The sequence below is a fragment of the Haliotis cracherodii genome, unplaced genomic scaffold, assembly GCF_022045235.1.
Source record: "Haliotis cracherodii isolate W230 unplaced genomic scaffold, xgHalCrac1.p SCAF_2, whole genome shotgun sequence".
Lineage (NCBI taxonomy): Eukaryota > Metazoa > Mollusca > Gastropoda > Lepetellida > Haliotidae > Haliotis > Haliotis cracherodii.
The window spans coordinates 21,496,637-21,568,725 of record NW_027266275.1 but is presented as its reverse complement, the minus strand read 5'-3'; the positions used below and the strand labels follow the sequence as shown (position 1 = coordinate 21,568,725).

The following is a 72,089-nucleotide window of genomic DNA, read 5'->3' as shown; positions in this document are numbered from 1 at the left end:
ATATTTTTCGATAAAACATAAATATTCACTGGAACATTAGAAATTCACAGTATTATAACATTGATATTAACAGAAAAGCATTAATATTTACAGTAACATTGATATTCACAATAACAAAATATTCTTAGAAAAAACATTGACATTCTTAACACAACATTGATCTTCTTAGAAAAAACATTGATCTTCTTAGAAAAAACATTGGTATTCTCAGAAAAAACATTTTTATTCACAGAAACATTAAAATTCAAAGTGACATTAATATTCATAATAACAAAATAATCTCAGGAAACATGTTTATCATGTCATTGTTGATCAATTGACTGGGAGTGCTTTTGGTAGCCTTTCTTATTTCGGAATTTGTTGTTTTATTTTGTTTTTGAGATACAGAAATCAGACATGCTGGTTTGAATGCTTGGCTCGCTTGTACGAGGAGTTAGAAACCCTGACGCTGAGTGATTAGAAAGTTCACCTAACGCATCTCCTATTGTGGTGTGCTCAGATCTCCAGGCACAGTGGTGTCGTATCGGAGTACACGACCAGGGGCTGTATTCTGAATGCTCTAGGGCCCCAGATCTCCAGGCACAGTGGCATCGTATCGGAGTACACGACCAGGGGCTGTATTCTGAATGCCCTACGGCCCCAGATCTCCAGGCACAGTGGCATCGTATCGGAGTACTCGACCAGGGGCTATATTCTGAATGCCCTACGGCCCCAGATCTCCAGGCACAGTGGCAAAGTATCGGAGTAAACGACCAGGGGCTGTATTCTGAATGCCCTAGGGCCCCAGATCTCCAGGCACAGTGGTATCGTATCGGAGTACACGACCAGAGGCTGTATTCTGAATTCCCTAGGGCCCCTTGCCACAAAGCGGCCTTGGCCCTACGATTGTCGCAAGTCTATGGTAAAATGTAAAAGTTACGATCACCTAAGCGCTAAGAACACTTAGTTAAGCTGCGCTTGGACGGTATTCATAACACAACCCCTGCTCTTTCACTCTGGCCGGTACTTTATGAGATTGCGTTCTGCCAACAACAATTGTAAAATGTGGAGAGAAGTGGTGCTCTCTATCTGGTGCTAATGTCAAGTTCAGGTCCCCATTCTATAAAGCGAACGTAGCTTTAAGACGATCGTAACTCTCATACTTTAACATAGACTGACGACAGTCGTAGCGCAACGATCGCTTTATGGAACGGCGCCCAGATCTTCATTGTCAAAAGTGCTCTATATGTCTCGTTTCTGTAAAATTATAGTCCTTGGTCAATCAAGATAACAAAACTTGAATGAGAAGGTTATTAAAGACTTGGTTTAATGACCTCATTCACATTTGCCAGCACTGCAAATTAGTCCAAATGTACGCCACCTCTGATGGCCATACCATTATCCCTGAAAGATGTCCAAACACCTCATTGCCTCAAAACGTTCATCAGCGTTGCTCACCAAAGTATGTCTTTTAAATTAGAAATACATGTACATCCATAACTGGCCTCGGGTTGTTACTTGTGTGAAGCGTTGACCTTCCATCACCATCAACACCACATAACTTGATAATACGGAACGTATAGCTCAAGATCGATAATTCGAATCATTTCGCAGATATATTTTTTTATCATTTGAAAGCCGTTTTACCTCTTCTTTTCACTACCCACACATATCCTATCTGATTTATCGAATTATCGGAGCCGTTTTCTTGAAACGCCATTCTGAGAAACTCCAATTACTTGATGTACAACAATCAGGCCAAGGTAATACCAAAAGATCAATTTGCCTATTTCCAACTTTTTAACATCGCAACAAACACACCGTTTCTCTTGGACTTAAATTTTCATTCTCTTTCAACGACCAATGTTCTGTTTCGGTTTATGAACTTACGGAGAATCTACGACCTGAAATTTCTCATTCCCTTCCGATAACCTAGTGCTTGAGATTAGTTGAAAATAACGCCGGCTGATCGATCTGGCTACTCTGTAAGCCGGGGACAGGATTTGACTAACAGCGTAAGTCCCCCCAAGACATGGTTTTGCATTGAGGCTACTCCTCACTTAAGATACAATTTCCTCTCGAACGGAATACTAGAATCTTTCCGTGGCCACTAACGGAGATTTCCAGACTGGCTCAAGGACATCACGAAGGACCATACAGACGCCAGCTGGTGGGGATCTCATTAAAAGTTCACCGTATTGTGTGTCTCAGTTAAGTGAGTGAATGAGATGGGTCGATTTTCTTTAAGAGTTCGTCACAGTCACCAATGTTCCGTTACAATGTACAAAGTGTACTTTGTTCAGGGTGAGAGAGAGTGAGTGAGAGAGTAGGGTTTTACGGGTTTTAGCAATATCCCAGCAATATCACGGCGGGAGTTAATGAAATGAGCTTCACACATTGTACCGATGTGGGAATCGAACCCGGGTCTTCGGCGTGATGGGCGAACACGTTATTCACTAGGTTATCCCACCGCCCCCAGTGTTGGTTCGTGAGTACGGTCTTACGCAGCGTTTAGCAATATTCCAGCAATATTACGACGGGGGAAACAGGAAATGGGCCCATGAGGGGAATCGAACCCAGGACGAGCGAACGCTTTAACCAGAAAGCTACTCAACCATCCCACCCTAAGTGTTACAGAATGGGAATAACAACGGTCGTTACCCTAAGATCGCTTATTGGAACAGCACCCTGGACCAGACAAACCAGTGGTCGATGTCGTGACTATCGCGCAATGTCATCGGGACCTGATGATATACTTAGGGCCAACTTTAACGAAACTTACAAAAACGACATTTTACAAAACACAAACAGCTCATTAAAAACTTTCAATTTGTAATCGGAATCTTCCCGAAATATAAAATGTATACCTGGCATGCCCCCTCGATGACAGATGGCTCAGGGGGATGTCTTTTTAAACGAGATGTCGTTAAGCCTGAATGATCACGAAGTCAAATCTGAACGAATACTGGCTAACTGAACACAATTGCCATGTTTACAGTAACTCATGACTAGTCCTTTTGCTAAGCGTGTCTTAAACTACAGCGCGTTAAAACAGTACCATCCGTCATCATCCGTTTCTCATTAAGCATCTTTCAACGACAGCTTCTGTACCATTTTCGTTAATTTATGCCCTTCGAACTGACCATAACGTCAGTTTAATGCCGTAGACGCTAAACATACAGTGATTATGGGTTTTTTCCTTCAAATATGCACATACGAGCATAATACAATGCTATGAAAGTATAGAGCGTCACTGCCAGAGAATAACCAGTCTCGATTATCAAACGAAACAGCCAAAAGGGATCACTGAAACTCAGCGTTGACACCAGATGTTCGCGAAAAGACTAAGCATGTCCTGCTCTGCCGGTACCACTGCCACTCACACAATTGCATTAAATCTTTAATAATAATTGTTTGATTGTTGCCTAACGCCCACCATACGACGGCGTCCTGTAAACAGTCCTGCCTTGACCATACAATCCTGTGATAGTTTGTGCACCAGACAATCCGGTGACACGATAGCGCTTACTGATTTTGTTAAAACTAAAACCGATATGTTATTTTTGAATTACGTCTGGTGCGTACAACTGCATAGATTCTATTCTGCTGCTTACAAGTAAAGAGAAACACTTAAGACATATGTTCGTTTACACTTGTCTGCCTTTGATTCGACCCGTGAAGATCCGGGTTAGCAAAGGTCTTCAGCAACGTATGCTTGCAATAAAGTCGACTATGCTTGTCGTAAGAGGCGACTAACGGGATCGGGTGGTCAGGCTCGCTGACCTTGTTGATGCATGTCATCGTATCCCATTTGCGTGGATCGATGCTCATGACGTCAATCACTGGATTGTCTGATGCAGACTCGATTATTAACAGACCGCTGTGATATAGCTGGAATATTGGAGTTCAGCGTTAAAAAACAAACAAACAAGCCTTTGATTCCACGAAATCCGGAAAGCAAACGACAACCTTTTAATGACCCTTAAAGACAAAAGCAATTCAACGTTACTCTTTCAACATCTTTGTTGTACAATGTATTAAAAATACGTATTATATCTAGTGTCTATGCCGTGTGCAACGGTATCGGCTTTGCATTACCATAGCAACTCAAACGCTTCAGCTAAATTAGACAAAGAAACCGTTGAAAGCAGAAATTGATGTGGTCTTATGATTGAGCTGCTTCAGTTAACGTGAACACCATGTGGCTGATTTCATCTGCGGGCATATTAAAGAGAACCGAGCTCCCTTAAGCTGGTAAATAGGTGGTAGTTCACAATAACCAAGCTCGTTCGGAAACCCGGAGACTACGCTGACGTCTGGTCGACTCCATTACGGCCGTTAGCTCTGAGAAAGGCAATCTATAGCGGCTAATTCTTGCTTCACGAAGGTCTTACCACTGTCAAGTTCCTTGGTGGTCGTGTATGACCCTGGACGTACGGACATGTCCTCGAGGTATGAGATAAGGCTTCCACTGATTACGACAACGCATGGAAATATTGCAGGGGAACTTGACATTACCCTCCTAACAGAAATGAATTGTTAGTTTCATTGACTATGAAGTCATGGTTTATGAAGCACAGTGAGCGAGAGAGTGAGTGAATGAGTTGGTGGGTGAAGAACTAAGATCTGATTTTAATGAGACTGAATTTGACTGAGGCCTACAATCTTGGTGGAGATTTGGTTAACTGAAACCCATATAGCCAATACGATATTTGTTCATGTGTGTTTTAGGATCAGGAATGAATTACTCGATTCTTATATTTTTGTGTTGAAAGAATGCAATAAAAGGGAAGGTGTTACCATGGCAGTAGTCAGACTTGAGTTGAATCCAAAAATGTAGCAAACCTCGGGCGTTGGATAAAAACAGGAAAGGAAAGCATCTTTGTTTGCCTAAAACCGTTTTTGCAAAAAAATCAGCGAAGGCCTCGCAGGGATTCATATACCTAAGCAGAGAGACCGAGCAACTGGGACCTTCAGTCGATTTACCAACATACATTTTTAACAAGCTACCAAAAAACAAGGACTCTATTTAAGACTTATAATTATATAGACTCCCTGGAAAAATAAACGCCAAGAGCATGGATTTGTCCGTCTCGTGCTGCATCAAAGGGCTGCATCAGATGGAGCCTCTGATCGGATGCTGGTATGTATGCTGGACCATAAACATGTGTCGTCTAAAAACACGGGATAAAGACTATCATATTTCACCATTACCACAGAAAAGCTGACCGTCATTTATGCCCTGCCTTGCCTCAGGTAGAATGAAGTTTCACGTATATGTAAGACAGGGACGTCATTTGTTATATATATTGTTATATCACGCCAACTTTACAACATAAATCTTTTGGAACGGCTGGTATAACTGTCTTTTGTCTTTGAGCGAGTGGTTTAATATATCATATGTCACAATCCGAATGAGCCGTTCGTGCCACTACAGAAATGTTTTTTTATTGTGTGGAATATGGAAACGTCAATGAGGACATTATGTCATGACAGTTCGGGAAATATTCATATTGTATAAAGCTATATGAGTATGTTTTTTTCGCCGGTTTTAGCAATATCCTAATAAGGACAGGGGACAAGAGAAATGGGCTTCATTCATTTTTGCCATGTGGGGAATCGAACCCGGGTCTTCGGCGTGACGAGTGAGTGAGTATGGTTTAACGCCGCTTTTAGCAAGATTCCAGCAATATCACGTCAGGGGACACCAGAAATAGGCTTCACACATTGTACCCATGTTGGGAATCGAACCCGGGTCTTCGGCGAGACGAGCGAACGCTTTAACAACCAGGCTACCCGAGCGCCCCACGGCGTGACGAACGGAAGCTTTCACCACTCCTCTACATTGATAGTGAATACGGATAAGTCATGTCGTCCTGGTGAAATGCGGTTATTAATGCAGGTATCATTGTCGGTAATATTTGTTGTTGCACTGAAATCCCACTGTGAACCGACCTGTACATTAAGACGATATAGGGCGGGCGTGGATCTTAGACCATGGCTTGGCTGATCCAGACAGAGGCCGTCAAATGTCTGTGTCACTGTGGTCTCACGTGAAGAAGGACGGAGTTTTTTAGATGTTTCCGTTATAGATTAAATATACACATCTTGGACTGATATCTATTAAAGATTTAACAATAGTGGCTTCAAAGTTTCATTGTCACCATATATCCAGGCTTCAAATGGCGACGGGGGCGGTCGGGTAGCCAAGTGGTTAAAGCGTTCGCTCGTCACGCCGAAGACCCGGGTTCAAATCCCGACATGGGTACAATGTGTGAAGCCCATTTCTGGTGTCCCCCGCCGTGATATTGCTGGAATATTGCTAAAAGCGGCGTAAAACCATACTCACTCACTCACTCACTCCAATTTCGACGTGATTCGATCCCAGGTCGCGTCATACCAAATGACGTAAACAGGTGGTATTGTTAACCTGATTGGTGCTCGGCATTAAGGGGCTAAAACAAGGACTGGTCGGCTCGGAGTCAGAATACTGTGTCTGAGTTGGGTAGTGGCATGGTATCTCGGTTGGCTAGCACTATAAAACCGGCATTCGTCGGGACTATTAGAAGCACTCACACACGCACGCACGCGCTACATCTACGTACAATAACTTTGAACTCGCCGTTAAACCCTGTTACGCCTCAATAGTATCAATGCAATCTAGCTGTGTTCTTAACCCGAACTATCATACAGTTTTAGAATATCTGAAATAATGCTATTTGGCGTGACATAAGACCCTAGTACATTGGAGGGAAAGTCTTCCACTATAATGTAAAGTGGTTTGTTAACGTAATTCAACTATATTGTGTAAGCCGAGACATAAATCACACGCCAGCCATCTACATATTAAACCTAATTTTAACATGTGCTTCTTCTTCTTCTTTTTTCGGGAAGCTACACAAAAAAGCTTTCATTTGAATTTTTATACAATCAAAGTATACCTTAATGTGTTAAGGAAGGTAGGGTACGTGTTATTCCAGATTATTCTCCGTGATCCAGTATGTTTGGTTTCAATTTAATTTTCATACCCTGGATCAATTCATGAATGTTGGTTCGTGTTTAGTCCGATTCCAATGGCATGGTAAAATATCCGTCCAATCATTCAGAGAAAGATATAATTATTACGTTCACATGAGAACGCCAAAGACAACCGTTTGGGTTGACTATGTTTTCGAGTTTCCTACGTGCATATCGATGTCGACAGTAGAAATTAATACGTTAAATAAGACATATCTAATAAACGTATGTCTCACATGCTATATTGGTAGATGATACTCCATAACCTCATTATAACCCCGCTGTTTACTTCATAGTTTGGGATTAAAGTGTTGTTATGAAAAGAATACTGATGTATTTAGCCCCATATACACGTTGTTAGGAAATAGCGAAAGAGAAATATTTTTGGAAGGGTGTTCATAACAGCTATTTCGCTATTTGGGGGCATAGACTTGTGAAGCAATTAAATATTATAGGCAACTAAGTTTGTTTTAGATTATACTCCATATGCACGTGTGAGGAGCCATCTATGACCTTTTAAAAGATGTATCATGCCCCGCGTTAGCGCTACCTCCGAGTAATTATAACGCGTCTTATAGACCTGGATAATGTTGGCTGTCTCTGCTGTAACTTAATAATTAAACAACATCGCTTATGTGCATGTTCTGAGAAGGATTCCAGATCTTACTCTTGTGTATTTGTTTCTGTAGTCTGTCAAGTCTGTTTTCAGTCTGTGTGGGAAATGACTTACTTCTTAAACGGTCCTGTATTGCAAGGGCGGGTGGTAGTCTAGTGGTTAAGCGCTCGTTTGTCACGGCAAAGGTCCGGGTTCGAATTCCCAGATGGGTACAATGTGTGAAGGTCATTCAGGGTGTCCTTCTCCGTGATGTATCTGGAACATTGCTAAAATGGCGTAAAAGCATTCTCGCTCACCATTTCAGGAGCACTAGTTGTTCATTGATCTAAGGCGCCGCTGTACAGTTGCTAGGATCCTCTGGTCGGGGGTTCGAATCCCACATTCAACCCGATTGTGGCCTTGGTCTGCAGGCACCATATCACATTCTCATTGAGTCCAACTCGGGTGAACACAGGTAGTTTCGTATGCAAGCCTAAAAAAATGTTGGTCTCAAAATAAGTCCGACTAGGGGGAATTGTCTTTCTTTTTTAAATGTCAAATAAACGTCCCTTGAATATAAGGAATAAAGAAGCGCCCATTGATGTTCAAATCAAATGCGGAAATTAGACCGTCACATCGTCTTACTGTACCTCCAATACCCCACAACGGGTATGCACATACACGTGTATTGGTACATGACTTTTCTTGCCGAATTGTTCCGAGAGATACCGAGTGATGGCGAGTGAAACCGAGAGCCCGTCCTTGATGTACAATGACATTTTTGCACATTTCTAATGTTGGAAATTGCCTTAATTGAGCAATGTTAGGCAATACCTACACCTTGATTCAAGTCTTAAAAACAGTATCGCTTGATATTTCATGAGGTCTGTAATTACTGGTAGCTCTCCAAAATCTCGGTTTGAAAAGGCGCATTAACACTGATTTTTTAAAGAAACCTCATCAACCGAACATGAAACACACATTCATCTTTTATAGATCATCATCATCTTTAATCAATGTCAGTCAAAATACAAAATACAACCATTAGCGCCGATTTCATCCTCGTTTATCCATTGTATATGGTATCTCCATTCGTCAATGATCAGTGGACCAATGACCACCATACCTTCCTTTTGGAAGTGACATACATAAGTGAGTGAGTTGGGTTTAATGCCGCTTTTAACAGTATTCCAGTTATATCACGGCGTGTCAGCTTAATGTGGGAGGAAAGCCCGAAGTGATGCAGGTCTCCGACGTTTACCACTTCGATGAAACCTACGAGCACGGGTATGATGCTGACAAACCTAGAAACATAATCGGGGTGAACCGGGATTCGAACCCACAATCATAGGTTTCTGGCGTGCCCAAGGGACGCAACTCTGCACAGCGAATCGCGGCGCTTTTCACGACTAAAATATGAAAAGATTTGGAAATATCTGTTGACGCCCAGTTGCCGGTACACATGTTCTGCAAATCCTGCAATCGACCGAAATCTGCACGGCAGTCGCCTTGTTGTTTATGATCCAAATGTCGATATCATTACTCGATTTTGATTGGACTATGCAGAGACACGTAAGTCGAGCCAAAATATGACTCCATAATTCCAGCTGTTCCGGAAGGGTGGGAACCTTTATAGTCAGTTGACTCCATTGTCCCGGGAAGATGATTTGCGACGGCACACAGTCGAGCCCAGTACATGCGATATCGCTGCTTGTTCAACTCATCACAGAATAGTGCAATGTGATTTGATTGGACGTTTGATTTCAGCGTCATGTCATTTAAACCGGCCTCAAAAACAAAGCAAAGGTGGCGAATGTGCCAAGGTGTGGGTGAGTTGGGTTTAACGCCGCTTCGAACATTATTTCACAGAGTGTCAGCTTGATGTGGTAGGAAAGCCCGAAGTGATGCAGGTCTAAGACGTTTACCACTTTTGTGAAACCCACGAGCACGTGTATTGTGCTGTCAAACCTAGAAACATAATCGGGGTGAAACGGGATTCGAACCCGCAATCATAGTTTCCTGGCGTGCCTAAGGGACGCAATTCAACGCCGCAATTTGCGGCGTGCCCCCCGTCGTAATAGAATGGAGATACAATACACTGGATCATCGAGGATGTGTCATTATAGAGGTTTCATGTATATCATTTTCATTAATAACATTAGGGCGCTGGAGTAGCCTAGTGGTTAAAGCGTTCGCTCGTCACGCCGAAGACACACATGGATACAATGCGTGAAGCCGAGTTCTGGTGTTCACCGCCGTGATATTGCTGGAATATTGCTAAAAGCGGCGAAAAAACATACCCAATCACTCATTAATAACATTGACCATCATGAAAGAAATGTCTTGAAGTTCGAATTGCGAAATTTCCTTCAATGACTCTGGCGACATTTCTCCTAGAGACGACAACGTGGGCGGCAGTCATTAGACGAATGTGCTATTGCTACAGTAATGGGACTTGATCTACACAGGGAAATGCCGAAGGTGAACATCAGACGCTGGTCGAGATTGATAATGGATAAATACGACAGCAAAATTCCCATTTTTCCAATGTCCACAGATGCATGTTGCGAATATCACTGCCAAGACCATGCAATTGTTGACAATGTTTGAGGGACGATATAAAGAGTTGCATTAAATAGAAATACTGGGATGCCAAATGCTACAATCACGGCGCTAAGATCGCGATGTGCTAAAGACCCGCGAAGTGTGTTCCTTGCTACCGACAAGTTAAAGGTGTGATGGCATGCCCAGGGGTTGTGAGTGAGTGAGTGAGTGACATAAACTGCCGGGCCTTGCTATCGACAAGTTAAAGGTGTGATGGCACGCCCTGGGGTTGTGAGTGAGTGAGTGAGTGAGTGACATAAACTGCCGGGCCTTGCTATCGACAAGTTAAAGGTGTGATGGCATGCCCAGGGGTTGTGAGTGAGTGAGTGAGTGACATAAACTGCCGGGCCTTGCTATCGACAAGTTAAAGGTGTGATGGCACGCCCAGGGGTTGTGAGTGAGTGAGTGAGTGAGTGACATAAACTGCCGGGCCTTGCTATCGACAAGTTAAAGGTGTGATGGCACGCCCTGGGGTTGTGAGTGAGTGAGTGAGTGAGTGACATAAACTGCCGGGCCTTGCTATCGACAAGTTAAAGGTGTGATGGCATGCCCAGGGGTTGTGAGTGAGTGAGTGAGTGACATAAACTGCCGGGCCTTGCTATCGACAAGTTAAAGGTGTGATGGCACGCCCAGGGGTTGTGAGTGAGTGAGTGAGTGAGTGACATAAACTGCCGGGCCTTGCTATCGACAAGTTAAAGGTGTGATGGCACGCCCTGGGGTTGTGAGTGAGTGAGTGAGTGAGTGACATAAACTGCCGGGCCAAAAAAAAGTATACACCCATTTTTTCTGGCTAAAATGACACAAACAAACAAGAAATTGTTATTCGATGGTGATGTATTTGTTTTGCTGTGTTTTGTACCACAAGTTTGAAGTGTTTCGGCTACTGTTTTCAGCCAGGTAACGTTTTGAAACGTTTGTAATGTTTTGGTCAAATACAGTTTTCAAGTGTATACTTTCTTTTGCCCGGCTGTTTATTTAATAAACGCGTGTGTCATATGCTACGGGCAGATCATACCGACAGATTGAATTTATAGGAATAAACACCGTGATGTTTGATATATTGATTAAGCGTGGGAAGAGTATTTTCTTGGTTCTCTTGTAATTTCTCGAAATATGCCACTCGTTGTTACTTCCCAGGGTCTTTCAAACCAACACAAGTTTATGTCGGTTTATCAGTGTGGGTTGCAAACAGCCTTCTGCAGATGTGAATCTAGCTTATGTTTCAAAGAGACATGAATCTCCCAGACCAATTTATTTCAAAGACAAATCTGCTCTTGCAAAGATCAATCCATTTCTTATAATACTACAAGTTCAGAGATAATGGTCATATTATTCAGGTAATCTTCATTCGTTTGTTTGATATATGAACCCGCGTCAATTGAAATTATTTAATATTATATTATCAGATTCGGGCTCTGATCCATTTCTTAATACACCAAACAATGGTGATGCATCATATGTAATGTATACAATAACATAGCTTGAATGACGGTTACGGAACTCTCGTCGTCAAGGTTTAGTGACTGAATATAAATTTTATATACACGCGTTCTTCAGATCATTCAGCTTATTGTGTGTCAAACATTTCTTTATTGTGAATATATTACGCCAGTGGGTATATTTTGTGATATATGCAATAACATTTGCTTAATAATAGCTTCAAAATAAAGCGTAAGTCATCTCAAACAGAAGATGTGTTTTTTTTCAAAATGTACTCACTCTGTCTTTTCTCGGTATGGACTGACACAGGCTGGTCTCAATGGATAAATTGTGGTAACTGACAAAACGATTAATTACATTTGCAAGTATGCGCTTTTAGGTGCTAATAAACAATTCTCAAACTTTGGTATCGTTTTATGGTTTTTTTTCAATCATGCAAAATATCAAACGCATACAGTCAGGCTGCAGCTGTGTGACTTACTTCTGGGTGAGAAGCCGTAACTGGCTGCGTAAATATCTCAACTGCTGGCAAAAAGAAAGTGTACACCCATGTTTGATGGTCGCTAAATATAAAACAAACAAGAAATGGTCATTCGATGGAGATTTATTTGATACTGGTATCATAGTTGTATTTTGGACCTGACGTTTGCAGTGTTTCGGCGACATTTTTCAGCCTAGTAATGTTTGAAAACTGTTTGGTCAAATCCTATTTTCAAGTCCAACTTTCTTCGCCCGGCAGTTTATTTAATCGAATATGGAGGCTATTATGAAAGGAGTTTTCACCTCAGTGGAAAAGATGCTTTCCCGAGTACTAAGACAAGGGAGGGAAGTCTTTATGATACAAGACGTTACCGTTTTGTTTGTACCGGCAAACATCGAGTTGAGTACCGGTGATATCGCCGATCGTTTCAATCATAATCGTAATTTGATTGGGTGACTATGTTTAGCGTTGTGTCATTCAATCCCGACGCAAAACAAAGGTACGGCGGCGAATGGGTCCAGTGTATTTATCATTATAGGATGGCGATTATAATACATTGAATAAACGAGGATTCATAATCGGTGACGCGAAACAAAGGGACATTATATATTGATTATATAAGCCTATCCTTCGAGATCTTAACGGTTGTTCGAATGTAATTATGTACATGTCAACATTATGAAATGGACAGGCTGAGAAGCAAAGCATGATTGATTTATTTCATTCAAACTGTGTAGTTTTTTCACAGTCGTGTGAACATATCCTATTATTACTTTTTAATAAAACCTCTCCTCGGACCGAAGTTTAAGGCATGTCAGCCAGTGTATGTTTGACAGAGGCGTAAATGCTTTGAAATAACTTCTTAACGTAATACTGGTACTTCGATAAGTGATTAATATCAGGAGAAACCTGTGAAAAGTGTGTTTGAAGACACGTGGTGAAAGACTGAAAGATAAGATGTGGTGCATTTGATCGATGCTGTACGGAAAATCCGCGAGAGGGGCCATTCCTTTTTGGAATCCAGACCTGAAGTAGTTTAAATCCCGTCATAATTGGGTCAAACTGTAGTTACTATTGATGATCGCCCACTAGCCTGGAATCTGAATATTTTATATCCTGTCATGGAAGAGTTCCGAGTGCATTGAAAAATCTCCCAGTCGCCCACGGCGATGTCGCAATATTGACGTGGGCGTCATGTCTCCGGTGGACCGACCGCGTTAACTTCATTAATGTGAGACGCGGACACCACTGTGATAGGATTAAGCCTGTCCAGTGTCGATAAATGGTGACACTACGGATAGACGTATCCGACTGTCGCAAACTAATAATCGGCTTCGATATCTAGGGCAATGGCTTGTGTCGTTTTTAGATCCGTTCTACTTTGTCACTGCTTTGATTCTATGCGTCATCGGGGTACGGTGACACACAATCAGACGCATAACAAATGAGAGTCCGTAGTCTCAACCGGCCACCCATCCAGGCGATATCTACACTCAACTCGCCACGCGGTTGACATTTTGGTCACGTTTACGGCAAGCATGCGTTATAGGACCCTCATTTGTCACGGGTTCTAAACGGACGCTTCTTTTGGGTTACAGCTGAGTGAGCGAAGCATTCAGACAAGCATATCTGATTTAGTCCATTGTATTGTGTACGTTTTTGATTTTTCGTTCAAAAAATTTGGAGATTTGCATCTGTATATATTTTTACATACTATAGAGCCTACTCAACATAAAAACCAATGTTTCCAATTTTTGGGGTCCATAGTTTGCGAATAAATGACGCTCAAACTTGACCACTTGATGCCAGGGTAAATGACAGCAATAATGACTAGTTGTAGGTAAATATTATGAAAATGAGTTATCTCCCCTTGTGACATTGACCTTTCAAGTCAACATGGCTGAGACAACCCTGACAAGAAGTGTTTTTCCATCATCAATGAAGGCTTATCATCAACCAAGACCCGCTGAAATTCATCTAAATAGGTAAGTGAATATTTATAGAATATTATGACGCGTGCTATCTATGTTGGTTCATTGATAATTATTGAGAAATTGAATGGCAATGATTTCTTCATAATAACATGACTGACAACATAGGCTTGATCTGTTTCATTAAAAGTATATTGCAACCATTTGCTACATGTTAAACTTAACTAGAAATGCTTCCTAGCGTATATTCAGTTTCAGGAAATTTCAATTTTAGTGTAAACTATCCTATTTAGCTCAAGTTATGCTACATAAAAGTTATATGCTGTCTGATACCTTGGGGCCCGTTTAGGGATTCAGTATAATTATTTTTGTTAAATATTGCAATTATTCTCGTTTCTTAAATTTTTCATAGATAATTTATATACTTTTACGTAGCATGCCTATCTTTTAAACGTACATGTAAAAAATTTATATGCGTGCATTAAAAACAACTTTCAATACATCCTTAAAAGGGCCCCACTGCAATGCTCTGTGCATGTCACATATTGTTGTGTCCAGACAACTAATTACTTTTGCTTGCAGACCTCAGCTGATACGTAAAATATTTTGGTAATTTCACTTGCAAAATAAAACCCATAAGAAATTGTAGTATACATGAAACATTTTTAGTAATGTTTTCCTAACAACTATGAATAATAGCAAATTCTAGTATGAAGACTTGAAATGAATTTTTTTACTAAAGAGCACAAACACTTTTTAAAAATATTTCTGGACATATATTTTTAATAAAGGATGTTTGATTATAAAAACAAACAAAAAATACTATTTCTATTTTCTTCTATTTTTACTTTATGATCAGTATTGTTTGTTTCAGGAAAATTTCAACCTAAATGATGATATCATTACCACAGCTTGGGCAAGTGAGTCAGAAGATATCAACATCAGTCACTACAGATTGGAATCTTTGTATTTCTGTATCTCCAAAACTAACATAATCGGGTGTTCCGAATGGAAAAAATAAAGCCGCACGACTATATTGTTGTGTATGTTTCATACACCAAGTCGGTTCTTAGCGCCGTGACATGTACACCCAAAAGGTAGTAATATCGGGGTCATATTCTAGTTCTGTGGTTGTTTTCGATAGGTAAAAAAATTCCGAATCGTGGTGGTTATGAAGCTGAATCGTTTCAGAAAAGCTAACATCTGATTGGCTCAAGAACCCGCATTCTTCATTTAGGTCAAGGTTCGCGACCTTCTATGGAGGTGACGTCGGATATTCACGCAGTGTGGTGTTGAATCGGAGTTAAAGATCTAATTTTAATGAGATTGAAGCATGAACGTTTCGTATTGAATTACATTGACTTTGAAATGCAAACGAAACATGGAAATGTACAGGAATTATTGATGTAGGTAAAGTCCATCATACACCAATTTGTTTAGACGTATGTTGTAAACTAGTATGATCCATGTTATACTTTTCTTAATACATTGACAGTCGTTCACTTTTAGTATATTACGACTAAGGCCCCAAAAGAATGATTTAATCTATATACAATTTCAATTTGTTTACATGTATACATATATGTATTAGTATGAAGGGCAGGTCCTAATAAAACTAAGTATAATTTTGATACACCTGTAATTGTGTGGCTTGGGTGGTTGCGCCTCAGCCATACCCCTGGCTAGGCCTTCATTGACTTGGTCGAAACTGCTAGGCAAAAGAAAGTATTCACTGTCTTGAACATTTGATTTGATCAAAAAACTACAAACGTTATCAAAACCTTACTAGGCTGAGACATCGAAACTTAGGGTCCAAAACCAATCTCATTAAAATCAGATCTTAGTTCTCGCTATCTCTATGCTTTGTTTAGCGACAACGAGAACTTAGATCTGATTTTAATGAGATTGAGTCCAAAACATTACTATGATACCCGTCTCAAATACATCATCATCGAATAACCATTTCTTCTTTGTTTCATTTTTAGCCACCATCAATCATTGGCGTTTACTTTCTTTTGCCCCCCAGTTAACTTGCTAGTTGAAGTGTGAGTGAGTGAGTAATTATATAACTTCGCATCGTCAATGTTTCAGACATGTTGACGTTATGAAATTAAGACCATGTCATTATATGTTAATGGTATATATATAAATAGCATTTTGTCAAACTTTTGAAACATTTTGACATGTTTATCAATGTTTAATTTTCGTTAGTATTGTATATAAGTAGTTATCTATTTCCAAGTTTTTATCCTTAATATATTCAAAAGAACTTTATACAAATAGTATTCCAACATGGTGACTGAAAGTGCAAGCACGATGGGACACGCTCTAGAGTTATCATGATCGGCACACATTTAGAACCGCATATCTTTTTCCGAAAGGACGCTTTTTGTCACATAAGATGCTATGTTGTGATCTATCTCAATTCATAATCACATGCCGCTACCATATTACCAGTTTTCTGCGGCCTTTCCATCTGACAAGGGGTTCATCATAGGGGTCGACAGACATCACGTGACGGTCATGTGCTAACGAGGTCGAGAGGTTAATATAGTTCCGGATTACAATGGTACCTCAGGGGTCTTTTTTAAGCGGAAAGGGCCAATCGTGTTCAGTGTGTGGTTAAAGATACGTCATCACTGCACCGAAGTGTGCTGAGGCGTCTCTCTCCTACTGTATGGGTGCACTCAATTGCAACAGTTTTTCGCTCGGCGTTTTTAAACAGTACTTTTATATTTGATTAAATATCGTTTCAACATAAGACATTAATTTTGGCGCTCCGTAAAGCATCGCATTGGGGTTTTCTTATTTGAATAAATGATGTGATTGCAGACGCAAAATACCTGATTATATATTAGCAGTTTTCCAAGGTCTCCGCAAATGAGAGTGGTCTCCCTTCCGTCCTTGACGACCGTAACCAGTGACTTCCGAAGTCAATAGGCGCCATTGTTGTTGCATTATCTTCTGAATATATCGCTCGTGTTTGAATCTACGCTAGTTTGAACATCGCTTTTGACTGTCAGTATGCAGACGAGCAGCTATGTTCAAGGTACAAAGTAATGGATGTTTTCTGGCTCATTTCCCTAAAATTTTGTTTTATTGGTTGGCATGCAAGACGATGTGTAGGGATAACACAGGTGCAAACGAAGATGAAGATGTTTGTTTATTTGCTAATACTTTATACACATAATGTATCGTGGTGCATCTATAAAGCACTTGTGAGTTGATGTAAAGCTTTTTTAGGAATGAAGGTGTCTGTCCTTCCCAAATGCTTTTGAATAAATAATCAATTGGTGCACGTTTGGCGCCTGTTCATACGCTATTTTATAACGTCTTTACTGTTACACTAATATAGATCTGATGGCGACAAGGTTTCCCCAGGTTCTCGTCCTCCCAACCACTCCTGTCTCTCGTCGTGTAGGTGACAATGGGTTAAAAACTTGTATATGTACACATTTTAAAAAAGGCTTGAAGTCGTTTTTTAAAGTAAACAGAGGTCAAGATTTGTGTACAAACGCGACTTTTGGCAAGCAGCATACGTTGACGAATCTTGTCTAGATTTGTCCCATTGCAATTGACTGAGCACTAAGTCTACAAGGTTTTCATTTCTTAAACACTCTTCTCTTATGATCTTACTTTTACTTTACCCGCCCTTAGCTTATCCAAACACATATTTACCAATTTCCTATCTCACACATACCAACTCATTCATCGCTTGACAAATAAACACATGTCAACTTTAAACTGGTGTTTAACATTTCTCTTGTTTTATCTTTCTTACTCTCAGCGCTGTGTGACCCGTCCCCACCCCCTGTCCCTCCTGCCCTCACCCGTCACGTCCCTCCCCGACCCTGTCTCATCTGTGTCAGTGAACATCACTGGTCAGGTCATCATGGATGACACTGATTTCATTGAGATACTTCTTTGTGAAGATGACGACACACGTGTGAAGCCCCAGTCTTTCTTGAGAGCCTTCCTGTCCCGTGTGATCAACATGATCAAGAGAGTGTTCACATCCAACAAGATGAATGCTTGAAGCAACATTTTGTGTTGTTGTGCCACCCTTAAACCTTTGTGATTATTTTGGGACTGTTAACAAATCATTAGAACATTTTGGGAAAAGCACAATCATATTGTATCAGTAGTTTTTATATGGTTAATATATCTGTTTGTTGCTGAAACACACTTGTTACTGACTTTGTTAACCCCAGTAAATGGCTTAGTGGATTAGCTAAACAGATACAAAAAAGAAAGTTTGTTTTGATTGCATCTTTCTGGAAACCAATTATTTGGAACCTGAACTATCTCTGATTTGACATTCCCTCAGTCACTAATGACTTAATGCAACCTAAATTTGGCTCTCAGCATGCCCATATTCGGGGAACATCACAAACCATTCACTCAACCCTGCCTCATCACAACATTATTCAGGTTCATGAACATAATATATTTCATATCAATTACATCACATGTATTTTAATAAGGTTCCAAAGGGATATAATACAGTATATAAACCTCCTACCCCTAGTGTGTGTGTGTCGGGGGGTGGGGGTGGGGTGGGGCACGACACGCACACACACACACACACACACACACACACACACACTCTCTCACCACACAACATGCACACGCACAGCATCAACACAGGCATTGACCTTTTTCTCTGATAACAAAAGCAGGTTTTGTGGCTCAGCCGTTTCAAGACAGAAATGGGTGGACTGTGCACTTTGTGATAAAAGCATGAAACCTGTCAAGTCAGAAATGGCTTCACTGGGCATGCTTAACATTCTGGATAAGCGCCCACAAGATTTTATAAAAAAAAGTATAAAAAATAATTAAATTTATATTAGTATTTTCAGTTATGGAGTAAACCTCTCACAAATCAAAGATATTAGCGCAGGAATCTAAATAGCATTGAAAGACATCCATTATCACTGACTAATCCGATTTCAGTATGAGCACGTTTGGTTTGGTTTTTATTAAAAAAGCAACGACCGTTCATATGTTATGCGAATTGGCTTGTGACAGTATAAATAATCGGCCAACCTCGCCTCTTTCCGTGAGCGCAAAGAAAATTCGAGTGTGGATGTAGAAAATAAGGATCAGAATAGAGACTTACAGGACCTCAGCGTCCTACACAATACCCTAGACCGTCTTAAAGATGCCCTAGACTGTTCACAATCATATTATTTGGCCTTACGGATTCATGTTCAAATGACCTTTTCCGTACATCAAATCAGCATAAAACCACGCAGATCTTACAAAACGAAATATTTATCTCCCAAGTCAATCGATAGGCTAATGCAGGCATTCGTAACTATCTGATTCAACAGATTTCTCTTTATCGTGATAAACCATATCAACGATAAGCGGATAAGGCCACAGAGAAAATTTAAAAAAATGTTTCTCATCAGTTCCAGATTTTAGAAATAACAAGGTGGCCATTGCTTTTTTTGTTACTGAGTTTTTGTGTACATGGTTATGTTTTCAAACAGCGAATGAAAAATGACAACCAGACACATAAATATTTATTTTAATATATTAAAAGCTTCATGATCCCTTGGTTTGTACACAATTTGGAGGTCACACAGTAAAGGAAAGATAACTCTTATCTAAAATGCGGAAATTCTGAATGGCTGCATTCGGAATCCATAAACAAACAAACATTTACCCAACTGAAAATAACTATGGCACAACGATATATGTTTGTTCGCCACAAGGCCATGTGTCTGTGAATGGAATTTAATTTATATATAAAGCGGCGATTTAAGTACGTTTTTTTGAAACCGTGACTTAATCACACCAGAGGCCATAACATAGATCTATTTTATGGTCTCTGAACCATATGTTAATGTATATAGAAATCAGCGAGTGAGTTAGGTTTAAACAGAGATGCATACTGACAAAGAGCCATAATCGAGGCGAAACTTGGATTGGAACTCGAACTGCAGGTCCATGGCATGACTAAGAGACCCAACTCTACACGTCGAATGGCTCTCTCTGGGATCTGAATCAGAAAATGACAACTGTAGTTGTAGCCATAAACCACATACAGGTAAATGTGACAGCACCATTTATAGCCATCAATATATGGCTAGCCTAGTATATGGTAACCTAGAATACATAGAGCCGTAAATCTTTGAGAAGTTTATACCACTGGCAAGTTGTGTGTTTTGCTGTTATGTCAGGTTAGCTGCAGGTATCCACTCAGTCCTTCGTTTATTTGCATTTCTATTTCACTAAAAGTGAAATATAAAAGAGGATTCCAGATCAACATTTGAAAGCTGGGCTGTAAGTCCTACCACGCACTTTTGAACACTTCCCACTGGTGATAGCTGACAATAAAGGATGAGCTTTTCAGTTGATACATACAGGCATGCTATATATACCACTGAAACAAAGTAAGGAACATCCGATTCTTTTACATTACTCTAGTTAATCTGTCATGTCATGGCGTGACAGATTAAACATTGTAATTTGAAAGAATCTTTGTTGTCAGTATATATGACATAGAATCCCAGATGCTGACCATCTACAGAGTGTCCGGTAGATCTCAAATGTTGGAGTATACTTCAAACGCACAGGTCAAATTAGGTATTAAAACGCGAGATGGGGGTCGACTCGCTCAGCAGAGGTACCCCTGTTCACGGCCTACCCACACACAAACAGACCTGAGTTAATAAACAGTGAGTTTTTTAGTCTCCCATAGAGTCTATCATGTCATCGGCCATTAATAGAATGCTTACTATCAATTATAAAATGTTTACAAGTAATTATAGATACACATTAGATGTACGAAGAACATCAGATGAACAAGATTGACAATGACTGATACACATTGAATTTAAATTATACACAGGGTCCTTATTATACAATAAACAACAAGTTACACGTGATTGAATGGTACTCATATAGTGCACGCGACACAGTCAAATTAAATACATTATCCGAGTGGGCATTCACACAATATATGTATTACGTTAGTTCCAATGCATATTCCAATGTAAACAACATTCTGAGGATTGACATAATCTATCCACATCAGAATTACAACGAGAATATCTAAAATATACACAAAGATACGACATCACATTACCACATGAACTTGCTTGTATTGTCAAAAGTGTTAGTACGTTAAGACATAACAGAGAGAAGATTGTAAACGTTATTCCCCCGAGTGAAAACAGTGCGTTTATTAGTCAGCCACAGAGTGATCTGTGACCGACCGATAATCTTTTTGTCTTATTAAACTGGCGATAAAGTTGCTATTTTGAACTTTAGTGACGCTATCTTACGGAAGCCTTTTAGGGCCCTTTGTTGCTGGGTTTTTAAAATTTTAATGTTATGTTGAAATTTCAAGATACTAAGTAATGTTTGAAAACTGTTTGGTCAAATCCTATTTTCAAGTCCAACTTTCTTCGCCCGGCAGTTTATTTAATCGAATATCGACACACCATGTCGGTTCTGAGCGCCGTGACATGTACACCCAAAAGGTAGTAATATCGGGGTCATATTCTAGTTCTGTGGTTGTTTTCGAATGGAAAAAATATAGCCGCACGACTATATTGTTGTGTATGTTTCATACACCATGTCGGTTCTTAGCGCTGTGACATATACACCCAAAAGGTTGTTATATCGGGGTCATATTCTAGTTCTGTGGTTGTTTTTGATAGGTCAAAAGATTCCGACACGTGGTGGTTATGAAGCTAACATCTGATTGGCTCAAGAACCCGCATTCTTCATTTCATTTAGGTCAAGGTTCGCGACCTTCTATGGAGGTGTCGTCGGATATTCACGCAGTGTGGTGTTGAATCGGAGTTAAAGATCTAATTTTAATGAGATTGAAGCATGAACGTTTCGTATTGAATTACATTGCATTTGAAATGCAAACGAAACATGGAAATGTACAGGAATTATTGATGTAGGAAAAGTCCATCATACACCAATTTGTTTAGACGTATGTTATAAACTAGTATGATCCATGTTATACTTTTCTTAATACATTGACAGTCGTTCACTTTTAGTATATCACGACTAAGGCCCCAAAAGAATGATTTAATCTATATACAATTTCAATTTGTTTACATGTATACATATATGTATTAGTATGAAGGACAGGTCCTAATAAAACTAAGTATAATTTTGATACACCTGTAATTGTGTGGCTTGGATGGTTGCGCCTCAGCCATACCCCTGGCTAGGCCTTCATTGACTTGGTCGAAACTGCTAGGCAAAAGAAAGTATACACTGTCTTGAACATTTGATTTGATCAAAAAACTACGTTATCAAAACCTTACTAGGCTGAGACACCCTAACTTAAGGTCCAAAACCAATCTCATTAAAATCAGATCTTAGTTCTCGCTATCGCTATGCTTTGTTTAGCGACAACGAGAACTTAGATCTGATTTTAATGAGATTGAGTCCAAAACATTGCTATGATACCCGTCTCAAATACATCATCATCGAATAACCATTTCTTCTTTGTTTCATTTTTAGCCACCATCAATCATTGGCGTCTACTTTCTTTTGCCCCCCAGTTAACTTGCTAGTTGAAGTGTGAGTGAGTGAGTAAATATATAAACTCGCATCGGCAATGTTTCAGACATGTTGACGTTATGAAATTAAGACCATGTCATTAAATGTTAATGGTATATATATAAATAGCATTTTGTCAAACATATTTTAGCAATAACATTTAGACCTGTTTAAATTACGTGCAGTAACATCCTATAAGCCCCCCACAACGAAACCTAGGCCGCCTTTATTGAGGATTGAGTCGGAATTTATGCCTCAGCCAAACACACTCGCAGATGCATATTTTAGCGCGTTAACTGTTTATCAATGTTTAATTTTCGTTAGTATTGTATATAAGTAGTTATCTATTTCCAAGTTTTTATCCTTAATATATTCAAAAGAACTTTATACAAATATTATTCCAACATGTTGACTGAAAGTGCAAGCACGATGGGACACGCTCTAGAGTTATCATGATCGGCACACATTTAGAACCGCATATCTTTTTACGAAAGGAGGCTTTTTGTCACATAAGATGCTATGTTGTGATCTATCGCAATTCATAATCACATGCCGCTACCATATTACCAGATTTCTACGGCCTTTCCATCTGACAAGGGGTTCATCATAGGCGTCGACTGACATCACGTGACGGTCATGTGCTAGCGAGGTCGAGAGGTTAATATAGTTCCGGATTACAATGGTACCTCAGGGGTCTTTTTTAAGCGGAAAGGGACGATCGTGTTCAGTGTGTGGTTAAAGATAAGTCATCACTGCACCGAAGTGTGCTGAGGCGTCTAGCTCCTACTGTATGGGTGCACTAAATTGCAACAGTTTTTCGCTCGGTGTTTTTAAACAGTACTTTTATATTTGATTAAATATCGTTTCAACATAAGACATTAATTTTGGCGCTCCGTAAAGCATTGAATTGGGGTTTTCTTATTTGAATAAATGATGTGATTGCAGACGCAAAATACCTGATTATATATTAGCGGTTTTCCAAGGTCTCCGCAAATGAGAGTGGTCTCCCTTCCGTCCTTGACGACCGTAACCAGTGACTTCCGAAGTCAACAGGCGCCATTGTTGTTGCATTATCTTCTGACTATATCGCTCGGGTTTGAATCTGCGCTAGTTTGAACATCGCTTTTGAGTGTCAGTATGCAGACGAGCAGCTATGTTCAAGGTACAAAGTTATGGATGTTTTCTGGCTCATTTCTCTAAAATTTTGTTTTATTGGTTGGCATGCAAGACGATGTGTAGGGATAACACAGGTGCAAACGAAGATGAAGATGTTTGTTTATTTGCTAATACTTTATACACATAATGTATCGTGGTTCATCTATAAAGCACTTGTGAGTTGATGTAAAGCTTTTTTAGGAATGAAGGTGTCTGTCCTTCCCAAATGCTTTTGAATAAATAATCTATTGATGCACGTTTGGCGCCTGTTCATTCGCTATTTTAAAACGTCTTTACTGTTACACTGATATAGATCTGATGGCGACAAGGTTTCCCCAGGTTCTCGTCCTCCCAACCACTCCTGTCTCTCGTCGTGTAGGTGACAATGGGTTAAAAACTTGTATATGTACACATTTTAAAAAAGGCTTGAAGTCGTTTTTTAAAGTAAACAGAGGTCAAGATTTGTGTACAAACGCCACTTTTGGCAAGCAGCATACGTTGACGAATCTTGTCTAGATTTGTCCCATTGCAATTGACTGAGCACAAAGTCTACAAGGTTTTCATTTCTTAAACACTCTTCTCTTATGATCTTACTTTTACTCTACCCGCCCTTAGCTTATCCAAACACATATTTACCAATTTCCTATCTCACACATACCAACTCATTCATCGCTTGACAAATAAACAAATGTCAACTTTAAACTGGTGTTTAACATTTCTCTTGTTTTATCTTTCTTACTCTCAGCGCTGTGTGACCCGTCCCCACCCCCTGTCCCTCCTGCCCTCACCCGTCACGTCCCTCCCCGACCCTGTCTCATCTGTGTCAGTGAACATCACTGGTCAGGTCATCATGGATGACACTGATTTCATTGAGATACTTCTTTGTGAAGATGACGACACACGTGTGAAGCCCCAGTCTTTCTTGAGAGCCTTCCTGTCCCGTGTGATCAACATGATCAAGAGAGTGTTCACATCCAACAAGATGAATGCTTGAAGCAACATTTTGTGTTGTTGTGCCACCCTTAAACCTTTGTGATTATTTTGGGACTGTTAACAAATCATTAGAACATTTTGGGAAAAGCACAATCATATTGTATCAGTAGTTTCTATATGGTTAATATATTTGTTTGTTGCTGAAACACACTTGTTACTGACTTTGTTAACCCCAGCAAATGGCTTAGTGGATTAGCTAAACAGATACAAAAAAGAAAGTTTGTTTTTATTGCATCTTTCTGGAAACCTATTATTTGGAACCTAAACTATCTCTGATTTGACATACCCTTAGTCACTAATGACTTAAGGCAACCTAAATTTGGCTCTCAGCATGCCCATATTCGGAGAACATCACAAACCATTCACTCAACCCTGCCTCATCACAACATTATTCAGGTTCAATTTATTCGAATGACCTTGACCTTTATTGAAGGACCCTGTCTCACTACATTATCTCTACATAGTCACAGGTGAAGGATATGTAGATCTGCCAATTTCCACATGCTTAATGTGAACACCTCTTGAAACAACATGAACATAATATATTCGATATCAATTACATCACATGTATTTTAATAAGGTTCCAAAGGGATATAATACAGTATATAAACCTCCTACCCCTAGTGTGTGTGTGTCGGGGCCACCCCCCCCCCCCCCCCCCCCCCGCACCCCCTGACACACACACACACACACACACACACACACCCTCTCTCACCACACAACATGCACACGCACAGCATCAACACAGGCATTGACCTTTTTCTCTGATAACAAAAGCAGGTTTTGTGGTTCAGCCGTTTCAAGACAGAAATGGGTGGACTGTGCACTTTGTGATAAAAGCATGAAACCTGTCAAGTCAGAAATGGCTTCACTGGGCATGCTTAACATTCTGGATAAGCGCCCACAAGATTTTATAAAAAAGTATAAAAAATAATTTAATTTATATTAGTATTTTCAGTTATGGAGCAAACCTCTCACAAATCAAAGATATTAGCGCAGGAATCTTAATAGCATTGAAAGACATCCATTATCACTGACTAATCCGATTTCAGTATGAGCACGTTTGGTTTGGTTTTTATTAAAAAAGCAACGTCCATTCATATGTTATGCGAATTGGCTTGTGACAGTATAAATAATCGGCCAACCTCGCCTCTTTCTGTGAGCGCAAAGAAAATTCGAGTGTGGATGTAGAAAATAAGGATCAGAATAGAGACTTACAGGACCTCAGCGTCCTACACAATACCCTAGACCGTCTTAAAGATGCCCTAGACTGTTCACAATCATATTATTTGGCCTTACGGAGTCATGTTCAAATGACCTTTTCCGTACATCAAATCAGCATAACACCACGCAGATCTTACAAAACGAAATATTTATCTCCCAAGTCAATCGATAGGCTAATGCAGGCATTCGTAACTATCTGATTCAACAGATTTCTCTTTATCGTGATAAACCATATCAACGATAAGCGGATAAGGCCACAGGGAAAATTTTAAAAAATGATTCTCATCAGTTCCAGATTTTAGAAATAATAAGGTGACCAGGCTTTTTTTGTTACTGCATTTTTGTGTACATGGTTATGTTTTCAAACAGCGAATGAAAAATGACAACCAGACACTTAAATATTTATTTCAATATATTAAAAGCTTCATGATCCCTTGGTTTGTACACAACTTGGAGGTCACACAGCAAAGGAAAGATAACTCTAATCTAAAATGCGGAAATTCTGAATGGCTGCATTCGGAATCGATAAACAAACAAACATTTACCCAATTGAAAATAACTATGGCACGACGATATATGTTTGTTCGCCACAAGGCCATGTGTCTGTGAATGGAATTTAATTTATATATAAAGCGGCGATTTAAGTACATTTTTTGAAACCATGACTTAATCACACCAGAGGCCATAACATAGATCTATTTTATGGTCTCTGAACCATATGTTTATGTATATAGAAATCAGCGAGTGAGTTAGGTTTAAACAGAGATGCATACTGACAAAGAGCCATAATCGAGGCGAAACTTGGATTGGAACTCGAACTGCAGGTCCATGGCATGACTAAGAGACCCAACTCTACACGTCGAATGGCTCTCTCTGGGATCTGAATCAGAAAATGACAACTGTAGTTGTAGCCATAAACCACATACAGGTAAATGTGACAGCACCATTTATAGCCATCAATATATGGCTAGCCTAGTATATGGTAACCTAGAATACATAGAGCCGTAAATCTTTGAGAAGTTTATACCACTGGCAAGTTGTGTGTTTTGCTGTTATGTCAGGTTAGCTGCAGGTATCCACTCAGTCCTTCATTTGTTTGCAGTTCTATTTCACTAAAAGTGAAATATAAAAGAGGATTCCAGATCGACATTTGAAAGCTGGGCTGTAAGTCCTACCACGCACTTTGGAACACTTCCCACTGGTGATAGCTGACAATAAACGACGAGCTTTTCAGTTGATACATACAGGCATGCTATATATACCACTGAAACAAAGTAAGGAACATCCGATTCTTTTATATTACTCTAGTTAATCTGTCATGTCATGGCGTGACAGATTAAACATAGTAATTTGAAAGAATATATGACATAGAATCCCAGATGCTTACCATCTACAGAGTATCCGGTAGATCTCAAATGTTGGAGTATACTTCAAACGCACAGGTCAAATTAGGTATTAAAACGCGAGATGGAGGTGGACTCGCTCAGCAGAGGTACCCCTGTTCACGGCCTACCCACACACTAACAGACCTGAGTTAATAAACAGTGAGTTTTTTAGTCTCCCATAGAGTCTATCATGTCATCGGCCAATAATAGAATGCTTACTATCAATTATAAAATGTTTACAAGTAATTATAGATACATATTATATGTTCGAAGAACATCAGATGAACAAGATTGACAATGACTGATACACATTGAATTTAATAAAACTAAGTATAATTTTGATACACATGTAATTGTGTGGCTTGGATGGTTGCGCCTCAGCCATACCCCTGGCTAGGCCTTCATTGACTTGGTCGAAACTGCTAGGCAAAAGAAAGTATACACTGTCTTGAACATTTGATTTGATCAAAAAACTACAAACGTTATCAAAACCTTACTAGGCTGAGACACCGTAACTTAAGGTCCAAAACCAATCTCATTAAAATCAGATCTTAGTTCTCGCTATCGCTGTGCTTTGTTTAGCGACAACGAGAACTTACATCTGATTTTAATGAGATTGAGTCCAAAACATTACTATGATACCCGTCTCAAATACATCATCATCGAATAACCATTTCTTCTTTGTTTCATTTTTAGCCACCATCAATCATTGGCGTTTACTTTCTTTTGCCCCCCAGTTAACTTGCTAGTTGAAGTGTGAGTGAGTGAGTAAATATATAACGTCGCATCGGCAATGTTTCAGACATGTTGACGTTATGAAATTAAGACCATGTCATTATATGTTAATGGTATATATATAAATAGCATTTTGTCAAACATATTTTAGCAATAATATTTAGACCTGTTTAAATTACGTGCAGTAACATCCTATAAGCCCCCGGCGACCAAACCTAGGCCGCCTTTATTGAGGATTGAGTCGGAATTTATGCCTCAGCCAAACACACTCGCAGATGCATATTTTAGCGCGTTAACTGTTTATCAATGTTTAATTTTCGTTAGTATTGTATATAAGTAGTTATCTATTTCCAAGTTTTTATCCTTAATATATTCAAAAGAACTTTATACAAATATTATTCCAACATGGTGACTGAAAGTGCAAGCACGATGGGACACGCTCTAGAGTTATCATGATCGGCACACATTTAGAACCGCATATCTTTTTCCGAAAGGACGCTTTTTGTCACATAAGATGCTATGTTGTGATCTATCTCAATTCATAATCACATGCCGCTACCATATTACCAGTTTTCTGCGGCCTTTCCATCTGACAAGGGGTTCATCATAGGCGTCGACTGACATCACGTGACGGTCATGTGCTAGCGAGGTCGAGAGGTTAATATAGTTCCGGATTACAATGGTACCTCAGGGGTCTTTTTTAAGCGGAAAGGGACGATCGTGTTCAGTGTGTGGTTAAAGATAAGTCATCACTGCACCGAAGTGTGCTGAGGCGTCTAGCTCCTACTGTATGGGTGCACTAAATTGCAACAGTTTTTCGCTCGGTGTTTTTAAACAGTACTTTTATATTTGATTAAATATCGTTTCAACATAAGACATTAATTTTGGCGCTCCGTAAATGAATTGGGGTTTTCTTATTTGAATAAATGATGTGATTGCAGACGCAAAATACCTGATTATATATTAGCGGTTTTCCAAGGTCTCCGCAAATGAGAGTGGTCTCCCTTCCGTCCTTGACGACCGTAACCAGTGACTTCCGAAGTCAACAGGCGCCATTGTTGTTGCATTATCTTCTGACTATATCGCTCGGGTTTGAATCTGCGCTAGTTTGAACATCGCTTTTGAGTGTCAGTATGCAGACGAGCAGCTATGTTCAAGGTACAAAGTTATGGATGTTTTCTGGCTCATTTCTCTAAAATTTTGTTTTATTGGTTGGCATGCAAGACGATGTGTAGGGATAACACAGGTGCAAACGAAGATGAAGATGTTTGTTTATTTGCTAATACTTTATACACATAATGTATCGTGGTTCATCTATAAAGCACTTGTGAGTTGATGTAAAGCTTTTTTAGGAATGAAGGTGTCTGTCCTTCCCAAATGCTTTTGAATAAATAATCTATTGATGCACGTTTGGCGCCTGTTCATTCGCTATTTTAAAACGTCTTTACTGTTACACTGATATAGATCTGATGGCGACAAGGTTTCCCCAGGTTCTCGTCCTCCCAACCACTCCTGTCTCTCGTCGTGTAGGTGACAATGGGTTAAAAACTTGTATATGTACACATTTTAAAAAAGGCTTGAAGTCGTTTTTTAAAGTAAACAGAGGTCAAGATTTGTGTACAAACGCCACTTTTGGCAAGCAGCATACGTTGACGAATCTTGTCTAGATTTGTCCCATTGCAATTGACTGAGCACAAAGTCTACAAGGTTTTCATTTCTTAAACACTCTTCTCTTATGATCTTACTTTTACTCTACCCGCCCTTAGCTTATCCAAACACATATTTACCAATTTCCTATCTCACACATACCAACTCATTCATCGCTTGACAAATAAACAAATGTCAACTTCAAACTGGTGTTTAACATTTCTCTTGTTTTATCTTTCTTACTCTCAGCGCTGTGTGACCCGTCCCCACCCCCTGTCCCTCCTGCCCTCACCCGTCACGTCCCTCCCCGACCCTGTCTCATCTGTGTCAGTGAACATCACTGGTCAGGTCATCATGGATGACACTGATTTCATTGAGATACTTCTTTGTGAAGATGACGACACACGTGTGAAGCCCCAGTCTTTCTTGAGAGCCTTCCTGTCCCGTGTGATCAACATGATCAAGAGAGTGTTCACATCCAACAAGATGAATGCTTGAAGCAACATTTTGTGTTGTTGTGCCACCCTTAAACCTTTGTGATTATTTTGGGACTGTTAACAAATCATTAGAACATTTTGGGAAAAGCACAATCATATTGTATCAGTAGTTTCTATATGGTTAATATATTTGTTTGTTGCTGAAACACACTTGTTACTGACTTTGTTAACCCCAGCAAATGGCTTAGTGGATTAGCTAAACAGATACAAAAAAGAAAGTTTGTTTTTATTGCATCTTTCTGGAAACCTATTATTTGGAACCTAAACTATCTCTGATTTGACATACCCTTAGTCACTAATGACTTAAGGCAACCTAAATTTGGCTCTCAGCATGCCCATATTCGGAGAACATCACAAACCATTCACTCAACCCTGCCTCATCACAACATTATTCAGGTTCAATTTATTCGAATGACCTTGACCTTTATTGAAGGACCCTGTCTCACTACATTATCTCTACATAGTCACAGGTGAAGGATATGTAGATCTGCCAATTTCCACATGCTTAATGTGAACACCTCTTGAAACAACATGAACATAATATATTCGATATCAATTACATCACATGTATTTTAATAAGGTTCCAAAGGGATAAACAGTATATAAACCTCCATATACACTATATGAAACCTGTCAAGTCAGAAATGGCTTCACTGGGCATGCTTAACATTCTGGATAACCGCCCACAAGATTTTATAAAAAAGTATGAAAAATAATTTAATTTATATTGGTATTTTCAGTTATTGAGTAAACCTCTCACAAATCAAAGATATTAGCGCAGGAATCTAAATAGCATTGAAAGACATCCATTATCACTGACTAATCCGATTTCAGTATGAGCACGTTTGGTTTGGTTTTTATTAAAAAAACAACGACCGTTCATATGTTATGCGAATTGGCTTGTGACAGTATAAATAATCGGCCAACCTCGCCTCTTTCCGTGAGTGCAAAGAAAATTCGAGTGTGGATGTAGAAAATAAGGATCAGAATAGAGACTGACAGGACCTCAGCGTCCTACACAATACCCTAGACCGTTCACAATCATATTATTTGGCCTTACGGAGTCATGTTCAAATGACCTTTTCCGTACATCAAATCAGCATAACACCACGCAAATCTTACAAAACTAAATATTTATCTCCCAAGTCAATCGATAGGCTAATGCAGGCATTCGTAACTATGTGATTCAACAGATTTCTCTTTATCGTGATAAACCATATCAACGATAAGCGGATAAGGCCACGCAGAAATTTTTTTAAAATGTTTCTCATCAGTTCCAGATTTTAGATATAACAAGGTGACCATTGCTTTTTTTGTTACTGAGTTTTTGTGTACATGGTTATGTTTTCAAACAGCGAATGAAAAATGACAACCAGACACATAAATATTTATTTTAATATATTAAAAGCTTCATTATCCCTTGGTTTGTACACAATTTGGAGGTCACACAGTAAAGGAAAGATAACTCTTATCTAAAATGCGGAAATTCTGAATGGCTGCATTCGGAATCCATAAACAAACAAACATTTACCCAACTGAAAATAACTATGGCACGACGATATATGTTTGTTCGCCACAAGGCCATGTGTCTGTGAATGGAATTTAATTTATATATAAAGCGGCGATTTAAGTACGTTTTTTTGAAACCGTGACTTAATCACACCAGAGGCCATCACATAGATCTATTTTATGGTCTCTGAACCATATGTTAATGTATATAGAAATCAGCGAGTGAGTTAGGTTTAAACAGAGATGCATACTGACAAAGAGCCATAATCGAGGCGAAACTTGGATTGGAACTCGAACTGCAGGTCCATGGCATGACTAAGAGACCCAACTCTACACGTCGAATGGCTCTCTCTGGGATCTGAATCAGAAAATGACAACTGTAGTTGTAGCCATAAACCACATACAGGTAAATGTGACAGCACCATTTATAGCCATCAATATATGGCTAGCCTAGTATATGGTAACCTAGAATACATAGAGCCGTAAATCTTTGAGAAGTTTATACCACTGGCAAGTTGTGTGTTTTGCTGTTATGTCAGGTTAGCTGCAGGTATCCACTCAGTCCTTCGTTTGTTTGCAGTTCTATTTCACTAAAAGTGAAATATAAAAGAGGATTCCAGATCGACATTTGAAAGCTGGGCTGTAAGTCCTACCACGCACTTTGGAACACTTCCCACTGGTGATAGCTGACAATAAACGACGAGCTTTTCAGTTGATACATACAGGCATGCTATATATACCACTGAAACAAAGTAAGGAACATCCGATTCTTTTATATTACTCTAGTTAATCTGTCATGTCATGGCGTGACAGATTAAACATAGTAATTTGAAAGAATATATGACATAGAATCCCAGATGCTTACCATCTACAGAGTATCCGGTAGATCTCAAATGTTGGAGTATACTTCAAACGCACAGGTCAAATTAGGTATTAAAACGCGAGATGGAGGTGGACTCGCTCAGCAGAGGTACCCCTGTTCACGGCCTACCCACACACTAACAGACCTGAGTTAATAAACAGTGAGTTTTTTAGTCTCCCATAGAGTCTATCATGTCATCGGCCAATAATAGAATGCTTACTATCAATTATAAAATGTTTACAAGTAATTATAGATACATATTATATGTTCGAAGAACATCAGATGAACAAGATTGACAATGACTGATACACATTGAATTTAATAAAACTAAGTATAATTTTGATACACCTGTAATTGTGTGGCTTGGATGGTTGCGCCTCAGCCATACCCCTGGCTAGGCCTTCATTGACTTGGTCGAAACTGCTAGGCAAAAGAAAGTATACACTGTCTTGAACATTTGATTTGATCAAAAAACTACAAACGTTATCAAAACCTTACTAGGCTGAGACACCGTAACTTAAGGTCCAAAACCAATCTCATTAAAATCAGATCTTAGTTCTCGCTATCGCTGTGCTTTGTTTAGCGACAACGAGAACTTACATCTGATTTTAATGAGATTGAGTCCAAAACATTACTATGATACCCGTCTCAAATACATCATCATCGAATAACCATTTCTTCTTTGTTTCATTTTTAGCCACCATCAATCATTGGCGTTTACTTTCTTTTGCCCCCCAGTTAACTTGCTAGTTGAAGTGTGAGTGAGTGAGTAAATATATAACGTCGCATCGGCAATGTTTCAGACATGTTGACGTTATGAAATTAAGACCATGTCATTATATGTTAATGGTATATATATAAATAGCATTTTGTCAAACATATTTTAGCAATAATATTTAGACCTGTTTAAATTACGTGCAGTAACATCCTATAAGCCCCCGGCGACCAAACCTAGGCCGCCTTTATTGAGGATTGAGTCGGAATTTATGCCTCAGCCAAACACACTCGCAGATGCATATTTTAGCGCGTTAACTGTTTATCAATGTTTAATTTTCGTTAGTATTGTATATAAGTAGTTATCTATTTCCAAGTTTTTATCCTTAATATATTCAAAAGAACTTTATACAAATATTATTCCAACATGGTGACTGAAAGTGCAAGCACGATGGGACACGCTCTAGAGTTATCATGATCGGCACACATTTAGAACCGCATATCTTTTTCCGAAAGGACGCTTTTTGTCACATAAGATGCTATGTTGTGATCTATCTCAATTCATAATCACATGCCGCTACCATATTACCAGTTTTCTGCGGCCTTTCCATCTGACAAGGGGTTCATCATAGGCGTCGACTGACATCACGTGACGGTCATGTGCTAGCGAGGTCGAGAGGTTAATATAGTTCCGGATTACAATGGTACCTCAGGGGTCTTTTTTAAGCGGAAAGGGACGATCGTGTTCAGTGTGTGGTTAAAGATAAGTCATCACTGCACCGAAGTGTGCTGAGGCGTCTAGCTCCTACTGTATGGGTGCACTAAATTGCAACAGTTTTTCGCTCGGTGTTTTTAAACAGTACTTTTATATTTGATTAAATATCGTTTCAACATAAGACATTAATTTTGGCGCTCCGTAAAGCATTGAATTGGGGTTTTCTTATTTGAATAAATGATGTGATTGCAGACGCAAAATACCTGATTATATATTAGCGGTTTTCCAAGGTCTCCGCAAATGAGAGTGGTCTCCCTTCCGTCCTTGACGACCGTAACCAGTGACTTCCGAAGTCAACAGGCGCCATTGTTGTTGCATTATCTTCTGACTATATCGCTCGGGTTTGAATCTGCGCTAGTTTGAACATCGCTTTTGAGTGTCAGTATGCAGACGAGCAGCTATGTTCAAGGTACAAAGTTATGGATGTTTTCTGGCTCATTTCTCTAAAATTTTGTTTTATTGGTTGGCATGCAAGACGATGTGTAGGGATAACACAGGTGCAAACGAAGATGAAGATGTTTGTTTATTTGCTAATACTTTATACACATAATGTATCGTGGTTCATCTATAAAGCACTTGTGAGTTGATGTAAAGCTTTTTTAGGAATGAAGGTGTCTGTCCTTCCCAAATGCTTTTGAATAAATAATCTATTGATGCACGTTTGGCGCCTGTTCATTCGCTATTTTAAAACGTCTTTACTGTTACACTGATATAGATCTGATGGCGACAAGGTTTCCCCAGGTTCTCGTCCTCCCAACCACTCCTGTCTCTCGTCGTGTAGGTGACAATGGGTTAAAAACTTGTATATGTACACATTTTAAAAAAGGCTTGAAGTCGTTTTTTAAAGTAAACAGAGGTCAAGATTTGTGTACAAACGCCACTTTTGGCAAGCAGCATACGTTGACGAATCTTGTCTAGATTTGTCCCATTGCAATTGACTGAGCACAAAGTCTACAAGGTTTTCATTTCTTAAACACTCTTCTCTTATGATCTTACTTTTACTCTACCCGCCCTTAGCTTATCCAAACACATATTTACCAATTTCCTATCTCACACATACCAACTCATTCATCGCTTGACAAATAAACAAATGTCAACTTCAAACTGGTGTTTAACATTTCTCTTGTTTTATCTTTCTTACTCTCAGCGCTGTGTGACCCGTCCCCACCCCCTGTCCCTCCTGCCCTCACCCGTCACGTCCCTCCCCGACCCTGTCTCATCTGTGTCAGTGAACATCACTGGTCAGGTCATCATGGATGACACTGATTTCATTGAGATACTTCTTTGTGAAGATGACGACACACGTGTGAAGCCCCAGTCTTTCTTGAGAGCCTTCCTGTCCCGTGTGATCAACATGATCAAGAGAGTGTTCACATCCAACAAGATGAATGCTTGAAGCAACATTTTGTGTTGTTGTGCCACCCTTAAACCTTTGTGATTATTTTGGGACTGTTAACAAATCATTAGAACATTTTGGGAAAAGCACAATCATATTGTATCAGTAGTTTCTATATGGTTAATATATTTGTTTGTTGCTGAAACACACTTGTTACTGACTTTGTTAACCCCAGCAAATGGCTTAGTGGATTAGCTAAACAGATACAAAAAAGAAAGTTTGTTTTTATTGCATCTTTCTGGAAACCTATTATTTGGAACCTAAACTATCTCTGATTTGACATACCCTTAGTCACTAATGACTTAAGGCAACCTAAATTTGGCTCTCAGCATGCCCATATTCGGAGAACATCACAAACCATTCACTCAACCCTGCCTCATCACAACATTATTCAGGTTCAATTTATTCGAATGACCTTGACCTTTATTGAAGGACCCTGTCTCACTACATTATCTCTACATAGTCACAGGTGAAGGATATGTAGATCTGCCAATTTCCACATGCTTAATGTGAACACCTCTTGAAACAACATGAACATAATATATTCGATATCAATTACATCACATGTATTTTAATAAGGTTCCAAAGGGATAAACAGTATATAAACCTCCATATACACTATATGAAACCTGTCAAGTCAGAAATGGCTTCACTGGGCATGCTTAACATTCTGGATAACCGCCCACAAGATTTTATAAAAAAGTATAAAAAATAATTTAATTTATATTGGTATTTTCAGTTATTGAGTAAACCTCTCACAAATCAAAGATATTAGCGCAGGAATCTAAATAGCATTGAAAGACATCCATTATCACTGACTAATCCGATTTCAGTATGAGCACGTTTGGTTTGGTTTTTATTAAAAAAACAACGACCGTTCATATGTTATGCGAATTGGCTTGTGACAGTATAAATAATCGGCCAACCTCGCCTCTTTCCGTGAGTGCAAAGAAAATTCGAGTGTGGATGTAGAAAATAAGGATCAGAATAGAGACTGACAGGACCTCAGCGTCCTACACAATACCCTAGACCGTTCACAATCATATTATTTGGCCTTACGGAGTCATGTTCAAATGACCTTTTCCGTACATCAAATCAGCATAACACCACGCAAATCTTACAAAACTAAATATTTATCTCCCAAGTCAATCGATAGGCTAATGCAGGCATTCGTAACTATGTGATTCAACAGATTTCTCTTTATCGTGATAAACCATATCAACGATAAGCGGATAAGGCCACACAGAAATTTTTTAAAAATGTTTCTCATCAGTTCCAGATTTTAGATATAACAAGGTGACCATTGCTTTTTTTGTTACTGAGTTTTTGTGTACATGGTTATGTTTTCAAACAGCGAATGAAAAATGACAACCAGACACATAAATATTTATTTTAATATATTAAAAGCTTCATTATCCCTTGGTTTGTACACAATTTGGAGGTCACACAGTAAAGGAAAGATAACTCTTATCTAAAATGCGGAAATTCTGAATGGCTGCATTCGGAATCCATAAACAAACAAACATTTACCCAACTGAAAATAACTATGGCACGACGATATATGTTTGTTCGCCACAAGGCCATGTGTCTGTGAATGGAATTTAATTTATATATAAAGCGGCGATTTAAGTACGTTTTTTTGAAACCGTGACTTAATCACACCAGAGGCCATCACATAGATCTATTTTATGGTCTCTGAACCATATGTTAATGTATATAGAAATCAGCGAGTGAGTTAGGTTTAAACAGAGATGCATACTGACAAAGAGCCATAATCGAGGCGAAACTTGGATTGGAACTCGAACTGCAGGTCCATGGCATGACTAAGAGACCCAACTCTACACGTCGAATGGCTCTCTCTGGGATCTGAATCAGAAAATGACAACTGTAGTTGTAGCCATAAACCACATACAGGTAAATGTGACAGCACCATTTATAGCCATCAATATATGGCTAGCCTAGTATATGGTAACCTAGAATACATAGAGCCGTAAATCTTTGAGAAGTTTATACCACTGGCAAGTTGTGTGTTTTGCTGTTATGTCAGGTTAGCTGCAGGTATCCACTCAGTCCTTCGTTTGTTTGCAGTTCTATTTCACTAAAAGTGAAATATAAAAGAGGATTCCAGATCAACATTTGAAAGCTGGGCTGTAAGTCCTACCACGCACTTTTGAACACTTCCCACTGGTGATAGCTGACAATAAACGACGAGCTTTTCAGTTGATACATACAGGCATGCTATATATACCACTGAAACAAAGTAAGGAACATCTGATTCTTTTACATTACTCTAGTTAATCTGTCATGTCATGGCGTGACAGATTAAACATTGTAATTTGAAAGAATCTTTGTTGTCAGTATATATGACATAGAATCCCAGATGCTTACCATCTACAGAGTATCTGGTAGATCTCAAATGTTGGAGTATACTTCAAACGCACAGGTCAAATTAGGTATTAAAACGCGAGATGGGGGTCGACTCGCTCAGCAGAGGTACCCCTGTTCACGGCCTACCCACACACTAACAGACCTGAGTGAATAAACAGTGAGTTTTTTAGTCTCCCATAGAGTCTATCATGTCATTGGCCAATAATAGAATGCTTACTATCAATTATAAAATGTTTACAAGTAATTATAGATACACATTATATGTACGAAGAACATCAGATGAACAAGATTGACAATGACTGATACACATTGAATTTAAATTATACACAGGGTCCTTATTATACAATAAACAACAATTTACACGTGATTGAATGGTACTCATATAGTGCACGCGAATTAAATACATTATCCGAGTGGGCATTCACACAATATATGTATTACGTTAGTTCCAATGCATGTTCCAATGTAAACAACATTCTGAGGATTGACATAATCTATCCACATCAGAATTACAACGAGAATATCTAAAATATACACAAAGATACGACATCACATTACCACATGAACTTGCTTGTATTGTCAAAGATGTTAGCACGTTAAGACTTATAACAGAGAGAAGATTGTAAACGTTATTCCCCCGAGTGAAAACAGTGCGTTTATTAGTCAGCCACAGAGTGATCTGTGACCGACCGATAATCTTTTTGTCTTGTTAAACTGGCGATAAAGTTGCTATTTTGAACTTTAGTGACGCTATCTTACGGAAGCCTTTTGGGGCCATTTGTTGCTGGGTTTTTAAAATTTTAATGTTATGTTGAAATTTCAAGATACAAAGTTGAAATTCCAAGATAATCATCTTGAAATTTCAAGATAATAACTTGAAATTTCAACTTATAATCTTGAAATTACACCCTAGTTTACTAAGTTGAAATTTCAAGATGCTAAGTTGAAATTTCAAGATGCTTACTTGAAATTTCAAGATGCTAAGTTGAAATTTCAAGATGCTAACTTGAAAGTTCCAGATGCATAAGTTGAAATTTCAAGAAAATGAACTTGAAATTTTAAGATAGTTAGTTGAAATTTCAAGATACTAAGTTGAAATTTCAAGTTATTATCTTGAAATTTCAAGATCGTTTTCTTGAAATTTCAACTTAGTCTGTTGAAATTTCAAGAAAAAAAGAAGAAAAACCCCAAAACAAAAAGGCTTCCATACTATCTGGACAGAAGTATATAATTAAATATGACCGAGACACTGATGATAAAGATGTTTAGGAATGAAGTTTAGTATGATGAAGAATAGCTGTCAAGTGGCTTGTATGCCTCGGGTGCATACGTGTAATTTGTTAAGACTGGATGAAGGACTTTGACGTAATTACCGATGAAGGTATTAACGTCACAACAAGAGATACTGGTCCTGGATAACGTCTGAAGTTATCAATTTGACCTTTAGTACGTTTAAGATATGGGCACGTTTTCGGTTCCCTTATTTAACAATTTCTGTTCAGCCAATTCTCAACATGTCGTGTGGATCGTAATAAACAATGCGTAAAGGTTTGTCTACTGTCCCCATGTCAAAATAGGCATCAGTTGTATTTTAAATCGATTGTATTCATTTAACGTACACATACTGCTAGGCAAACACAATGAACAGTGCCCACCTGCACAAAACGGTACTTTCAGTTGTCAGTGACATGTTCACAGGGGGTAAGCGTTGTCCATGTCAAACCGGATGTTGGTAGTAACATGGACAGTACCTATGCACCGAGCACATGGAGCATGATTATAGGCAAGTTTTAGCCCTTGTACTTAATGAACTAAATCTAACTTACATCGTGCAGCGAATGGCATCCGGACCACAGTCGTTTTAGTATTTATTAACGACACTGAGTGACTCAACATGAATTCGACTATTTATACTTTACTTTTGGTGTCATCTGGTGCGATAGGTGCTTTTTAGCGTGAAAACGACACAATTACTTCATACTAGCGCGACTTTGTGTTAATTTAGCATTATTAGGATTTGTATTAATGTATTCCCGTTCTGTGATGTTTAAATTCCGAGATATTCAATAAAACAAAAACTGTACTGGTTGGTGGTAGTTGGTTTAACACTGTCTAGGTTGTTCATTTTGTTTATATAAACTGACTGTCGTGGCAGTAGTCACATTTATACAGTGTCTCTGATATGATTCATAGACACGAGTGGGCATCCCGTGCCCCCATATTTTATTTCTAATGATAATTGAACAACTTTTTTTCTTCTGTAAAAACTTTTTTTTCAGAGACTAGATGTTAGTCAAGGAGATTGCGTAAAGGGGAACTACAAATTTGGTCCTGTGAAGACCCTTATAAGTTGACTGCTCCCGCCCTTGCCTATTTATTGCTATATTGTCACGTATGATATATGTTGGATATATTTTCTCATTGACACAATCAGTCAGGGTGAGCACAGGTAGGTCGGCTACACAGGTCCAAATATTATTTATGTCCTGGGCTCACTTGCACAAAGCTGTCGTAGCGCTACAACTGTCGTAACTCCATAGACGAGTAGTTACAACGATCGTAGCGCAGAGATAGCAATGTGACAGTGGACCAATTTGTTATATTTATATACGCTGAAAGCACTACCCTCATACTCACTTTCTTGCACTCTCGCATTTAAGTGCAAAGCTCATTAAAATCTGGGGCCCCGTTCCACAAAGCTCTCTTAGTGCTAGATGATCGTAACTCCCATACTTTAACATAGGCTGTCGATATATACACTCTTCAAAAAAAGAAACGGACAGGAAGATTTTTAGTAAATTCATTGTATCTAATAATTGTCGATGTATTTAATTTAATATCATAGATACAAATATGAAATTTTGGAACTCGATAGTCACATGTTGTCATTGTACAAAGGCATTGAAAACTGTTCATTGTCATGTCACATAAGGCCAAAAGGTTGCGCTGAACTCAGTATCTCGTGTGACTGCCCCGGGCAACAATCACGGCTCTACATCTCCTCGGCACTGACTGGATAAGTGTACGAATTCTGTCCTGTGGAATTCTGCGCCATTCTGCTTGTAGCGCGTTGGCCAGTTGTGGGAGTGTCTGTGGCGTGTTCTGACGTTGACGTACACTTCGATCGAGTTCATCCCAGAGGTGTTCGATTGGGTGGAGATCTCGGCGGCCAGGGCAAGACGTTGATGTTGGCATTATGAGGAAGTCTACCGTGACACGAGCTGTGTGCGGTGGAGGGTTGTCCTGTTGAAACAGCTCCCTCTGTCGGTCAGTGATTGGAAGAAGGTGAGGTTGAAGAATTTGATTCAAGGAGCGTGTTTCTGTCAAATTGCACTGAACAAAAACCAAGTCAGATCTCGTGGTGCAGGATATGCCAACCGTTTAAGACATTGCAAATCGACAATGGCTGCGTTTTGACGCACCGTTTGTCGAATATCAGGCCACCAACATTTTACAATAACATATATCCAATTTATATACCGGATTTTGTATGTAGTCCGGTTCAATGAACAACATACTAACTGTGCGTTTCTTTTTTTGAAGAGTGTAGTTGTAGAGATAAGATCGCCCAGTTCTTTTACACAAATAAATAGGGTTAAATAGCTGGAGTAGAAGATCTGCTTTTAGTTTTTGCAGTTGGTCAATGAGCTAGAAATGACATGGATTCGAGTGCCGGCGGAGGGTCATCTTTTCTTGCAGTCTTGAATAAAAATATCGATTGCTCATACTCGTATCCTAACCGATTGATTTTTCGAGAACAATTCTGTTTCAGGATAGTATTATGTGATGTGAATTCAATAATTATGTCTGGAAATGCGCGTGTACAATACTGTTTATTTAGTGCCACATGTTATAATACATATAGACCTAATGTACATCAAAACATCGTATGCACATGGGTATGCCTGACATACGTTGTCATCTCTGACACGGAGATTCATACTCTGACCTTGCGTCAAGACCGAAAAGTAAAAACGTAAATACCGCTTGTGTGTACTTGATTTTGGGCCGTTCCACAAATTGATCTCTGCGCTAAGATGGGCGTAACTCTCATACTTATCGGGAGCGTGCTGCGAGGCCGACACCTGTGGCATTATGATGCGACTAACGGGATCGGGTGGTCAGACTCGCTGACTTGTTTGATGCATGTCATCGTATCCCAATTACGTGGATCGATGCTCATTGTGTCCATCACTGGATCGTCTGGTCCACAGTCGATTATTTACGGACAGCCGTCATTTTGCTGGAATATTGTTGAGTGCGACGTTAAAAAAAACCAACAAAAAAACATTGGCATTACCAGATGCAGGTTGACATGCCTGTATCGTTTCAAATGGATCAAGGACCACTAAATTATAATATTGGCTTACGATAAGTTCTAGGAGTTAAGATTCCTTTCAGGAACAGGACCCTCATGTTAGCGTAGTCACAAGAATACGTAGCTGTACACGCAAAAAAATATCATAGGTCAATAAAAAATATTTGTGTGTATGCAGCTGGAATCTACGTATTCCTGTTGCGTCGTACATAAAACGCACAAGGAAATCGAACTTTCTTTTAAACAGATGTATCTTACAAGATTGTAAACCCAGCGATCAATTTGGATATTTCCGGTACATTTTGACATTGACCATAAACCAAATGCAGGACATAAATTCACCGACATCACTTGTGAAAGTAGCAACAGGCCCTTCTATGTTACTGCGCATCCTTGACGAGCCAATTTCTAAGCAGACGACATCCGTTCCATCGGGCTCCCTTCCTCAATCGAAGCCAACAGCAGTGTAAAGAGTTTAGCTGTAACATTACCACGCGAGCATGATCCCGGAATCAATCGGCGTATACTGAATGCGTATCAATCACCGGGGACAAAGTGCTGTAATCACTAGCGTTAAACAGCTAAGCGGATCCAATGGGAAAATCTATAGAAATGATTGGGCAGCATATGAAGGCGAAGATCGAGTCGTGTATTAGGTGTCAGAAGTCGACAGGCAACGGACGCACGGTAATCACGTTCGTAATTATAACACATCAAAGCGATTTTAATGGATGAGTTGAGATACACTTAGGCTTGACTAGGTTACACAAGCGTGTGACTGTTTATGCTGACAAGTGCAGATCCGGAGCTACGGAAATAAACTCCACAAGTAGTTCACTTCCTGTTTTTCGTGTATGCTCTGTACGGATCTGTATGAAGCAATTAAATGGAGTATTAGCATTGAAACGTTTATTGTCGTTTGAAAGATAGTTTGAATATACTTAAAAACATTTTCCCAGTAACATTTGATTCGGATCAGGAGAAATCATGGATTTTCAGAAACGAATAATATGATGGTAAACGTTTACTACCGACTAGTTCAAATATTTTGGGGGAGTGGATATGTCGTTGGCGTGGTTATATGATAGGTAAATAAATGCGGTTTTAAATTATGTTGGGCTTTGTTTTTGTTTGTTTACGCCGCAAATCAGCAATATTCAAGCTATAAATATAATTATATTCTCAAGAAGAGTACTTCAATTAGGGATAGAGTGAACAGTTGCTCTCCATGGGTGTTTACATCAATTTTTATTAACAAGACTTGCAACGGTGCCGAAAGAAACCCCACAATATCGGATGCCCAGCTTGGTTTGATAAATGTTTATTTAACTATAGATGCAATCTTTGTTTGACATTGAGCGAGTGGGTATGGTTTTACGTCGGCAATATCGGGACGGGGAACACCAGAAATCGATTTCACACATTGTACCCACGTGGGGAATCGATCCCGGCACTTCGGCATAGCGAAGCCCCCTCCCCTCCCCTTTCCTTTACACGCGTTACTAAACAAATATATGTAATTAAAACGTCGGTATTGTACATTTGTAGACTTGTGAAAAGCCTTTGATAGTATTGATAAAAATGGTGTGTTCAAAATGTCTTTACAAATCGTGCCAGCTAAAAATGTTGAAAATCATATTATGTATATTTTTGCGATGGGAAATCTTGAGTAAATGTATGAAATGCATCACCGATACTTTTTTCTTTATTTTTGGGGGACTTAAAACTTAAACTGCGGGAAAACATTTACAGTGGATTGCTGATAGATTATATAGATATATTTATTGTGTTATTTGCTGATGGGGATGATACTGCTATCGCCCTCAACCTGGGGGCTACAGGGATTGTTAGACAGTTTTACATGACTGTTGTGTTGAAAGGGGTCTTCAAATTAATGCTAATAAATCTAAAGCGATGGTGTTCCGAAAAAGCAGAATAAATATTGGATGTACAGTGGCAAACATTTGGACAAAGTGGACAAATTTAATTACTTAAACAATAATTACATGTGATAACAGTTTTAAGCTAGCTCAAAACTATTTGCGGGTAAAGTCATATAACTATTAACAATCATTTGCATGAAATCCAGACATGTGATTATTTTATTAATTTGTCAATCTGCCATACATCATAGCCGTGAAATATGGAGTGAATTTGTAAGAAATCGAACGTACACGAGTACATCTAAACTTCTAAATATGTTCTCAATGTACATCAAAAGAATAATATTGTTTCCTTAAATTATTGTGTCATTGGGGTTAAGAATTGAGTTTACTGTGTAAAACAATCAGTGTTTTGAGTATGGATGTAATGTATTAAAGAAACGTATAATACAAGTATAGATATACGCATACACGCGCGCATGCACGCACATGCACAAACACACGCACACACACACGCATGAACGCACGCACACACACACATCATTCAGTGGAGTAACAGGCAGGATTACATTGTGGTTATATGTAAAAATAAGACTAAGTTCATGTTTGAACATTATTTACATCGATGCTCATGATATCAATCACTGGATTGTCTGGTCCAGACTCGATTATTTTTAGACCGCCGCCATATAGCTGGAATATTGCTGAGTGCAGCGTAAATAACAAACCAAACTATTTACATCTTATATACTATAAAGATTAGTAAAAACATCCGTGATCAGAATAACTAACTAACAGAAACAGGTCTCAATCACACTCAGAGCAGAGAACTAATAACAATATTTCTGAAGTCGAAGATGAGTTCCGCTGTGCGTATGTGCCTGTGGTATAAAGTTAACAGTGTTAAATATGTTGATCTACAGGTTTGGGTAGCGCCAAGTATATAACATATTCTCTTACCAACAAGCACTTGTAAATAACCAATGAATTTTCGAAATAGATAAAATATTCTACTACTTCTGTATAATAATGAATTCTATCCTCGAGTTGGTCTCAGTCAGCACTGATTAATATTGTATGGTACTGAGATGAAGGACCTAGTGTCCAAGCCTTCGTCAATAAAATATGTCTGTCTGACACAAGCCAATGTGAAATTCGAGGTGTTACGCCATGCAAAAGGGCCCTTGTATCATACCTACCAGTTGCGTTGCAAAAGTCGAAGTATGAATATAATTAGTTTTTTTTGTTGTTGTTGTTGTTAAACGCCACATTTGGCAATATTCCTGCTATATGACAGCGGTCTGTAATCTGGACAGACAATCCAGTGATTGACATCATGAGCATCGATCTCACAATTGGGATACGATGACATGCATCAACCAAGTCAGCGAGCCTGACCACCCGATCTCGTTAGTCGCCTATTACGGCAAGCATTGTCGCCTTTTACGACAACCATAGGTTGCCGAAGACCTATTCTAACCCGGATCTCCACGGGTATCATTGGTACATGTACTAAGACTAATCCACTAATGTGTAAAAAGAAAAGTACCAAAGAGAACCATCCACCAGTCACCATCCACTGGTACAAAGATGTATAGGGTGTCTAACATGTCGACACTCGTGGAATGTGGAAAGAATATCGAAACCGGAATCTGCACAAAAATTACATTCAAAGATGGTATATACATTATGAGAAACGTTCATCTCTATAAAGCGTTGGAGGGCGTTAAGTCATCCCAATGATGACATCCACACCTTGTCAGCAGGCTGACGGGGTTAACATCTTTGGTCACGTGGACAAGGCGTCCGACCTCGTGATCAGAAGGTCCGTGGTTCGAATCCCATTACGGGACTCGGAAATTTTATGTCCGCTTCATTGTCACTCAACCTGGGGATGAACACGTTCATATTAAATCTGAGTAAATAAGCCTCAGTACCCTATGATGCGGCCAGGGACGTGCCTTCTGTTGACGGGAGAGTATGTAGCAGGGCGTGGAGTCATACCACTGACTCGGATATTTTATGGCCGTTACGAAAGCAAAAAGTGAAGAGAAGTGCGTATGGTTGTACGCCACTTTTAGCAATATTCCAGCAATATCATGGCGGGGGACACCAGAAATGGGCTTCACACATTGTACCCATGTCTGGAATCGAACCCGGGTCTTCGGCGTGACGAGCTAACGCTTTAACCACTAGGCTACCCGACCGCCCCACGAAAGCAAAAAAGGAAGGGTTTAAAACATTCGCGGCCGTTCGCAACGTCACTTTAAAATCTAGTTCTTTTTTAAAGACTTCCCGCATCGTATATTCAGTGTATCTGTCACCTGCCAAGTAGACAATTTGTGTTTTAGTCAAAAAGTTGAAAAAAAATATTTAAGAAATTACCTGTCTGGTTCGATTTCAGTTGTTAAAATATCGGTCCTTCTCCATACTCATCATTTAAAAATAAATAAATTATTTATTCATATGTCGACCAAGCTATGTCTCCATATGTGTTTTTTATATTGTTATAGATCGTTTGTTAGGTTTATCAATATACAGAAAGAAATGTCGATGGATTGGGGGTAAGATTTGAACCTGGGGATAATGTATCTACTACATTGATCGCCTTTATAGGGCTTGTTGAGGTTGGATCATTAGAGTTACCTCCCCTGCAAAGCACGTTCGCGTTGATAATTGTGGTTGGTAGTGAAAGGCGTAATCAGAGACGGGATTGTGTGGTATTCAGACACCCAAACCGATTGTCCATGGGTGCATCTGATAATGTCATTCATAAAATCATATGGTAACATTTATCAGTATGTATTTGTGAAATAAGGAGTGAAATTCCGTGTTTTAATATAGAAGGGTTGTCTCCAATCTAAAGAAAAGACATTCAAATTCATGATTTTGTCAATGGTCAATATAGATCTAGTGATACAGTTCACATAAGGAAAACACGGATTGAAAAAAAAACTGTATTTGGTTTCAAATTTTATTATTACGAAGTTACGTTCAGATTTCACACCTCAAAAATCCAGATGGAGACTTATTGCAGCTCAAATTTGGAAGATGGTGATATTCAGCCAATCACAGAATGGCCTGTTACAGCCAATGACAATCAGAATGAAACACAGCCAATCAGTGGATGGCCTGTTCAAGTCAACAAAGCACCATATCTTTCCACTTCCATTAAAAAACATCGAACATGCAAAGAAAATGACAGCAGTGTCACGCAATGTGATTCAACGAGAAGGCATTGTGAAACTTCTGAGAATCTGAAGAGGAAAAGGGCAAACCCAGGAAACAGAAGCTGTGTGATGTTGGCAAGAGCTGCCCTAGCAAGATGGTGGAGACAAACAGGAAAATGTTCAATCCCAGTGTCGGATCTACCACAGACTCACAATCCAAACACCCTTCTACACTACATCTCAAGGTATGTAAAACATGGTGATCTGAACAAGTGAAGTTAATGGTATGGACCATGATAATATCTTGTCTAATGAAAGATAGTGCAGAGCTCCATATTTCTGCATTTCTGATGTGTATTTTACGGGGATTCGCAGCTTATCTGGAGCTCAGATCAGTGTTCACCTGTAAGCCACCAGTGGAGATTCTGGGTAAGAATATAGAAACCTATGCTTGCCGTGAGAGTCGACTGAAAGGATAGGGTGGTCAGGCTTGGTGATTGCATGTCGTATCCTTTTTGTGTAGATTAATGCTCATGATGTCAATCAATTGATTGTCTGGTCCAGACAATTATTTACAGACTGCAGTCATATAGCTGGAATATTATATTGCGGAGTGTGGCATCAAACACCAAACTGACAAGATGCTTAGATAATTGCTTTCTTCATTGGAGAAAACACTCGGCTAACATGTTCCTATACTACAACAACTGCTTCACCACCCCTCGATTTTGCAGGAATTTTACTGACTGCAGTGAAAAACAACATCACTCACTCCCTCACTGACACTTATTACTTAACATCAGTAAAACTATGTTTATTGCCAGTTGAGATCCAATTCAATAAGAGGGATGTGTCCAATTTTATCATCCTCATATGTGCAGTATATTATTATGACCTCTACCATCCACTCCTGATATGACACGAGTGGACACACACACGTGTCAAGTGAAAAATACTTGTCCCTAACATTAAGTATCTGTGAAGTGTGTACTAAGTGTCATGTGAGTTTATGGGTAAACATCTTTTTTTTATTGCCCTAAACATTTTAAATGCTAAAGAAGGTTAAATGTTTTTGAATAAATATGAATATCCTTAAAGCCTTTGCACTTATACCGTTTATAATTTGTCTTGATGAAATAGCAGCCTAAAATGTTTCCTATCCATTTCTAAGATTACCTTCATATGAGTGAGTGAGTATGTTTTTTTGCTGCTTTTAGCAATAGTTCAGCACTCTCACGGCTTGGGACACCAGCAATGGGCTTTAAACATTGTACCCATGTGGGGAATCCAACCGGGGCTGTCAGCGTGACAAGTGAACACTTTAACCACTAGGCTACCCCCACCGCCCCTACTTTTATATGAAGCACTGAACTAAAATGAGTTTTTAAAATTTTATTTACTGATGGTGAAGCATTTCGTGAACATTTTTTCAGATGCCGACCAGGTGTGGAGTTTTTGAAAAGCCAGAGAAACAAGTTGGAGACACTGTTAGACCTTGGCGAAAGGGATGGGGAAGTCTATGCTGCCTTGGGAACTGTGGAAGAAAGCCTGGGCAATCTCACAGAGGCAGAACATCATCTGAAACAAGCTCTCACAGAAGACCCTGATAGTATGCTATTGTTTTCTTTGTATTTGTTTGTTTGTGTGACGGTGGTCTGTAAATAATCAAGTCTGGTCCAGACAATCCAGTGATTGACATCATGAGCACTGAACCACACAAATGGCATAAGATGACATGCATCAACCAAGTCAGCGAGCCTGACCACTCGCACTGTTAGCCGCCTCCTACTGCATCTTCCCAAGACAAGGGAGTAAACTGACTTTAAAAGTCTAGTTTCCACCCTTGCCGAACTAGGCTGGAATTTTGGTGTTATGTTTTGGCTGGACTAACGAATTTGTGCATAATCCAATCAAAATCGCTGGTGTGTAGACTGACATGCAGATTTCTGTCGATTGCAGGATTTGCAAAGCATGTGTACATGGTGTACCGACAACTTACCGTCAACAGATTTTCCAAATCTTGTGATCATGTGATTTAATGCATGATCAGATCGTCTTCACTGGGTGACAACATTTTATTTGAAGCAAATCCAGGAGATATGACAAGTGGAATCTGATTGGTCAATAGGCGGGACATAGAAGGGACAAAACCTGTAAGAGCCACATGTGGCGTTAAGATCGAGCCTTGTACAGTCAGTTAACTCCCCTGTCTCAGGAAGATGGCATCCAGTGGCTATTGAGGGCCAGAATAGCTCAACAGTTACCCATGCATGTATCCCAAAATATTCTTTGGCAGATGCTTGTCTCACCATGGAGATTATAAGGTAAATTGGTTCAGAGTATTCAGTACTTGTCATAAGGCCAACATCAACTAGTTTTAAAATCGAAACTGTGATGCTCTAGTTATTCTACTGTCTATTGCTGACAGCTTTTTATTCACTCTAAATATTTATTATAAATGTCTCATCACCATATGGCTGAAGTATTGCAGAAGGGACATTAAATTAACTCTCTCACTCACTCATAAAGCCGACACAAAGAGTGATTGGGTGATTGCAGTGGATTTCAGCACTGATTCCCTGACTGTTTCAGACAAGGAATACCGATGGCACCTGCACAAGGTGGAGAAGCAAGTGCAGGTAAAGCAGCAGCAGGACAAGATGCTGACAGAACTTGCTGGGCAGAAATTGGAACTCAGACCTATCAAACAGGTGAGAGTATTGGATGTATTAGACATTTTGAATATCACATTTTTCCTGATCAGATTTGAATCTGAAAAGGAAAATCTCTAAATTTTGTGGAGTATCATTTCTTGTTTTCAAGAAAGTTTTGAAATTAATATTTTATAAAAAAAATAAATTCTCTTTAAATTATCCCTAACAAATGTCTTTATAAGTTCACTCATATTTTTTTAAAGGAAAATTGATGATATTTGAAAGCCGAAACAACTCAATTCCCTTTCAGGTGAAGCGAGTTTCAGCAAGAGGTCTGTCCATGCAAGAGTTTTTCTACGCCTTCGCTGCAACCAGTACACCGGTGGTCATCACGGACTTAGTGGACAAGATGACCGCTGTCCCCTGGACATTGCAGCACATCCGAGATGTGGCAGGTAACATTCATGTCCTTGCTATCAATCTATTAACTGACATTTATACATGGTGAAACACTGTTGAAAGTCATTGTCAGCAAGGCACATGCATTGTCCCGTAAAGGTAGTGACAAGCTGATAAGTTGCTAGGAGTTAACAACAAGTTTTTATATACGAATTTCCTTCATAGGAAACAAATATATTTTGATGTTGATTTTTTTGTTTATGTTGGTTGGTTGGTTTGTTGTTTAACGCCGGACTAAGCAATATTCCAGCTATATGATGGCGATATGTATAATCGAGTCTGTACCAGACAATCCAGTGATTAATATCATGAGCATCGATCCACAAAATTTGGGATACAATGACATGCATCAACCAAATCAGCGAGCTTGACCATCCGATCCCGTTAGTCGCCTCTTAAGACAAGGATAGTCGCCTTTTACGGCACGCATGGGTTGCTGAAGACCTATTCTACCCTGGAGTTTCATGGGTCTCTATTTATGTAATCTGGTTTCAAATGATGATAAATAGAGAAGGACAAAGTCAGGACTCACCAAAAGTATTGATTTAGGCCTGCTGCTGTTGTTGTTGTTGTTACATGTATCTCTCTTCTTAAGGTGAAGGGGCGGTCAGGTAGCCTTGTGGTTAAAGCGTTTGCTTGTTGCGCCGAAGACCCGGGTTCGATTCCCGACATGGGTATAATGTGTGAAGCCCATTTCTGGTGTCCCCCACCCTGATATTGCTGGAATATTGCTAAAAGGGGTGTAAAACCATACTCACTCACTCTTTAGGTGAAGTCAGAGTCACCCTGAAGAAACCGGTGGATGGGTCTGTTGAATGGGCAGGGCTTGAGGAAGGGGACACTGTGACTGTGGGAGAATACATAGACCAGACCCTGACCCCCAGGGACACAGAGAGGCAGGGGGAGGGGAGTGTTCCCTCTGTGCAGTACCTGTTTGATTGGAGCCTCCCCCTACACTGCCCCAGGCTGGTGGAGGAACTCTCTGTACCAAGGTATTTTGCAGGTAGGATTCTATAATGGAGAATTGTTTAAATGACATCTGAACACCCCCTAGAGCAAATCATTTAAAAGTTAAAGATGCTCTTGGATTACCAGTATGTTAAGTCAAATTCTACCAACTTTGACTTTTTATTTCAGCGGGTGGCGATTCTTGGTAGAGTAGGTCCTAGGTATCTCATGGTTGTATTGCCGCACTCTGCAGTATTCCAGCTATGTGATGGCTGTCTAAAAATCCAGTGATTGACATCATGAACATCAACCCACACAATTGGGATACGATGACATGCATCAACCATGTCAGCGAGCCTGACCACACGATCCCATTAGTCGCCTATTACGACAATCGTAGTCGCCTTTTACGGCAAGCATGGGTTGCAGAAGACCTATCCTGACCCGGATCTTCATGGGTGAACAGGATAAGGTGGTTACAATGTGTGACCTGGCTCATTGTGTGTGTGTCAATCATGCCCGGATGGTGTGAATCACTGCTCGTGTAGTCAACACCTAGTTTCCTTGAGTCAGACTTGAGTATTCACAGACCAATGTGAAAAAGCTAGAATACAGATAACAGTGGCATAAAACAACATTCGCTCATGCGGGTGAATGTGCAGTAATTATAAGGCTGCATCCAATGAATGTTTATTTTCCTCGACCACCCTCTGTGACAGTATGTGTGCTGCAGGTGACCTGCTCCAGAGGACCAGTCCAGGCAGCCTGTACCAGGACAGTTGGCCAAGTCTCTTCCTGGCCCCCGCGGGGCTCTGCAGCCAGCTACACGTCGATGCCTTCGCATCCAACTTCTGGATGGCTCTCTTCCAGGGCAGGAAACGGTACGGAATCACGTTTCTAGATTGATCATCTCATCCCAGCATCCATTCACTTGCCTCCCTCTCTTCACCATCTTGGACCTGGACCTCATAGTCGTAGTCCTCAGGTCACTTTTGTGAAAAATAATAAAAAATGTGTCAACTTTCAAAGGATATGACAAGGCTGCATCTCAAAAGACGTTTGAAATGTTTTTATCAAAGTTGGTATATATTTACTTTTGTTGTCCCGTGGGTGTTGAGACTTGTGGAATGTTTTGTAATTGTAATAAGTCAGACATATGTCCAGCTGTGTAGAACTGCCTAGGTTGTCTCAAGAGAATCACACATGTTGTGATTTCATTGCGGCAGAAGTCCCCAGTACCCCATGATTCTTGTAAGAGCATAAATAGGCATTGGTCGGTGATAATGGCTGCCGAGTATAAACAGAGGCATGTTCAGGAGGGCGGGCGCTCGCGATCGTGTACTCGCGATCGAGCCCGAGAGGTAGTTCGCCTCGTAATCCAAGATGAACAACACATCATTGAACAAATGTTTGCCTTTGGCGAGAATGGAACCGATGTCAATAGAATAATCTTTTAGACTAGATCTACCATCAAAAAGTTATTTTTGCATTTTCAATATATTGACCCATGATTATCAGGGAAGACAATAGGTCTTCCGCAACCCATATGTTTGCCGTAAGGATCGAGTGATAAGACTCGCTGACTTGGGTGATGCATGTCATTGTATCCCCATTGCACAGACCGATGCTCATGTCGATTGCTGGATTGTCTGGTCCAGCACAGGGACATGTAACTAATAATAAAAATAAACACTTTGTTATCATGAACATCAAAGTATGAACCCATCAAACTTGTGATGAAATTAAATGTGTGAATCTATGACACTTGTGGACAGGGCTGTTTTGATTCCCGGTGACGCCATTTTGGATGCTGTGTAGCGAGAGCAAGTACACGCCTCCCGTTCAGAAAGGCATGATATTGCCTCACTGTACTCTCGCGCGGTCGCTCGCCCTCCTGAACACGCCTCAGGTCTTGTATGGGTGACTATAACGATACAATATGGTGTGTTGTAGATGGACCTTCTTCAGTAGAGGTGACGTGGCCTCTCTGTACCCACGGTACTTCCACTCCATGGACCCGACATTTGATGTCGACTTGACCTCGCCTGACCTCGAGACCCATCCTCTGATGTCCTTGGCCCAGCCTCTGCAGTGTGATCTCAAACAAGGTATCATCCAAATGTTCCCATTACACAGATTGTTGTTACAGTCGTCCTGAAGACTGGAACGTTATGTTCAATAAGGAGGATTCTGGGTAGGCCTCCATCTTGTGGAAAGAATAACTGTAGTACTATGAGTACATATAGTTCCCAACAAGCATGGCTGAGTGTAATTATCAATCGTGATTAGAATGTGAAACTTTATACTTAAGTTTTTCACAAACATATCTTATGAAGCATGGATTATTAATTTTAATTGGGTTTGTATGTAAGATTAATTTATAAACATTTCAGGTATTCTGTGGCAGATTTCTATCGGTATTTGCTGTACACGGGTGTCACTGCATACCACTTTCAAAGAATGTTGGTATGAGTGTTGGCCAACCACCTTTTCTCATCTTTCCTAGGCAAGGGAGTTAACTGACAATCAGAATCCAGGTTTCCACCCATTCCTAAATGAGGCTAGAATTGTTGAGTTCTGTTTTGGCTAGACTAACGAGTCTATGCATCCTCCAATTAAAATCATGTAATGAAATTGACATGTGGTTCATTCACATGGATTTAAAACTGCAGATTTAGGTCGACTGTAGGATTTGCAAAGGATGCGTATTGGCAACTGGGCATCAGCAGATATTTTCCAAATCTTTTCATGTTTTTGCTCATGTGATTGATCGCATCTTCGATCATCTTGAATGGGCGCCACCTTTCTGTTTCAAGCAAATGCAAGTGATATGAGAGGTGGAATCTGATTGGTCAGTAGGAGGGGATTAAAGGGACATAACTCTTAAAGGCACTCGGGGCGCTACGATCGAGCCCAGAAATTCCAGCCTTGTTCAGGCAAAGGTGGAAACTGGACTTTTCAAGTCAGTTAACACCCTTTCCTCGGGAAGATGACCTTTTCTATCTCTTGGATTTGGATCTTAAAACCGCAGCCTAATATAATTGTCTTAATGGCAACTAGCTGAATCTGTGAATACACGACGCCATTTAGAAAGTGGTCAAATGTAACAAATGTTATATTATGGATGAACCTTTCTCAGTATAGTACAAATTCTAGTACTTTTTACTAAATGGCATTGTGTGTTCATTGTTGTGTGCCAATTTACTTTAGAATTTGTACTTAACTAAGAAACTGTTATCCCAAATATAACATTTGTTGTAACTGAGTCAGGTGGTCAAGCTTCATGAATTTCTTGATTGTGAGTCGTTGTACTCTGTCAGCATGGGTCCCTGTATGCTCATGATATCAATCTCTGGTTTGCCGGGGCCAGAATCCAATATAAACCAAGACTGTTAATCAAACTTTTTCTCCTACAGGTGAAGTTCTGTTCGTCCCAAGTGGATGTCCGCACTATGTAGAGAATCTTGAGGCATCTGTAGCCATCTCCGCAAACTTTGTAGACCTTTCTAATCTTTCGGCTGTGAAAAGTGAGCTGAAGGTTAGTGCCCTTGTAGACCCCCGAGCGGATGACCTCTTGATGCAACTTGAAGACCCCAAGTTTCCACAAAGTATGGACAGTACTATCGAGGAGTTGCCATGGCAACAGTTCAAGTCTCAGAACCTTGATAACTATCACATGTTTGATATCACTGCTGAAAGTGTTGCAGGAAATAAAACCTGATGAATCTATTGTATTACTGGTCCTCTTGTATTTGCTGGTTCATTTGTTTTCAGAGTTGCAGAGGTTATTGAGTACTGATACCCAAAACAATTCAAAATCACTTCCTGACACTCTTGAATGATATAATGAGGTCATATGATTCTGTGATAACTGAACCCATATGGTTGCAAGAATATGAAGAACAAAACACAACAGAATTTGATCAATCATAATAATAAATTCATGTGGTATCCATTTTGACAAGCTGAAGGGCACAGGGTTTTGTCAAATTTTAGATAGTGAAAAATCCTATCAAAGAAGTACATGTGTATTCAAGACGTTAAAAGATGGTACTTGTTGCTACCCTGTCTTGCGCTCGGCATTAAGGGGCTAAAACAAGGACTGGTCGGCTCTGTGTCATTATACTGTGTCTGAGTGGGGTATTCATGTTAAACTGCTGCATGGTATCTCAGTGAGCTAGCACTATAAATCGGCATCAGTCCGGACTAGTACAAGCAACCACACACACATACACACGTACATGCACGTCCCTATATAAGTGCAATAATCTTGGACGCGACGTTAAACCCAATTTCACCTCACCTCACATGTGTATTCATACTCTGTTAAAAATCCACATGATTTTTAGGATCCCATCAATTGACATTCTGAATCGCAGCCTGGTACCGGTACCCGCGAGCTCCCTATGTATTGAGACATATAAGAAAATGGTTGTTTATTACCTACCAGGGCAAACATATCACGGTTCATGAAAATCATATGTGCACTAGGGTCATATCGCGTCAGAGACAACAGTGTATTGTTTCCGTCATCCGGACGGATGTCATTCAAATTTTATTGTGAATGTAGCTGACGTTTGTTGAAGTCATTCCACAAATTGTTGTCCCGTGGCTGTTGAAACTTGCTGTTCTTATAGGTAATCACTCAAATTCTTTTCTGTATATAGACATCTTCGGTAATAAATAGAACATTGTCTCGGTGTTCATGTTAGGGCTGGGACGGGTAACACGGGTACTCGGGTTGGGTGGGTACTGATTAGGACCGGGGTACCCACAGGACTACCCGGACCCGTGATTAGTCACGTGATATATTGTTTAATGAGAAACAGTATCTCAAACTCTGTTTAAACTACATGTCACTAATGTTCTCAGTTTTTCCTGTCTACTACGCCCATTGCTGCTGACTTTTATATGTTTGAATAAAAATATAACTTCAGTCAAGTTCTGTGTATACACCAGATTGTTTCATACATGTATTTAAACACATTTTACCAGAGCTACGGTCAAAACGTTTCCCAATCGGACAGTTTGTACCTACCTCTTGAGACCTACAGCGGGTAGGGTCGGGTAATAGAGGGGTTGGTACCCGAGTAGTAAATGTGGACTCGTCCCGGTCCTAGTTTATGCCATACTATGTTTAGGTTACTCTTGCCTAAATTCCGGTATTTAGACACTCCTGTCGTGAACGAGTATGACATGGACACGAATATATTATACTCTATGTATGATTTTGCAGCTGTTAAGGTTGATTCTATGAGTATATAGACGAGAGGAGAAGCCCTACAAGCTACAAGAACGGCTGTATTTGAGATGGTCATAATCGTCACAAAATATGCACAGATCCTTCTTTTTCAAAAAGCTGCATCCTCGCTTGTATTCGTGTTTAGGATGGGCCAGGTCTTAACAAGAAGGTAGAGGTGATATATTTGGACAATTGATGAAGTATATATGTGTGCTGTGTACAAGTCAGCTTTAGTGATACAGAATCATGTCTGTTCGCATAGCTATTAATTTTCTCATTCATTCGGGTGAGCCACAGGGAAAAACGTGTCGAATGTTTTTTTTTTCTCCGATCATAATCTCAAAATGGCCCACTTTGTATACATAACTAGGCAAAGGGATTCTATTGTGACATTTCTAGAAGGAATACCACACATCCAATTGTTATGTAAATTCTCTTCAAATTTGGTCAGTCTCACTGACTTGGTTGGTGCCTGTTATCGTATCCCAATTGCGTGGATCGATGCTCATGATATCAATCACTGGATTGTCTGGTCCAAACGCGATTCATGGACCGCCGTCATATAGCTGGAATATTGCTGAGTACAGCGTTCAACAACAAAAATATCTAACTGCCATGTAATTTCATCTCAAAATTAGGCTTCCCGACATTGTCCCCTATCTTCACACCATTAAACACCAGTGAATATTTTGAGTCACGAAAAATATTCGCAATGTGATAAATAGAAATATCAAAATTAACCAATCGCCCCAAAAGCCACGGAAGAATAAGTCGTGAAGATGTATATATACTTTGTCAAGTGTGATTCTGAATTATTGTTGGCATGAATAAAAGTTCTCTTTTACCATCACATTGATATGTTTATGGTATTCCACTTGTGCGAAACGTTAAATCACTAACACCACCCTCACCAATGTATATATATTTTGTACTTCTAATAGGACAGGTTACAAAGCCGAAGAAATGGATGTTTTCAACGCTAGAGTGACGACGGTGCTGAACGTATTTCACCCATCGTGTTTATTTACAGTTAATCTACATCCAGTTTAGTATTTTCTTCCATCTTTCACTTTTTCTTCTTGATCGAAGGATTGGTAATTACGCGGTACACAAAATGTATTAAATTTCCTGAAAGTGGACCTAATAACTTTTGCCTTTGAGTCATGTAGTGCGTAATGCCTGGCCATAGTTAAACAGCGCCTTACCTAGAGGAGTTACCTCCCTTTGACCGTGTTCTTATTTTGGCGATCGACATGAATTTTCTTTTCTTTTTTCTTTCAAATTGACTGTATATAGGGCCAGGGTATAAATAATCCCCTTCAATGTTAAACAAACACATGCCAAGTTAATAGAATGAGTCATAACTGTCTTTCCAAGACGAAAAAAAACAAACCCGGGATATAAGTCGCGTCTTCCAAACTAAAGCGTCTGTAAAATACGACATTTTGGGCGAGGATTTGAATCGGATTACGCTTGAGTAAATATTATTGAAGCCGATACCGCCATCTCGCGGATATTCATAGCAGCTGAATTTCGACATGTATTTGTGTATTTAATAACTTTTACTTGCTGGTGCAGTGAGTTAAGAATCAGATTCTGCTTCAACCAGTCAAACCTGTTTACAGCCATTATTTTAGAGCAAATGAATATAGTTTTACGCTGTCAGCAGTATTCAATCGTTGTCACGGCGGCCTGTAAATAATCGAGTCTGGACCTGGCCAACCAGGGGCTGATAGCACGAACACCGACCCACGACGGTGTGTCACGCTGACCTCATCAGGCAACCCTTCCGACCAGTACGTTGAACCTCAGTCCTGGAATACCGACGACGAATATATTTGAAAAAAAAAAGATTCAACCGATTTGAATACGTTTAAGTGAATAACAAAGCAGACAGCGCCATCGATAATATTTTCCAAATTCCCGAAATATGCCGAGGCGAAGCTATTCAGGGTAACACGTCTTTCCGCCCTAACCTGTTTGACTAATACCGGAGTAAGCAAATCGGTCAAAAAAAAGTTTATTTGAATTAGAATTTAAACACGACACGTTTAGTCAACAAAATTACGCCTAAAATGAACAGTTTTTGTTAGAATAGGCTGTCTGTGTTTCAAAGCTCTTCTATACAGCTTATCTTAAGACGGCTAGTGATCGGTATCATAAGATCTGCACGTGATACTGTTATGTTGGTGTTTGAAGAAATCAGTGAGTAGCAACAACGTCTTTTTTCTGTATCCGACCGGTATCCCCGCTAGTGACACGGGTGATTGTGAAAGTCGATCCTGGAGACAGAGCGTTTTACGACCTAATTTGGTTTATTCGAGTGTTGCCTTGGAGATTATTTTCTTCTTTCTGTACTTTCCAGGTTAATGCTAATATAATCGCAGTTAATAACCATTGTTATCGTTAATTATTAGATCACTACTTTTCTTAATAATTTAACGTTCCAAAAGGTTTCAGTTATAGAAATGGATATGCTGGTTTATTTTTTGTGAAATCGTGTTCAGCCATGTTGAATTAAAAAAAGTTCACTAAGTTTTGACCTGGCTACGCTTGTAATCTATTCCCTCTCAGCCCTACGGTTAAGAACCATGTCAGGTAACATTCCCGAGTTCCGTTGACTTGTAAATCGCAACGAGCGGTAGCTAAAGCACGCTTTGAGGGCGTTTGTTTAAAAGTTCATGTTGTTGATTGTACGAGTGCTTCCAGTGAATTATACTTCTGCACCATGTTCCTTTCTCTTAATATATGAATGTCTTTACCTTGGCTGCATATTTTCTAAACACATTCCCCAACCACTGACACAAAATTAAACATGATTTAAATCATTTCACAGGATAATCGTAATCTACTTAGTTTCGATTTCAAATTTTGTACCCCCGCTCCACCACCCCCCCCCCCCCCCCCCCCCCCCCCCCCCCCCTGCCATATAATGGGGAGGGATATAGTCGACGCCAGGTCTCTGTCCGTCCATGCGTAATCATTTCGTTTCCGGCGCACAACTCAAAAACCGTTCTATATTTTTCACCAAAACTTGACAGATATATCAAAGAGATCCTGCAGTGGTACCTTTCGCTATTTACGGATTTTTTACATATTTATTTTTCTCTAATTCCATGGAAACAATCTGTACTCAGTCTCACAAGGGTGTGCATTTCGTTTCCGGAGAACAAATAAAAAACCGTTCTATATTTTTCAACACAACTTGACAGATATATCAAAGAGATCCTGAAGTGGTGCCTTTTGCTATATACGGATGTTTTCCATATTTATTATTTTTCTCGAATTCTATGGAAACAATTTGGACTTTTGGTCTCAAAAGGGTGGGGATAGGTGTCGTTTCCGGAACACAACTTGAAAACTTTGACATGCTTTTCCTCAAAACCTGGTACATGTATTAAACAAGGGCTGAATTGGTGCCTTTTGCTATTTAGGAATTTTTCAAGGTTTGATTTTCCCCTGTTTCCATGGAAACAAGTTACACTTTGCTGAAACGGAGGTAGGTGTCGTTTCCGTATAAACTTTCCTGTTTCGATGGCAACAAGTTTGACTTTGACTCTGTTCATAGTGGTGTGTACCTAACAGAAATACAAAGTTACAAATTCCAATTCCATGGTATTGTTTTGATAGCTCAATAACTACTCTACTATATGGAAATTCTCTCATTAAGATGGACTTGGAGTAGCAGTCAGATGATTTGTTCTTTCGAATTTGTGATTGGCAGGGGGATTTGTCATCTTCTGATTCCTCTTGTTTAGATTTAGGGGGCAATTTCACTGTCAAGCAATCACTCGTGTTGAATCCTATGATTATTTTATGTTCATGTCTTCTTGCGGTCTTATATCATAACTTGTCATCGGTCCTAATCATACAAGCTTAGATGATAGTCAACCAAGCCCTTCTCCGCAGATAGAGCGTCTGCCCGGAGCGCGAGTTGGGTTTAACGCCGCTTTTAACAGTATTCCAATTATATCACAGCGTGTCAGCTTAATGTGGCAGGAAATCCCGAAGTGATGCAGGTCTCAGACGTTTACCACTTCGGCGAAATCCTAGAGCACGGGTATGGTGCTGACAAACCTAGAAACATAATCGGGGCGAACCGGAATTCGAACCAACAACCATAGGTTTCTGGCGTGCCCAAGGGACGCAACTCCGCACAGCGAATCGCGGCGCCTTAGACGACTGGGCCATCCGTGGCCCCTTGCCCGGGGAGCGGAAGATTAGTGATTCCAACCCAAGTCCGCGTCAAAAGACGTCATAAGATGATACTCCTTGTTACACTGTTAATGGTAGCTCAGTGGGCTAGAACTATAAAACCGGCAAAACCCGGGACAAGTACAAGTTTCACAGTCATCAATCCAAATTGCGTGGATCGATGCCCGTGATGTCAATCACTAGATATTCTGGTCCAGACTCGATTATTTATAGACCGCCATAATAGAGCCGTCAGAGTGCGGCGTTAAACAACAACAAAAAATCACGCACGAACACAAACACGTGCATGCGCAATTATCTTGAACGCGACCCCATTTCACCTCACATGTCAACCAACATCACGTGCAATGGTAAGTTGATGTTGTCTCACCCGAACTAAACAATGATAGAAAGTAATACCCCACTGCATTAAACACAGACCATTTGCTTTAGCGAATGGAATAATAGAAAGAGTCAGAAATATTTAAGCTATTGTGTTTGATCGTTTATTAGCGCCGCAGTATTCCTGCTATATGAGGGAGGTCTGTAAATAATCGAGCCTGAAGTAGACAATCCAGTGATTGATATCATGAACATCGATCCACGCAATTGGGATACGATGACATGCATCAATCAAGTCAGCGAGCCTGACCTCCCGATCCCGTTGGTCGACGCTTACAATAAGCATTGACTGCGGCGTTAAACAACAAACAAACAAACATCCTCGGCCACAAATGACCCGCAAGTCGATAAAGCAGTTGTGGTAGTATTAGTAGGAGTAGTGGTAGTAGACGTGCAAATGGTAGTGGTAGTAGTAGTAGTAGTAGCAGCAGTAGTAGTAGCAGCAGCAGTAGTAGCAGCATTGACAGAAGTAGTAGTAGTTGTAGAAGTTGGTGTAGTAATGGTAGCAGCAGCAGCAGTAGCAGTGACAGTAGTAATAATAGTAGTAGTAGTAGCAGCAGGAGTAGTAGCAGCAGTGACAGTAGTAGAAGTAGTAGCAGCAGTAGCAGCAGTAGCAGTGACAATAGAAGTAGCAGTAGCAGTGGCAGTAGTAGTAGTAGCAGCAGTAGTAGCAGCAGTGACAGTAGTAGTAGTAGCAGCAGTAGCAGTGGCAGTAGAAGTAGCAGTAGCAGTGACAGTAGTAGTAGTAGTAGTAGCAGCAGCAGCAGTAGCAGTAGCAGGAGCAGTGACAGTAGTAGTAGTAGCAGCAGCAGTAGTATCAGTAGTAGTAGTTGTCGTTGTAGTAGTAGTAGTAGTATCAGTAGTAGTAGAATCAGAAGTATAGTAGTAGTTGTAAAAGTAGCATTGAAAGTTGTGGTAGTTGTACATGTGGTAGTACTATAACAGCATCGGCAGTAGTAGTAGTCGTTGTTGAGTAAGTGGTGTTGCAGTGTGAAGACCGTGTAGTCGGTGGCGGTGTAGCCGAAGCAGCAATAAAGCTGCAGCAGTCGTAGTGAAGTGGTGGGGGTACTTGTAGTCGTGTGTGGTATGTGGCAGTTCACCTACATTCATCTATACACTAAGGTATCTAGGCCAAGGAGCAGCTCTGTACTCTATGTCTGTGGACACGACCTCTTTCACCAGGAATGTTGATTCATGGCTACCCAGTCCTGCTCCGGAGTCATCCTCTGCGTCGGGCGGTGAATGTAGGCTGTCGGTATAGTACAGTCAATGATATCATTAGATTCACGCGGCGACGTGCTCAGCATGATCAAACATGGGACAGGCAAACCATATGCGGAGTATGAGAATCGTTATGCGATGTTTTTTAACCAGATTTACCCCATGTCACACTTGAAAATGACATCCATAATGAGCCGCCATTGTGGACAACCGATCCCCGTTTGGTCCTACTTAATTTCCCGCCGTTTGTACTCGAGAGACGTCGGTCGTGGAGAATAGTTGGATAAGTGACCGCTTTCGACAGCTATAATCCTGAGAGTTTCTAGGGCTTCTGCCCTGCCCAACACTGACGCACATGTCACACATGTTGTGTCTCTTTAGGCAAGTGACTTTGTTCGAAATGTGTCTCTGTTTACCCAGCAGTGAAGGGATACCTGGTGAGATGAGATGGTAATTTGGCAGTTAACCATCTAGCGACTCACGGGTAGCTTTGGTTATATACTCCCTAAGGAAGTGCACACTGATCGGTTGACCAGGGTAGTAATGCCAGCGCTTTGAGCATGCATCTTGTATGTAGGCTAGCGCAATATAAGCATATTTGTATTATAAATACTCAAATCAATACTTTGTCAGACAACGGTGATCCCAAGGACCCAATATTTGTTATAATAGCCGACTAAAATGAAGATCGGGTGGCCAAAATGTCTACTGTGCAAGACAAGCACTGGTCCGCGTTTCCACCAGGAGCTAGTACCTGGGACTTGGCTCAGTGTGTGAAATTTGCATCAAATTGTTCACCTGAATCAAATTGTTATAATCTTTACACCCTGATGGAGATATTCGGGCTAGACTCTGTCTTCAGCAACCCATGCTTGTCGTAAGAGGCGACTAACGGGATCGGGTGGTTGGGCTCGCTGACTTGACTGACGCATGTCACCATATACCAATCACGTAGATCGATATTAATGATATTAATCACTGGATTGTATGGCACACACTCGTTAATTTACATACCGCCGTCATATACTTGGAATAATGAGTTCGGCCTTAAACAAACAAACAATATATTGTTTAACATCACATGTGTTTGATCTGTGGTTAATTCAGATATGGAAGACATTTTCTGTAACTAACGATTACAGTTAAACCCCGGGAATCTGGAACTCTCCAATTAAGGGCGATCTTTTTAAGCATGCGTTTTCATAAACAGAAAGACATTTCAGTACCGGTCGGACAAATGGGGTTTCGATGTTTATCAAATCACTGTTTCCAAACGCCGATATTTATTTCCCATCGATCTGCAGATACCATTTCATCTATGAATACTAGAAACAGATCATTTACATATAATAAACTTCATAAATCACCGCTTTGTCTATTTAATGACACGACTTCGATAAGACACAAAACAATGGTTTGTTTCTCATTTCCGCCGGCGTCCGGTTTCATCCCCGGCAGGCTGTTGGTTTTTTTTACCGAATTTTAGTAGACGGCCCCGCCACCGAGACAGGTGGTCGTATTGTTCTTCGATATAAGTGTCAGTACCCCGTGTACATGCACCCTTTAAGGCAACGGCATGTATATTTTATCTAGGTTAAATGACGTCCCACCTTGCTTTCTCTATCTTACTAAAAAACACACTAGTTTTTTACAAAGGTCACACTATCGCATCGAGTGAGCTCATCTAAACACAAGAAACACGGGATACGTTTGCTTTGGCCTAAGTCGACACGAGTAGTTTTTCTTAAAGGCGACAAATACACGTCTGAGTTTTATTCGCAGGCTTGAGGTCTGTCCTTTGATTAATGATATCATTGTAAGCAAATACAATGCATAAAGGCCAGGTCTTATATGACGCAAGTTCATGAGTTGTGGTTATAAATATCTGCATCTGGCCACCTCGCGCGTCATATCGGTGCAGCTTTAGAGGTCATTGTTGTTGCCTTTGAAAGTAAATAATACACGGAGCCATTCACTATTTCGCTCCTTTTAAAGACTGTAGGTTCTTATCAAACCATATAAGGCTTTTTTGTCTGCATGGTTAACTTATCGTATTGTGCCGATTTCGAAATCTCAGATTGAATTTGAAACTATTGTTTACAATCATAAACACGAGCCAAGTGTTGTACATGCAGGTTTTGATAAAATACGGGGTTGCATAGTCAGCGTTATTTACGCTGGGAGTACAATGCACAGATGTCTCTCCTTGTCTGATATCCGACTTAAGGCGTACTGAGCTTGAACGAAATATATTTCTTCATTATTTGATTTAATGGAGGATGGTTGGGTAATGTAAACAATTTATCAATGTATAAATGACCTAATTTTGTTCTCATTGCAGTTGATACATGATCTGAAGCATGGATGGACATATGGCTTTCCCTTGATAGGGTTTTTGTTTTTGTCAATCATCTGACTGATGCTGTTGTTTCATTCCTTGACTCTCTCATCTACCGTCAGAAAACGTTGTTGCATTTACCTGTGATAATCATTTTTGAAGATGTGAGACTTTAGACGAAAGGGTAATCTCAACATCAAATTAGATTGATATTAGAATCATTGGGTTAGGTGAGGTGAAATGGGATTTAGCGTCGCGTCCAAGATTATTGCACTTATATAGCGACGTGCATGCACGTATATGTGTGTGTGGCTGCTTGTACTATATAGTCCGGACTGATGCCGATTTATAGTGCTAGCACACTGAGATACCATGCCGCATTTTAACATGAATACCCCACTCATACACACTATACTGACTCCGAGCCGACTAGTCCTTGTTTAGCCCCTTACTGCCGAGCGCCAGACAGGGTAACAACAAGTACCATCTTACAACGTTTTTGGTATGACGCGGCTGGGGATCGAACCCCGGACCTTCCGGTTCCGGGCGGACGCTCTACCACTAGACCACGGAGGCGGTCAGAATTCATTGGGAAAGGATTCCATCTTTAAACACATATAAGAGCACAGCTTCAGTGCAGCGCGTAACGAGGAGTAATAAGTCGCTGTGTTGAGTTTTGGTTACAAAACAATGACGTTACGAGTCTCCACCAGAATTTGCAAAATAAACAATAGTCTGTAACAATATTAGCTTTACCCCAAACCATATTAAATGGTATCCATGCACATATTGCTATAAATACACATATGTATGTGCTAATTATCGTTATCAATTTTGTAAATTTAAAAGAAAATAATTACGACTTTTTCGGGAGGGAGGATTTTTCTTTTATTTATTTTTTTAGTTTGTTACAAGCATATAAATGTAAACTTGATCTTGATTCTAATTTGATTTAACAAGCCTTACGTACTTATCCGCTTTTCACAACTTTCGCCCCTTTACGTGAACCGCGAATTTACCCGGAATGACCCGAATGGTCTCGAGTGAGTCTACAACATGAGAAGTATACTTCCGGTGCCTCAGCAATTATTTCGCTGGTCCTGGTAGGAAGTAAGGGCGACTTCTCCACTGGCAGACCAGGCATCGTCAGATGGGAGCTGCATGTGTCCAATTAAGGCCTATTGCCGTGTTTCTTTTGAAGTAATTGACTATCAAATGTTGAAGGGAAATATACAAACCCGAGTCGCTCGTCCCCCCCGTTTAATCGTGCTAGTAGTTTCCGCTTTTCCACCTCCCGGCACATGGACGCTCGTAAACACATCGGGATCTTACATGCCCTAGGGCGGAGCGAGACAATCACGCATATTAGCATACAAAACAAAACAAAGATTCGAACCAGGTGTTGCATTCCTGACATAGCTTGCATTTCCGCCGCCACTGGAGTGCCATCAGAGCGTCCCTGGAGTGTCGTCAGATTCAGGTCATGCTTGTTGGGATGATGAAACCAGGTTGGCATCCTTTCAGCATCTTCCATTATCCAGTGTAGTTTGTCTCAATTACGTTAGTCTCCATCTGTATAAACAGGACGGAGATAATAATTATTATAATGCCCTGGGTAACAACCGTTAGTACTGTTTTAGTACTAGGTCTGTTAATTGCAACCAGTGGGTACAGGTTAGAAGACCAGGGGATGTTTCACAAGACCTTATATTATTCTAGTTGGTTTACGAGACCGAAAGACACAAATACCTGAAATTAGAAAAAGAAATTTAACTTTGGATAAAATATTTTTGGCCGCCTCTTGTTTTACAATTAGGAGAAATTTAAAAATGAAATTGTATCACCGCATTTCGTTTCAAATGTTGAATATTACGTATACAAATCAACAAAAATAAACAACAAGAAACAACAAAAATAAATATATTTTAGTATTATTTCCCAATCGGAGTGATTGTGAAGCCTGCAAGTTATAATTAGTAGCAGTACTAACTTGGAAGTTGAACAATATTTATATATATGTTTTCGACCAACAACATTGAAGTTTAGGCCAATCGTTTTGTAAACAAAGTGATAGAAAATAAAAGACCTTGAGTACATAACAGGGGTGGGTGAAATACTAGTAGTCTATATATTAGTGGTTAAAACGTTCGCTCGGTATGCTGAAGGTCCGTGTTAGATTATTCCACTGCTGGAGCGGCAGGGTGGTTTAGCGGTTACATGTTCGGACGTCACAACGAAGTCCGGGGGTTCGAATCCCCATGGGTACAATACGAGAAACCAATCACAGAGTCCCCCGTTGGGATACTGCTGGAATGTTGCTAAAAGCGGCGTATAACCCATCCCGATATATAATCCCAAGGTAGTTTTGTTTTATGTAAGCCATATTTGTGTAGATCTTCAATAGACAGTTAACACATCTATGACAAACATTGTTTACCGTTGAACACAAAGAAACACAAAGCGAGTATGTTTTAAGATCACACAACATAGAAAAACTAACCGTTTTCGTATTGTTCAACATCTACTCGTCGAACGAAATATGAATCAATATAGCTCGGGATGACAATGTCTGCGAGTGTCTCGCATGCTGTAACCATTACCGGAGACAATATATTGTTATATAGTTTCTGATATGACGGGACACGTCTGAGTAAAGCATTACTTGCGATGCATGCCGGGACGGGGCGGGTGGAAACGGGTCTTATAAAAACAGGATTTGTGGACGAACCGACTCCCCGCCCCGTCTAAGATGTACACACGGCTCCCCATCGCCCCTAGAGACTTGAGACGTATACAGGGAGGGCTAGGGCAGGTCGGGTTATCATCTAACACCAGTAGACAACTGTTGAGACCATGTTGTGTTATTGTTCCATGTTGTACGTCCCAGCTGCCTACTGAGGTTCCAGACGAAGGGTAGACTTGCACAAGTCTCTAAGGCTTTAATTATTAGTTTAAATCATAAGTTCTAGATTATGTACATACTAAGAACAAGTCCTGAGAACAAGACTGGAGTCCTTACTGTCAGCACATCTAGACTTGCCTATCAGGAGGACAGAATTACTACACATCCATGGACTTTTCTTTCAGTACAACCATGGAGCAAGGCTATATAAAGGGCTGAGGCGTGTTCACTTCTCACCTACAGATGACTGGAGGCGTTAATACACGCCTACAATCGTCACACGTTTTAGTTGGTTGTTTCCCATCGCGATCGATCGTAGCTGAAACCATCGTTCATAAAATATAAATAGAGACAATTCTACTTACTATTTAATAAGATACGACTCTAACATTCATTAAAAATGTTAAATGCAATATTATTTACTCAAAGGCATTAATATTAATAATGTGCATACTTATAATGCGCCAACTTCAAAGCGGTATAGAATTATCCCGGTTACTGGCTCTGTGTGCATTTTCGGCTTGCTGGGATTACACAACCCATGCGGCCTGTGAGGCACTAGAAGGTTAACAGTCTCATCACCATCTCTTCCTACCGGGTACCCATTCACTGCTGGGTGTACAGAGGCATGTGTCGAAAACAGTCACTTGCCTAAGGAGGCACCACATGTGCTACACGTGTTTTAGTGTGGGGCAGGACCGAAGCTCAAGAAACTCTCAAGAGTCAAGCTGACGAACGCGGTCACCCATTCTACTTCGCTCCTCGACCAACATTGCTAAACTTCACCTGTGTGCTGTACACAGGACCGTGTGCCGCCACATATTAACATTCAGTAACTGCCTGATTGGGTTCATGGTTCTGATGAGGAAACTGCAAGGTGGCTGGCTGTACGTGTGTCGTGGTTTCCATCTGTACACATTCATGAAGAAGGCCGGTGGGTTTCTTCTGGTGGACCAGTGTTGAGCAGTGACATATATCAGTCCAGTTCACTGGCTGAGAGACACACGGGTAGAGCAGTGACATATATCAGTCCACTGGTTGAAAGACACACGGGTAGAACAGTGACATATATCAGTCCACTGGTTGAGAGACACGCGGGAAGAGCAGTGACATATTACAGTCCACTGGTTGAGAGACACACGGGTAGAACAGTGACATATTACAGTCCACTTTTTGAGAGACATACGGGTAGAGCACTGAAATATATCAGACCACTGGTTGAGAGACACGCGGGTAAAGCAGTGACATATTTCAGTCCACTGGTTGAGAGACACGCGGGTAGAGCAGTGACATATATCAGTCCACTGGTTGAGAGACACACGGGTAGAGCAGTGACATATATCAGTCCACTGGTTGAGAGACACACGGATAGAGCATGACATATATCAGTCCACTGGTTGAGAGACACACGGGTAGAGCAGTGACATATATCAGTCCAGTTCACTCGTTGAGAGACACAAGGGTAGAACAGTGACATATATCAGTCCAGTTCACTGGTTGAGAGACACAAGGGTAGAGCAGTGACATATATCAGTCCAGTTCACTGGTTGAGAGACACAAGGGTAGAGCAGTGACATGTTGCAGTCCACTGGTTGAGAGACAGGCGGGTAAAGCAGTGACATATATCAGTCAACTGGTTGAGTGTCGCAGGTAGAACAGTGACATATTAAAGTCAACTGGTTGAGAGACACACGGGTAGAGCAGTGACATATATCAGTCCACGGGTTGAGCGACACGCGGGAAGAACAGTGACATATTACAGTTCACTGGTTGAGAGACACACGCAGGTAGAGCAGTGACATATATCAGTCCACTGGTTGAAAGACACACGAGTAGAACAGTGCCATGTTGCAATGGACTGTAATATGTCACTGCTCTACCTGTGTGTCTCTCAACCAGTGGACTGTGATATGTCACTGTTGCAGTCCAGTGGTTGAGAAACACACGGGTAGAGCAGTGACATATATCAGTCCACTGGTTGAGAGACACACGGGTTGAACAGTGACATATATCAGTCCACTGGTTGAGAGACACACGGGTAGAGCAGTGACATATATCAGTCCACTGGTTGAGAAACACACAGGTAAAACAGTGACATATCACAGTCTACTGGTTGAGAGACACACAGGTAGAACAGTGACATGTTGCAGTCCACTGGTTGAGAGACACACGGGTAGAGCAGGGACATATTCCAATCCACTGGTTGAAAGACATACGGGTAGAACAGTGACATACTGCAGTCCATTGGTTGAGAGACACACGGGTAGAACAGTGACATATCACAGTCCACTGGTTGAGAGACACACGGGTAGAACAGTGACATATTACAGTCCACTGTTTGAGAGACACACGGGTAGAACAGCGACATATTACAGTCCACTGGTTGAGAGACACAAGGGTAGAACAGTGACATATTACAGTCCACTGGTTGAGACACACACGGGTAGAACAGTGACATATTACAGTCCACTGGTTGAGAGACACACATGTAAAACAGTAACATGTTGCAGCCCACTGACTGAGAGACACACGGGTAGAACAGTGACATGTTGCAGTGGACTGTAATATGTCACTGCTCTACCTGTGTGTCTCTCAACCAGTTGACTGTGATATGTCACTGTTGCAGTCCAGTGGTTGAGAGACACACGGGTAGAGCAGTGACATATCACAGTCCACTGGTTGAGAGACACACGGGTAGAGCAGTGACATATCACAGTCCACTGGTTGAGAGACATACGGGTAGAACAGTGACATATCACAGTCCACTGGTTGAAAGACGCAGGTAGAACAGTGACATATCACAGTCCACTGGTTGAAAGACGCAGGTAGAACAGTGACATATCACAGTCCACTGGTTGAAAGACGCAGGTAGAACAGTGACATATCACAGTCCACTGGTTGAAAGACGCAGGTAGAACAGTGACACATCACAGTCCACTGGTTGAAAGACGCAGGTAGAGCAGTGACATATCACAGTCCACTGGTTGAAAGACGCAGGTAGAGCAGTGACATGTTGCAGTCCACTGGTTGAGAGACACACGGGTAGAGCAGTGACATATATCAGTCCACTGGTTGAGAGACATACGGGTAGAACAGTGACATATCACAGTCCACTGGTTGAGAGACACAAGGGTAGAACAGTGACATATCACAGTCCACTGGTTGAGAGACACACGGGTAGAGCAGTGACATATTATTCAACTGGTTGAGAGACACACGGGTAGAACAGTGACATATTACAGTCCACTGGTTGAAACACACAGGTAGAGCAGTGACATATTAGTCAACTGGGTGCCGTTGTACAGAGCGATCTTAGCGCTAAGATGATCGTAACTCCGATACCTGAACATAGACTTGCGACAGTCGTATGGCTAAGGTTCTTTTGTATAACGGCACCCTGATCTCTTTGCCTCCCCAGACAAGTCAAATAGGATGAGAGCGGGTTGGCGTATGCCACGGTCACTATTTAAACAATAAACGCACTCGCGTCACACATGTAGAGAGGCAACAAGCGTGACAGCTGTTTTTGCACCAACATCTCTCTTCATATAGGCACTTTGTCAACGAAATAGTTTCCTTTCATGGTTGACCTGTTACATCCAACGTGCATGTCATTATCTGGTTTGTATTATACCATACTAATATTGTGTTGTCCCAGTTAGTTTCCCTGGTTGACTACGCTTTAAGTATGCTGAAACACTTTGAAAACGCAGATTTGATTTTTTTTGTAATATTTGGCAGAAATAGATGCAAAAATCAAATTAAGTCGTTCTGTGTATTCAGTTATGAAATTATCAAACTCAACAATGTCGTCGTTCGGGTTCGAATGTCAGTCAATGTGTTTCGAGATGATTATGTGTTTTCGTTGTGTGTCAGAATACTACTTTTATGTTCAGCAATATTCCAGCTATATGACGGCGGTATATAAACGATCAAATCTGGACCAGATAATCCAGTGATTGACCAAGCATTAACCAAGTCAGCGAACCTAACCACCCGATCCCGTTAGTCTCGAACGAAAAGCATAGTCGCCTTTTGCGGCAAGCATGGGTTGCTGAAGACCTATTCTACCCCGTATCTTCATAGGTCTTCTTTTGTGTTTTGATTGTTTGTTTGGTTGTTGTTTAACGCCGCACCCAGCAATATTCCAGCTTGATGACGGCGGTCTGTCAATAATCGAGTCTGGACCAGACAATCCAGTGATTGACAGCATGGACGTAACAGGGTGAATAGGTTAAGGCACTTCAGAACCTTGTACATCGCATTTAATATTTTTTTCAATAATCGCTTTATATTTACAAAAAAATGTCATTTGCGGACGTTATTCAAACCTCAAAATGATACATAGCAGAAATGATATATTGAAAGTCTTACATTAAAGTGAGTGAGTGAGTGAGTATGGTTTTACGCCGCTTTTAGCAATATTCCAGCAATATCACGGCGGGGGACACCAGAAATGGGCTTCACACATTGTACCCATGTCGGGAATCGAACCC

At 40.3% G+C, this 72,089-nt stretch overlaps 5 protein-coding genes across 5 annotated transcripts; all 5 read left to right on the top strand.

The window, feature by feature from the left end:
- Positions 1-17,071: 17,071 nt before the first annotated feature.
- LOC139468732 (uncharacterized) lies at positions 17,072-18,083 on the top strand. Its single transcript, XM_071250859.1, has 3 exons — positions 17,072-17,096; positions 17,403-17,464; positions 17,835-18,083. Exons 1-3 carry the CDS (start codon positions 17,072-17,074, stop codon positions 18,081-18,083), a joined length of 336 nt encoding a protein of 111 aa, XP_071106960.1.
- Positions 18,084-23,719: 5,636 nt separating this feature from the next.
- Positions 23,720-24,731, top strand: LOC139468725 (uncharacterized). The gene is made up of 3 exons (XM_071250851.1): positions 23,720-23,744; positions 24,051-24,112; positions 24,483-24,731. Exons 1-3 carry the CDS (start codon positions 23,720-23,722, stop codon positions 24,729-24,731), a joined length of 336 nt encoding a protein of 111 aa, XP_071106952.1.
- Positions 24,732-29,207: 4,476 nt separating this feature from the next.
- On the top strand, positions 29,208-30,219 carry LOC139468729 (uncharacterized). Its single transcript, XM_071250856.1, has 3 exons — positions 29,208-29,232; positions 29,539-29,600; positions 29,971-30,219. Exons 1-3 carry the CDS (start codon positions 29,208-29,210, stop codon positions 30,217-30,219), a joined length of 336 nt encoding a protein of 111 aa, XP_071106957.1.
- Positions 30,220-34,462: 4,243 nt separating this feature from the next.
- On the top strand, positions 34,463-35,474 carry LOC139468727 (uncharacterized). The gene is made up of 3 exons (XM_071250854.1): positions 34,463-34,487; positions 34,794-34,855; positions 35,226-35,474. Exons 1-3 carry the CDS (start codon positions 34,463-34,465, stop codon positions 35,472-35,474), a joined length of 336 nt encoding a protein of 111 aa, XP_071106955.1.
- Positions 35,475-42,704: 7,230 nt separating this feature from the next.
- Positions 42,705-55,015, top strand: LOC139467518 (uncharacterized). The gene is made up of 9 exons (XM_071249054.1): positions 42,705-42,867; positions 47,084-47,478; positions 48,667-48,842; positions 49,826-49,944; positions 50,198-50,342; positions 51,116-51,349; positions 52,028-52,175; positions 53,248-53,402; positions 54,711-55,015. The coding sequence occupies exons 1-9, from the start codon at positions 42,775-42,777 to the stop codon at positions 55,013-55,015; spliced, it is 1,770 nt and encodes a 589-aa protein (XP_071105155.1). The 5' UTR covers positions 42,705-42,774.
- The last annotated feature ends 17,074 nt before the right edge of the window (positions 55,016-72,089 follow it).

Bases quoted from the DNA above. Each gene is read 5' to 3' on its own strand.
- LOC139467518 (XM_071249054.1), top strand. From the start codon at position 42,775: ATGGGAAAATCTATAGAAATGATTGGGCAGCATATGAAGGCGAAGATC. The intron at 42,868-47,083 runs GTAATCACGTTC...TCAAAAATCCAG, and splicing joins CGACAGGCAACGGACGCACG to ATGGAGACTTATTGCAGCTC. The intron at 51,350-52,027 runs GTAGGATTCTAT...TGTGTGCTGCAG, and splicing joins TGTACCAAGGTATTTTGCAG to GTGACCTGCTCCAGAGGACC.
- LOC139468727 (XM_071250854.1), top strand. From the start codon at position 34,463: ATGCAGACGAGCAGCTATGTTCAAG. The intron at 34,488-34,793 runs GTACAAAGTTAT...ACACTGATATAG, and splicing joins GACGAGCAGCTATGTTCAAG to ATCTGATGGCGACAAGGTTT. The intron at 34,856-35,225 runs GTAGGTGACAAT...TCTTACTCTCAG, and splicing joins CCACTCCTGTCTCTCGTCGT to CGCTGTGTGACCCGTCCCCA.
- LOC139468732 (XM_071250859.1), top strand. From the start codon at position 17,072: ATGCAGACGAGCAGCTATGTTCAAG. The intron at 17,097-17,402 runs GTACAAAGTAAT...ACACTAATATAG, and splicing joins GACGAGCAGCTATGTTCAAG to ATCTGATGGCGACAAGGTTT. The intron at 17,465-17,834 runs GTAGGTGACAAT...TCTTACTCTCAG, and splicing joins CCACTCCTGTCTCTCGTCGT to CGCTGTGTGACCCGTCCCCA.
- LOC139468729 (XM_071250856.1), top strand. From the start codon at position 29,208: ATGCAGACGAGCAGCTATGTTCAAG. The intron at 29,233-29,538 runs GTACAAAGTTAT...ACACTGATATAG, and splicing joins GACGAGCAGCTATGTTCAAG to ATCTGATGGCGACAAGGTTT. The intron at 29,601-29,970 runs GTAGGTGACAAT...TCTTACTCTCAG, and splicing joins CCACTCCTGTCTCTCGTCGT to CGCTGTGTGACCCGTCCCCA.
- LOC139468725 (XM_071250851.1), top strand. From the start codon at position 23,720: ATGCAGACGAGCAGCTATGTTCAAG. The intron at 23,745-24,050 runs GTACAAAGTTAT...ACACTGATATAG, and splicing joins GACGAGCAGCTATGTTCAAG to ATCTGATGGCGACAAGGTTT. The intron at 24,113-24,482 runs GTAGGTGACAAT...TCTTACTCTCAG, and splicing joins CCACTCCTGTCTCTCGTCGT to CGCTGTGTGACCCGTCCCCA.